This window comes from Triticum dicoccoides, chromosome 3A (assembly GCF_002162155.2).
Source record: "Triticum dicoccoides isolate Atlit2015 ecotype Zavitan chromosome 3A, WEW_v2.0, whole genome shotgun sequence".
Classification (NCBI taxonomy): Eukaryota; Viridiplantae; Streptophyta; class Magnoliopsida; order Poales; family Poaceae; genus Triticum; species Triticum dicoccoides.
In genome coordinates, this window is record NC_041384.1 from 706,255,994 (window position 1) to 706,327,114 (window position 71,121).

General features: G+C 43.8%; 2 protein-coding genes across 2 annotated transcripts; one reads left to right on the forward strand and one right to left on the reverse strand.

Moving 5' to 3' along the window:
- The first annotated feature begins 30,460 nt into the window (after nt 1–30,460).
- Nucleotides 30,461–31,811, forward strand: LOC119273373 (chitinase CLP-like). The gene has a single exon (XM_037554550.1). It carries the CDS (start codon nt 30,461–30,463, stop codon nt 31,715–31,717), a length of 1,257 nt encoding a protein of 418 aa, XP_037410447.1. The 3' UTR covers nt 31,718–31,811.
- Nucleotides 31,812–49,778: 17,967 nt separating this feature from the next.
- On the reverse strand, nt 49,779–51,134 carry LOC119273374 (chitinase CLP-like). The gene has a single exon (XM_037554551.1). The coding sequence runs from the start codon at nt 51,132–51,134 to the stop codon at nt 49,884–49,886; it is 1,251 nt and encodes a 416-aa protein (XP_037410448.1). The 3' UTR covers nt 49,779–49,883.
- Between the last annotated feature and the right edge of the window lie 19,987 nt (nt 51,135–71,121).

A 71,121-nucleotide genomic window follows, 5' to 3' on the forward strand; every position in this document is an offset into this window, starting at 1 on the left:
TCGAAGAACTGAACCAAAATTTTCACAAGCATTGTATATATAGACCGAGCATTGGTCCCGGTTCGTGGCTCAAACCGGGACCAATGCCCCCTTTAGTCCCGGTTGGTGGCACCAACCGGGACCAAAGGCCTCTTTTCAGGAAGCGGCGGCCTTTGGTCCCGGTTGGTGGCACCAACCGGGACCAATGGCCTTGCGCTGGCGCGGTGGTGGGAGTTTAGTCCCACCTCGCTAGCTGAAGAGCTCCCGCACCTGTTTATAAGCCCTGCTCTGTGTTCCCTTTCAAACTCCTTTGAACTGCAGGCTTACGGGCCTAATGAGACACTGCAATGCCTGTGGGCCTACTGGGCCTGCTGCGGGCCTGAATCCTGGCCCATGGTTGGGTTTCTAGTTGTATTCAGGCCGTGCTGGCCCAGTAGGTGGCATTTTTTTGCTATTTATTTTTTCATTTCTACTTAGAACTAAATACTTATAGTTTTTTAGTGATTTCTTTTTTCTTTTAGGTCACAAAAATTATAAACTTTCTGTTAGTGCCATTAGTTTTAAAATTTGAATAGTTTAAATTTGAATTTTTTAAAATTTGTGTGAATCACTAGTTTATGAATAACTTTACTATAAAAATTGATTTTTGAGTCATTCTTTTTCCTGCTATTTAATATTACTGTCTTTTATCATTATACTCAATTTGGTAATTTTAGTTAGTCATAACAAATATTATAGGCATTTTTTTTCTTTTTTGCTATTTATTTTTTCATTTCTACTTAGAACTAAATACTTATAGTTTTTTAGTGATTTCTTTTTTCTTTTAGGTCACAAAAATTATAAACTTTCTGTTAGTGCCATTAGTTTTCAAATTTGAAAACACTTTTTTAGTTTTTTTGCTTTTAGTGCCTTTTTTCCATTTTTTTGTTTTTTCTGCATTATTTATTTTCTTTTGTTTTTTGCTTTATTTTTTAATTCTTTTTGCCTTTAGTTTTAGAAAAATATAAACTTTCTGTGAGTGCCATTAGTTTTCAAATTTGAAAACACTTTTTTAGTTTTTTAGTTTTCTTTGTTGCTTTATTTATTTTATTTTGTTTCTACTTACAACAAAATACTTATTGTTGCTATTTTTATTTTTTTCCCAGTTTTTGTTTTGTTTTCTGTATTATTTATTTTCTTTTGTTTTTTGCCTTATTTTTTAATTCTTTTTGCTTTTAGGTCAGCAAAATTATAAACTTTCTCTTAGTGCCATTAGTTTTAGAAAAATTATAAACTTTCTGTTAGTGCCGTTAGTTTTCAAATTTGAATAGTTAAAATTTGAATTCTTTGAAATTTGTGTGAATCACAAGTTTGTGATTAACTTTAATAAAAAAATGAACATAGATGCACCTACAGAGAAAATTCGACCTAAATTCATAGTTTTCAAATGAACTCTGAAAAAGTTGGCATAGCATACTCATGTGTTACAAAGTTGGCATGGTATCATCATAATAGTTGCGGGAGAATGTCTTCACTTTTTCTTCGCTTGTGTCATTTGCTTATTGCGCCGTAACCATGGGAAATCTTCATCGTTTATCAGGATGTTTGGGTCAGCCTTGACATTGAAGGGAGGAATTTCATGAAACTTTTCATAATCTTCAGACATGTCTGTCTTGCCCTCCACTCCGAGGATGTCCCTTTTTCCTGAAAGAACTATGTGGCGCTTTGGCTCATCGTATGATGTATTCGCTTCCTTATCTTTTCTTTTTCTCGGTTTCGTAGACATGTCCTTCACATAGATAACCTGTGCCACATCATTGGCTAGGACGAACGGTTCGTCACTGTACCCAAGATTTTTCAGATCCACTGTTGTCATTCCGTACTGTGGGTCTACCTGTACCCCGCCTCCTGACAGATTGACCCATTTGCACTTAAACAAAGGGACCTTAAAATCATGTCCATAGTCAAGTTCTCATATGTCCACTATGTAACCATAATATGTGTCCTTTCCGCTCTTGGTTGCTGCATCAAAGCGGACACCACTATTTTGGTTGGTGCTCTTTTGATCTTGGGCGATCGTGTAAAATGTATTCCCATTTATCTCGTATCCTTTGTAAGTCAATACAGTCAAAGATGGTCCCCTGGACAACAAGTACAGCTCATCAAAAATAGTGTTGTCACCTTTGAGACGTGTTTCCAACCAACTGCTGAAAGTCCTGATGTGTTCGCATGTAATCCAGTCGTCGCACTGCTCCGGGTGTTTGGAGCGCAGACTGTTCTTGTGTTCATCGACATACGGGGTCACCAAGGTAGAGTTCTGTAGAACTGTGTAGTGTGCTTGAGACCAAGAATATCCGTCCCTGCATATTGTTGAGTCACTTCCAAGAGTTCCTTTTCCAGTTAGTCTCCCCTCATACCGCAATTTAGGGAGACATATCTTATTAAGGCCAGGAATGAAGTCAACACAAAACCCGATGACATCCTCTGTTTGATGGCCCATGGAGATGCTTCGTTCTGGCCTAGCGCGGTTACGGACATATTTCTTTAGGACTCCAATGAACCTCTCAAAGGGGAACATATTGTGTAGAAATACGGGCCCCAGGATGACAATCTCATCGACTAGATGAACTAGGACGTGCGTCATGATATTGAAGAAGGATGGTGGGAACACCAGCTCGAAACTGACAAGACATTGCGCCACATCAGTCCTTAGCCTTGGTACGATTTCTGGATCGATCATCTTCTGAGAGATTGCATTGAGGAATGCACATAGCTTCACAATGGCTAATCGGACGTTTTCCGGTAGAATCCCCCTCAATGCAACCGGAAGCAGTTGCGTCATAATCACGTGGCAGTCATGAGACTTCAGGTTCTGAAACTTTTTCTCTGGCATATTTATTATTCCCTTTATATTCGACGAGAAGCCAGTCATGACCTTCATACTGAGCAGGCATTCAAAGAAGATTTCTTTCTCTTCTTTCGTAAGAGCGTAGCTGGCAGGACCTTTATACTGCTTCGGAGGCATGCCGTCTTTTTCATGGAAACGTTGCAGGTCCTCCCGTGCCTCAGGTGTATCTTTTGTCTTCCCATACACGCCCAAGAAGCCTAGCAGGTTCACGCAAAGGTTCTTCGTCACGTGCATCGCGTCGATTGAAGAGCGGACCTCTAGGTCTTTCCAGTAGGGTAGGTCCCAAAATATAGATTTCTTCTTCCACATGGGTGCGTGTCCCTCAGCGTCATTCGGAACAGCTAGTCCGCCGGCACCCTTTCCAAAGATTACACGTAAATCATTGACCATAGCAAGTACGTGATCACCGGTACGCATGGCGGGCTTCTTCCGGTGATCTGCCTCGCCTTTGAAATGCTTGCCTTTCTTTCGACATTGATGGTTGGTCGGAAGAAATCGACGATGGCCCAGGTACACATTCTTCCTGCATTTGTCTAGGTATATACTTTCAGTGTCATCTAAACAGTGCGTGCATGCGTGGTATCCTTTGTTTGTCTGTCCTGAAAGGTTACTAAGAGCGCGCCAATTGTTGATGGTCACGAACAGCAACGCCTTTAGGTTAAATGCCTCCTCTCTGTGCTCATCCCACGTACGTACACCGTTTCCATTCCACAGCTGTAAAAGTTCTTCAACTAATGTCCTTAGGTACAAATCAATGTCGTTGCCGGGTTGCTCAGGGCCTTGGATGAGAACTGGCATCATAATGAACTTTCGCTTCATGCACATCCAAGGAGGAAGGTTATACATACATAGAGTCACGGGCCAGGTGTTGTGATTGCTGCTCTGCTCCCCGAAAGGATTAATGCCATCCGCGCTTAAAGCAAACCATACGTTCCTTGGGTCCTTTGCAAACTCATCTTAGTACTTTCTCTCGATTTTTCTTCACTGCGACCCGTCAGCGGGTGCTCTCAACTTCTCGTCTTTCTTACGGTCCTCACTGTGCCATCGCATCAACTTGGCATGCTCTTCGTTTCTGAACAGACGTTTCAACCGTGGTATTATAGGAGCATACCACATCACCTTCGCAGGAACCCTCTTCCTGGGGGGGGGGCTCGCCGTCAACATCACCAGGGTCATCTTGTCTGATCTTATACCGCAATGCACCGCATACCGGGCATGCGTTCAGATCCTTGTATGCACCACGGTAGAGGATGCAGTCATTAGGGCATGCATGTATCTTCTCCACCTCCAATCCTAGAGGGCATACGACCTTCTTTTCTACGTATGTACTGTCGGGCAATTCGTTATCCTTTGGAAGCTTCTTCTTCAATATTTTCAGTAGCTTCTCAAATCCTTTGTCAGCCACAACATTCTCTGCCTTCCACTGCAGCAATTCCAGTACGGTACCGAGCTTTGTGTTGCCATCTTCGCAATTGGGGTACAACCCTTTTTTGTGATCCTCTAACATGCGATCGAACTTCGGCTTCTCCTTTTGACTTTCGCATTGCGTCCTTGCATCGACAATGACCCGGCGGTAATCATCATCATCAGGCACATCATCTGGTTCCTCTTGATCTTCAGCAGCTTCACCCATTGCAGCATCATTGGGCACATCGTCTGGTTCCTCTTGATCTTCACCAGCTCCCCCTGTTGCAGCATCACCATATTCAGGGGGCACATAGTTGTCATCGTACTCTTCTTCTTCTTCGTCGTCTTCCATCATAACCCCTATTTCTCCGTGCCTCATCCAAACATTATAGTGTGGCATGAAACCCTTGTAAAGCAGGTGGGAGTGAAGGATTTTCCGGTTAGAGTAAGACCTCCTATTCCCACATTCAGTGCATGGACACCACATAAAACCATTCTGCTTGTTTGCCTCAGCCGCATCGAGAAACTCATGCACGCCCTTAATGTACTCGGAGGTGTGTCTGTCACCGTACATCCATTGCCGGTTCATCTGCGTGCATTATATATAATTAAGTGTCCAAATTAATAGAAGTTCATCATCACATTAAAACCAAAGTACATACATAGTTCTCATCTAACAACAGATAGCTCTCCAGAGCATCTAATTAATTAAACCATACATTGAAACTATGTAAAACATTTCAATGCGAAAACAAATGCGATCATAATCGCAACCAAGGTAACAATTGATCCAACGGCATAATGATACCAAGCCTCGGTATGAATGGCATATTTTCTAATCTTTCTAATCTTCAAGCGCATTGCATCCATCTTGATCTTGTGATCATCGACGACATCCGCAACATGCAACTCCAATATCATCTTCTCCTCCTCAATTTTTTTTATTTTTTTGTTCAACAAATTGTTTTCTTCTTCAACTAAATTTAACCTCTCGACAATAGGGTCGATTGGAATTTCCGATTCACATACATCCTACAAAAATAAAATCTATGTCACATTGGTCGGCATAATTTTCATAAACAATAAATGAACCAATAGTTATAAAGATAATATATATACCACACCCGAATCATAGACAGGACGAGGGCCGACGGGGGCGGATACCAAAACCATCGCACTATATAAGATGCAATAATAAAAGTAAGAAAATAATACAAGTATCTATGTAAACATACAAGTAAGAATATTTTTTCCTTTCAGAAAGAAGATAAGAACAAGAGGCTCACCACGGTGGTGCCGGCAATGAGCTCCGCGCGGGTGATCGACGGCGGTGAAGACGGGGACGGGACGTGACGGACCGCTAAACCTAGACAAATATTGAGGAAAATGGAGCTTGGAGGTCGAGCTTGGAGAGGAGAAAGCTTAAGTAGTGTGGATCGGGCATTCCATCGAACACCTTGTGTGCATAGGAGGTGAGCTAGAGCACCACCAAGCCCTCTCCCCTTCGGCTAGAAAAAAACAGAGCAGTGTGCTCTGCTCTTACGCGAGGGGATATATATAGGCACCTCATTGGTCCCGGTTGGTGGCATGAACCGGGACTAAAGGGGAGCCTTTGGTCCCGGTTCAAGCCACCAACCAGGACCAATGGTGGTGGGCCAGGAGCGAGGCCCATTGGTCCTGGTTCGTCCCACCAACCGGGACCAAAAGGTCCAGATGAACCGGGACCAATGGCCCATGTGGCCCGGCCGGCCCCCCTAGGCTCATGAACCGGGTCCAATGCCCCCATTGGTCCTGGTTCTGGACTGAACCGGGACTAATGGGCTGGCCCGGCCTGGACCGTTGCCCCCTTTTCTACTAGTGAAGGTTAGTTTGGCAAGACCAGAAACTTGTTAGTGCAAGTTTTGCAAATTTCAGTTCTAGACAAAAAATGAAAGGCATTATTGCATGGACAAAAAATACTCCAATTGGTCCAATCTCCTGGACTTAAGGGTTTGGTAGAGTGTTATATGAGCTGGAGAAAAATCATGGGTAATAGGGCAAGATAAAATATGGTTGGAGTAGAAAATACCCAACTGGACCAGAGAGCAAAAGAGGATGATTTGCTCAAATTTTTCAAAGAACACCAATGGGTTTTTGCATACAGTTGAATTATACACTACTAATAACATCTCCCAACTTTGGTGGAATTTATAAAGAAATATTTAAATAGGTTGTAGTGCAAATTACAAACTAGACCAGATTTGAAAACTTGGGGTGGGGCTCAAAATTTCCAAATGACTAAAAGAGATTTTTGCATAAAAGTGATGTGGGAACATCACATGACATCCCCAAATTTTGGTGGGGATTTTAAAGAAGTATTTGAAAGGGTTGTAGTGCAAATGGAACCCTAAAACTTATGAAAAATCATTTTTAAAGAAATAAAGCTTAGGAAAAATAATTGTAGAAATAATTCCACTGATAAAAAGAAATGGTCTTGGAAAGATATACAAGTCCAACAATATTTCTGAAAGGTTTCCACCTAGAAGGAAAAACTCAAAATTTCAGAGGGACAGAGTGATCTAAAAATTAAAAGATAAAACCAGAAAATAAAAATTTAATTTCCTAGCAAAATTTTAATTAATAAATCATGGTTAATTTTTGGGGGTGTTACAACACTACCCCCCTTAAGAAAAATCTCGTCCTCGAGATTTGCTAAGGGCTGTTTTGAAAAGAATTACTCCTACTATCTGAAAGTAATATCACAAAAATAACCATCCTACCCATGTAATAAAATGTGGCTACAGTGAATGGACAATTAAGTGGTGTAAAACTATAGTGTGGAATACTGGCGCTGCATGGGAAAATCTATGGTTGGGGAAAACGAGAAATTTCTACTTTTGGTTACAGTAAATTTAGAATAACTTTCTAAATTTCTAAAATACGCTGGTCGTACTCGAGAGCACAGTGCTCTCTCTGGCTGACAGATGGACCCGGGGCCCACTGTCAGTCTCTTCTTCTACCTCTGGCTCTCCCTTCTTCCTCTCTCTCGCGTGCTTTCCCGCGCTTTCTCCACCGGCGACTTCTAGCGCGTAGGGCATCTAGACCGTACTGCGGTAGTGCGCGGCGCGCTAGCTGCCGGTGCAGCATGCACTCACCTCGCGGGCCAGTGCGCTGTCGGCACTGCTTGCGGGTTCGCCTCCGAACACCGGCGATCGAGCGACGAGCGGCGCTGGTGGACTTCGCCCACCGTACATAGATCTCGAGCTATAAAATGACCGAGGTGTTCCTTTCTTCTTCCTCACACCTAGCCTCGCTTCTCCTTCTCCTTCCTTCTCCTCCATTTATGTTTGCAGGAGCTCGAGACGAGGCTCTAATGGCGGAGGTGATGCCGGGCTGGTACATGATCCTGATGTGCGGAGGGTTGGCGGCATTGCTGGGGTTCTCTGTGCTCTTGTGTGTGATGATCCTCGATGATCATCGTGATGCTGCTGCTCGAGTGTTAGCTCTCTGCGGTGGCGGTGATCATGAGGATTAAGTGCGGTGTCGGGTGCTAACTGTTGTCAGTATGCTGGAGGCAACTTGCACCTGAATAATTACCCACAAATCTTTCCTTCAGAGACTGTGGTGTGCTAGGGGGTGATCAGTTAGGTGCACGTGGATTTCCAATTAGTGCACGTGGTCGAGTGGTTGTCGTTGTGAGTCTGCTGTCGTGGTGCTGCGTGAATAAAAATCTATGTCGTGAAGAGATATACGCTGCAACAACTCAGGGAAAAAATCTCACTTCAGAATTTACCGAGAGTGAAATCAGTTAATAAAATTAACAGCAGTAAAATCTACTTTCATTAATTGAAACCAAATATCTAATTCATCGCATAAATTTAGGATACCACGCATAAGTTGCGACACATAAATAAATGCTGGGACAATAAACATAGCAGTGACGTCTACAATGAAAACGGCAAATACATAGGGTCCTGAGAAAATGTCTCTGGTACTGGGGCACACTCTTCTTCTATCGGGGGAAGCGGATTGACTAATCGATGAACGTGTCTCTCCTGGTCGGGCCTCAGTGGTCTGCCAATAGCTATCTGAGGATTTAAATCAGCGAGGCTCTTGAGATAACCCAGTACTCGTTCGGTCAAATGCTCTTGAGCGATGACATACTGGGCAAGGTTGGCCAGTACTGGGTCTCTCTCGATTCGTCCATCGGGAAAAGATGCTACTTCTCCGGGTGCTGCACGACTCGGGAAGTAACAATACCCTCGTTCACTGGCATAGGGTACCGCGAATCAAAGGCGAGCAAGCGCTTCGTACGCAGCAGCTTCTATGGCCATTTGCGGAGTCGACATAGATTTTCCCACAAAGGAGACTTCCGTTGGGTATTGGTTTGGGTTTGCGGGAGGAATGTGCACCACTGCCCAATATTTCGAGGTGGAAAGGGTGATCCTCGATTTGAGCAACTTGTACTGGAGTGGATGGGTAGAACTCATGGTACTGCAGGTAAAGTCCCACAATATTTTAACAAAACTACCTGGGGTTGCATCTGGAGTTCTCAGATAAATACTAGGACTCGGCATGGCAAAGAAATGGTTGTGAGGGTTGTGTACAAGGTGAGGGGTACTTGCCAAGGTCACGAGGTGGCCTTTTATATAGCATCGAGGCTGGGTCATCTATCACGGTGAGGGGCAACTAGTTTGTCGGTTCTGCTCTAAAGGGTCGGGGTCAATGCCACAGATACACATATCTCACAAAAGTGATGTATTACTGTGGGTGTCGTCGGGGGTGGTTTTTGGTGGCTACGCCCGGAATTAAAAATGTAACAGTACACCAACATACTTATGCATGGCTACTATTAAAAATAGGGGCGCACAAACAGATAACATTTAATTATGGCGATACAAAGATCACATAATTACAGGGTGTGGACATACTAAGACTCGGTACTACTCGAGTGACTTAGTCTACCTCGTTTATATCTAAGAGGGCGTGCCAGGCTTCTCCACGGGTTTCTCCGTCGGGGTTAGCTGGATGGAGTTGAGGGGCTGCAGGGTCGGGGTAGCGATGATGACCATCGCGGGGGTTGTTGGCCACAATCTCGTTGGAGCGTGTTCCCAAAAGGCGACGAAGCACTTCTCGGGACACCAAAGCATTTTGGTCGATGGCTGGGGCAGGCCTCAAGGAATCGATCGGTTGTCCAAACAGCACGACTGGGTTGTCGGCGTCGGGCTCATCTTCTCCTCTTGCCGGGGCTCGGTGAACCAGTTCTCCACGAGTTGCGATCAGATCAAGGGTGATTTGATCGAACAGTTCCTCTAGTGCACTTACATAGCGCACCAGATGCAACAATGCAGGATCCACCTTGTGATCTCCGTTGGCAACCTGGGGTGGCCTACCGTACCCGTTACGGCTGGGGTAGTAGTAGAACGAGCGACAGTTAACTCCGGGCGACAAGTGCCGGAGTTGAATTATAGCCTCTCGAGCAGCTAGTTGGATGGCTTGTGGCTCAAAGGAAGTTGTCCTTCCGGTGAACCTGTAGGGGCGTTCTGGCGATAGACCCCTACCATAGACGTGCACAGTGGCCCTAAATTGACGTCTCTCATCACTCATGGGCCCTTGGTACACACAATATTCTGGGGGCTCTTCTAAAGCAAAGGCACAGCGGGTGAGGTTTGCTAGCACGGTCACAAAACCTCCAAGGTTGGTTGCTGTGGTTTCATTGTGAACAATGGGGCCATGCATTTTGGCTTGGTTTTGGCGTAGAGGCTGTGATGTGCTGGGTTGGGGCTAGCGTGCCCTTTTTATAGAACAAGGGAACGAAGTCTTCCTTCGCACGCTTGCGAAAGAGACAATTTAGGTGTCGGTCACTGGCGCGTGATCGACAGGCTAAGCTGATAGGTTGGGCACCGAGTGCCAAAAGGTGTCGGGGTCACTGTGTGGCTATCTTACACGAGAAGCTTGGTCGGGGTTAGGTTAAGATCTGGTAGGTTGATTAACCCAGGTTTATTGACCTGGCCAAGATAGGTTTAGCCAATGGTCAGCCTGGCTCCGATACCAAGGTTGTCAGGACCGGGTTTTTCAGGATATCATTTTCCCAAAAAAATTGGTCCTTGTGCTCACCAGCCCCAAGATTACTGTTAGCTGATGAGGCACCAACTTGATACAGAAATTCCAAGCAAAATACAAAATATGTAGTACAAGACCATGCTGGCCTATGAGTACAACACAAGGTTTCTAGGGGCTGATGGCGGAAGCGATTTGTGGTACATCAGTGTCTATGGGACTCAATTTCCCATAGGAATAGCTGACCTGGATAACTCCTATCTTCGCGAGGCTGCTATCACCATTGCGTAGGTTCCGGACCTGTCATCGCAACACTCCCCTCCATGCAATAAATCTGGCCAAGACAATAGCCAGGGACAAGCCAGTGAGTACTTTGAATGTACTCGCAAACATTATGAACGCAGGTATAATATAACAAATGATAATCATGCTCTGAAATATTTTATGATCACAATGTCAGTCACAAAATAAAAATCCATGATGCACGCAAGCAGGTTATTCATATACAACATAATATGCAATAAGGGAGTAGAAATAGAATGCACCGATCGGGTGTTTGAAGCGACACCTCGAAAGGATAATAATATAAAGCATGCCTCAGTCGGGCGTCTGAGCGACACCACATAAAGGGCTTATAAATAAAAGAAATAACAAGCGTGCCACAGTCGGGCGTCTGTGCGACACCACATAAAGGGCTTATAAAAGAATAATCACAGTGAATATCCAGTAGGTAGAACCGTCCCACGGATACTCAATAATTCAAATCATGTAAATGGTTAGTCCATAATAATAGTAATCATAATCATCATGAGTCGGAAGTCATGATCCATGTTCTGGTTTAGCAATTTTTCCTTCGAAGACCGACACTAAGACCGACACTTGACCCATCCCAGACTGTAGTCCTTAACCATGGACACAGCTATTCGAATAGATATAATCTCTGCAGAGGGTGTAGTCTTTACCCACGAGTAACAGATTCCTATAGTCCATCAGGACTAATTCCGTCTTCGGTCTTTTAATTGAAAACACACCTGACCGCACACACCAGCCTAACTTACCGGTGTCTGGAATCACCCACGACACCCGTTAAGCGAAACTCTAAGTGGGGAGGCTACAACCTCGACTAGCATGGGCTCACAAAATTTGTAACGCGTGCAAACTAGGGGAGCTACCCCCTCGGCTCCAACCGGAAACACCCATGCCCCCGGACCAGGTGGCATGTCTACCGGATGCAGCCGGTATCTTCCACCATGGCCTCTCTGTATGGTGTGTGCTAGGAGGGGGTTGACAACTTATTGAACCGTACCCTACCTATGGCAGGGACAAGTGGTAGTATGAAACAAGTATGGGGGTTACTGGAACAAGACTCGATCTATGGTCGACTCAGGAGGTTATAGCATTTCCTGCATGATTAGCATAAGAAATATATTTCACACCAATCAGACAGAATCACCACTCATCATACCTCACCATGCCTTACCGGACACAACCGTCTCGACGAAGAACTAGAGACACGCTCGTGTCTACCCAAGATAGAGGCTTTCCCGGATTCCTTCTGGTAGGCATGAAAGGCATACGAGGGTGATTACTATCACAAACATATCAAATTCCAACAGCACGGAATCGTCAATATGTACTCATGAGTATGATCATGTCATCACATAAAATAACGAATACTCCCTGTCAAGGTGGTGTTGTAACCGCATCAAACAACACACAACAATATTATACCAGGGTTCAGAATGCTTGCCTTCAAGAGTATGCAAGTGGGGGTGCACTTTTTGAAAGTTGCTTCCTTCTTCAAAATCCTATTTTAAGAAAATTTAAATTAACACATAGTTTCAAAACAGTACAAAAAAGTTGTTTGGACAATTTTCAAATAAATATGAAAATAAACTAGACAAAATTTGAGAAACAACAGAAAAAGAATCAAATCAATTGGACTTGTATTTTAAAAGTTATAGCCAGTCAAAGTTTAGTCAAAGTCTGTTTTTAATAAAAATCAGAAAAAGAAAACGGTTCGGGAGTAATACGTTTTCGAACAGGAGGAAACGTACTCTGGGTTTTACGCTTCCACTAAAGCCAGCACGGGCCGTCGCTGGGTCACTGACAGTGGGTCCATCGGGCCCACTGGTTAGGTTTGACCAGTCGCCCGCACCTTTTTTCTCCTCTGGCCGAGCAGAGGAGGAGCTCCGACGATTGCTGCCGACGAACGGTGGCTTCCCATGGGATTCCGAGGGCAGGGATGGATCCGCCAGTCCAGTGCAGTCATCCCAGTGGTCGAGAGGGTCGTGGGGACAAAGGGGGTTGCCGACGGCGAGCTCCACGGCGGACGGTGGCTTCTGGTGGATTGGGGTCTCGAGCTACGGTGGCTCCCGATCTGGTTTGAGAGGTGGGGTAGCTCCGCAAGGTCTAGGGGAGTCAGACGGTGGCACTGGATGGACGGCGGAGGCCCTGCTCGCGACGAACAGGACCGGAACGTGGCGGCGGCCGAACTGACCGAAGATGGGGAAGACGGCCTCCCTCCATCGATTGTTGGCTATGGGAGCACTAGGGGGATGGTCTGAGGTCGCCTAAGGGTCTGGACGAGCTCGGGGGCTCCTTTTATAGGCGGTCGAGGTCAGTTCCGACGGCGGCAGTGGATAGGAACGGCGAACCGCCGTTCTGTAGCCAGGGGGCGTGGCGATGGCTGACGGGGTCTGGCAGGGCGAGAGGATGAGCTTGAGTTGTTCCAGGTGCAGCTGGTGGGTGAGGGTGGTCGGGGCGGTGCCGTCCATGGCAGGAGCCTGCTGCGATCGTCTGCTAGCTGCCATGGCCGACCTGACGATGGTGCTGCGGGGTTCCAGGGGTGGCTTGGATGGCTCTGATGAGCGGATGAGAATGGGGCGCGGCCCTGCGGGCGAGCAAAGGCCAGGGGCAGGCTGCGGCGGCTCGGTTGCGCGCGGGCCTGCAAAACGTGCGCTCTGGGCGCGCCCAGAGCACGCACGCAAGGTGCTCGACGAAATGCTAACGCATGCCAGGAGGCTCGGATGAGGCTGAGGATTGACAGGTCTAGGTTAGAGTTGGCTAGGAGATTAGTGGACATGGCTGCTGGGTCAGGGGATCAAGTCCACAATGTAGACTAAAACTATGCCCAAAACTGGCCATGCACACAAGGTGCTCGACAGAATGCCATGGGCATCTAGGCATCTCTTCTGGTGGACAAAATCTCCAGATCAGAGTCTCTTTAGGTGTAGGTGATGGTGGCAAGGTTAGTTTGGCAAGACTAGAAACTTGTTCAAACTGGACCAGAGAGCAAAAGAGGATGATTTGCTCAAATGTTTCAAAGAACACCAATGGGTTTTTGCATAAAGTTGAATTACACACTACTACTAACATCTCCCAACTTTGGTGGAATTTATAAAGAAATATTTAAATATGTTGTAGTGCAAATTACAAACTGGACCAGATTTGAAAACTTGGGGTAGGGCTCAAAATTTCCAAATGACTAAAAGAGAGTTTTGCATAAAAGTGATGTGGGAAGATCACATGACATCCCCAAATTTTGGTGGGGATTTTAAAGAAGTATTTGAAAGGGTTGTAGTGCAAATGGAACCCTAAAACTTATGAAAAATCATTTTTAAAGAAATAAAGTTCAGGAAAAATAATTGTAGAAATAATTCCACTAATAAAAAGAAATGGTCTTGGAAAGATATACAAGTCCAACAATATTTCTGAAAGGTTTCCACCTAGAAGGAAAAACTCAAAATTTCAGAGGGACAGAGTGATCTGAAAATTAAAGAATAAAAACGGAAAATAAAATTTTAATTTCCTAGCAAAATTTTAATTAATAAATCATGGTTAAATTTTTGGGTATTACAATCTTGATGTGGACAAAGACACACAATTGATAATTGTACCTGCAGAAAGCAGACAACCAACCACCATGAGTCACCGCGGAGTCATGGACACCCGTAACACACACATGACGTAGATTGCACCTGAGAGAGAGAGAGGGGGAGGGAGGGAGAGGGAGAGAATTCACACGTACCGCAAAAATCTCACATTAGGGACGCTCTGACGGCCCCACTCCTTCATCGCTGATGTGAATCGTTGGTCAATTTTTGCATGGCCCGCGGCCCCTAGATGATACACCATGTGCCATCACTTGTGCCGCCAAAGCCGCAATCTTCCTCTAGTTTCTTCGCCGGGACACCTGGTATGACTACATATGCAAGTTCTACATCTAATTAATAACTAATTCATGGACATATGTGTTATGTTATTCAAAATCAATATCCCATAATTCTTTCGAACAAAAACTTCATAGCATCTTCTATAAAAATTTATACAAAAGTTTATAGCCAAAGTTGATACTTGTTGGATACACAAAATATGCAGTATTTTTGCAACAAGAGTGTACTTACATATCAACTTATATTACACAAAAACCGATGAGGAAATTGAAATTGCATAAGAGTATTCTATATTCAGGACTCAACAATTTCCATGTCATGTTAGATCACCCTTGGGACGCCCGGGCTCTCTCTGACCAATCTACCGATTGGGACGGCAATACACATTATCAACCATTGTACGAAGCAATCCTACTAGTGGATCTATGCAAAACAATCAGGTGAGACAAGTGCATTCGTTCCTAATCAGGTGTGTCGATGCCTCACTATTATTCCTGCATGTATTAATTTCTCTTTTCCAATATTAGGCCCCACTCAAGCACTCCATGCATGACTCTTGGATTCAGTCTCCTTCCCCCCAAACAAAACACATGTATTTTGTTTCATTTGATAATTTGATGATTGATATCTTTAAAAAAAGAACTAGACCAATCTTGTATGAATTTAAAACTAGTTTAAATTTTATGTTTTTCAAATCGTATTTCAATCAACTGAAATATGTGTGAAATATTTTCTGAAGTTCAGTGAAATAATTGAAATAAGTGTTAAATGTTTCCTGAATTAATTGAAATAGAGATGAAATAATAGAAAGACATGTGAATATTTAGGAACTACACTGGGAAACTTTTTCGAAACAACGAAAAGTGAATAAAAAATCAATAAAAATTTATGACTACTTTTGGCTTCACCCTTTCAATTATATTTCAAACAACTGGGATGTGTTTCAATATTTTATAAAATTGAGATAAATATGTTTTAAATGTTTCTCAAAATCAATTGAAATGAAAGAAAGGCATACTGATGTTTATGAACTATAGTTGGGAAATGTTTTAAAACAACGAAAACCCAATGAAAAACAAAAAGGTTTAAATGAACAGTATGGCCAATTTAAATTTCATTCTTTTATTCACATCTCTGTCAATTGAAACATTTAATAAATAATTTTTGATCGAGATAAAAAAAGTGAAATGTATGTCAAACGTTTTTTGGTGTGAAATTGATCAATATTTCATTGAAATAGTCAAATATGTGGGCAAGATAAGCAATGAAATTTTTGAAGAAGTTAAATGTATGATAGTTTATATTTCATTGTTTCAATCGTATTTGAATGAACTAGAACGTTTGTTTTTGAGGAATTGCAGGAGCTCTGCCTTTGCATTAAGAAGAAGAAAGATGACAATTTTATAAGGAAAACTGTCCGAAAACCGAAATGAACTTAAATATGTCTTAATATTTTTGTAACTAAGAAAAGTAATGAAAATATGTGTTAAACTTTTTCTGGAATTGATCTAAATTGTGATGAAAATAGTAATACATGTGCGAACATTTTAACACTTCTAGCTGCGAACCTTATTTTTTGGAAGAATGGAAAATAAATGAAGAAAAATGAATCAGTTTTGAAGTAGTTAAATTGAAAACATTGAAAAAGAAATGAATAAAAAATATGAATTTATAAATAGATAAATTATTTAAGTCATATTTCAACCAACTTCACAAACATTTCACTAGAATCGCAGATAAATCTCAATTATTAAATCCTATTTATATCATATTTATCGGTTGATGTAGCCTTTTCTCCATGTTTTATTATTAAATGTGAACCTATTTGCGCAAAGGTGCACTTTAAACATATTCTTAAACCATACATTGCAAATTTAGATATGAAATCTAACATAGAAATATCCAAGTAATGTCCCTTGAGCCTTTCTGCTCGTGCCTTGTGTATCCCCCTTTTGTAATTTTGGAGAGCAAGTTTCACGACTCCAAGCCTCACGTTTTAGGATGTTTATTTCAATATCCAAAGTAAACTCTTATGAATTTGGTGGTGGTCTTATATTTTCCCGATAAAGGGGGCTTTTATTATCTCAAAAAGTAGCACCAAGACGATACAAAGCATTATGAGTAACACCAGACCTCTGCATTGTTGGAAATATGCCCTAGAGGCAATAATAAATTGGTTATTATTATACTTCCTTGTTCATGATAATTGTTTATTGTCCATGCTAGAATTGTATTGAAAGGAAACTCAGATACATGTGTGGATACATAGACAACACCATGTCCCTAGTAAGCCTCTAGTTGACTAGCTCATTGATCAATAGATGGTTACGGTTTCCTGACCATGGACATTGGATGTCATTGATAACGGGATCACATCATTAGGAGAATGATGTGATGGACAAGACCCAATACTAATCCTAGCACAAAGATCATGTAGTTCGTATGCTAAAGCTTTTCTAATGTCAAGTATCATTTTCTTAGACCATGAGATTGTGCAACTCCCGGATACCGTAGGAGTGCTTTGGGTGTGCCAAACATCACAACGTAACTGGGTGGCTATAAAGGTACACTATAGGTATCTCCGAAAGTGTCTGTTGGGTTGGCACGAATTGAGACTGGGATTTGTCACTCCGTATAAACGGAGAGGTATCTCTGGGCCCACTCGGTAGGACATCATCATAATGTGCACAATGTGATCAAGGAGTTGATCACGGGATGATGTGTTACGGAACGAGTAAAGAGACTTGCCAGTAACGAGATTGAACAAGGTATCGGGATACCGACGATCGAATCTCGGGCAAGTATCGTACCGATAGACAAAGGGAATTGTATACGGGATTGATTAAGTCCTTGACATCGTGGTTCATCCGATGAGATCATCGTGGAGCATGTGGGAGCCAACATGGGTATCTAGATCCCGTTGTTGGTTATTGACTGGAGAACGTCTCGGTCATGTCTGCATGGTTCCCAAACCCGTAAGGTCTACACACTTAAGGTTCGATGACGCTAGGGTTATAAAGGAAGTTTGTATGTGGTTACCGAATGTTGTTCGAAGTCCCGGATGAGATCCCGGACATCATGAGGAGTTCCGGAATGGTCCGGAGGTAAAGATTTATATATAGGAAGTCCTGTTTTGGTCACCGGAAAAGTTTCGGGTTTTATCGGTAACGTACCGGGACCACCGGGAGGGTCCCGAGGGTCCACTAAGTGGGGCCACAAGCCCCGGAGGGATGCATGGGCCATGTGTGGGAGGGGACCAGCCCCAGGTGGGCTGGTGTGCCCCCCCCCCCACCAAGGCCCAAGGCGCAAGGGAGTGGGAAAGGGGGGCAAACCCTAGGACAGATGGGCCCTAAGGCCCACCCTGGTGCGCCTCCCCCTCTCCCCTCCCCTTGGCCGCCCCTAGATGGGATCTAGGGGGCTGCCTCCACCCTAGGGAGGGAACCCTAGGTGGGGGCGCAGCCCCTCCCCTTCCCCTATATATACTTGAGGTTTGGGCTGCCCACAACACACGAGTTCCTCTCTATCTTGGCGCAGCCCTACCCCTCTCTTTCTCCTCATATCTCGCGGTGCTTGGCGAAGCCCTGCTGGATCACCACGCTCCTCCACCACCACCACGCCGTTGTGCTGCTGCTGGATGGAGTCTTCCTCAACCTCTCCCTCTCCCCTTGCTGGATCAAGGCGTAGGAGACGTCACCGGGCTGTACATGTGTTCAACACGGAGGTGCCGTCCGTTCAGCACTAGGATCATCGGTGATTTGGATCATGACGAGTACGACTCCATCAACCCCGTTCTCTTGAACGCTTCCGCTTAGCGATCTACAAGGGTATGTAGATGCACTCTCCTTCCCCTCGTTGCTGGTCTCTCCATAGATAGATCTTGGTGACACGTAGGAAAATTTTGAATTTCTGCTACGTTCCCCAACAGTGGCATCATGAGCTAGGTCTATTGCATAGATTCTATGCATGAGTAGAACACAAAGTAGTTGTGGGCGTTGATTTTGTTCAATATGCTTACCGTTACTAGTCCAATCTTGATTCGGCAGCATTGTGGGATGAAGCGGCCCGGACCAACCTTACACGTACGCTTACGTGAGACCGGTTCCACCGACAAACATGCACTAGTTGCATAAGGTGGCTGGCGGGTGTCTGTCTCTCCCACTTTAGTCGGATCAGATTCGATGAAAAGGGTCCTTATGAAGGGTAAATAGCAATTGGCATATGACGTTTTGGTTTTGCGTAGGTAAGAAACGTTCTTGCTAGAAACCCATAGCAGCCACGTAAAACATGCAAACAACAATTATAGGACGTCTAACTTGTTTTTGCAGGGTATGCTATGTGATGTGATATGGCCAAAGGATGTGATGAATGATATATGTGATGTATGAGATGATCATGTTCTTGTAATAGGAATCACGACTTGCATGTCGATGAGTATGACAACCGGCAGGAGCCATAGGAGTTGTCTTAATTTATTTATGACCTGCATGTCAACATAAACGTCATGTAATTACTTTACTTTATTGCTAACCGTTAGTTGTAGTAGTAGAAGTAATAGTTGGCGAGACAACTTCATGAAGACACGATGATGGAGATCATGATGATGGAGATCATGGTGTCATGCCAGTGACGATGATGATCATGGAGCCCCGAAGATGGAGATCAAAAGGAGCAATATGATATTAGCCATATCATGTCACTATTTGATTGCATGTGATGTTTATCATGTTTATACATCTTATTTGCTTAGAACGACGGTAGTAAATAAGATGACACCTCATTAAAATTTCAAGAAAGTGTTCCCCCTAACTGTGCACCGTTGCGAAAGTTCGTCGTTTCGAAGCACCACGTGATGATCGGGTGTGATAGATTCTTACGCTGGAATACAACGGGTGTTGACGAGCCTAGCATGTACAGACATGGCCTCGGAACACATGCAAAACACTTAGGTTGACTTGACGAGCCTAGCATGTACAGACATGGCCTCGGAACACAAGAGACCAAAAGATCGAGCATGAGTCGTATGGTAGATACGATCAACATGAAGATGTTCACCGATGTTGACTAGTCCATCTCACGTGATGATCGGACACGGCCTAGTTGACTCGGATCATGTAATCACTTAGATGACTAGAAGGATGTCTATCTGAGTGGGAGTTCATAAGATGAACTTAATTATCCTGAACATAGTCAAAAGGTCTTCACAAATTATGTTGTAGCTCGCGCTTCAGTTCTACTGTTTAGACATGTTCCTAGAGAAAATTTAGTTGAAAGTTGATAGTATCAATTATGCGGACTAGGTCCGTAAACTGAGGATTGTCCTCATTGCTTCATAGAAGGCTTATGTCCTTAATGCACCGCTCAGTGTGCTGAACCTCGAACGTTGTCTGTGGATGTTGCGAACATCTGACATACACATTTTGATAACTACGTGATAGTTCAGTTAAACGGTTTAGAGTTGAGGCACCGAAGACGTTTTAAAACGTCACTAAACATATGAGATGTTTCGAGGGCTGAAATTGGGATTTCAGGCTCGTGCCCACGTCAAGAGGTATAAGACCTCCGACGATTTTCTTAGCCTGCAAACTAAGGGAGAAAAGCTCAATTGTTGAGCTTGTGCTCAGATTGTCTGAGTACAACAATCATTTGAATCGAGTGGGAGTTGATCTTCCAGATGAGACAATGATGTTTCTCCGAAGTCATTGCCACCAAGCTGCTAGAGCTTCGTGATGAACTATAATATATCAGGGACATATATGATGATCCTTGAGATATTCGCGATGTTTGACACCACAAAAGTAGAAATCAAGAAGGAGCATCAATTGTTGATGGTTGGTGAAACCACTAGTTTCAAGAAGGGCAAGGGCAAGGGATACTTCATGAAACGGCAAATCAGCTGCTGCTCTAGTGAAGAAACCCAAGGTTGAACCCAAACCCGAAACTAAGTGCTTCTGTAATAAGGGGAACAGCCACTGGAGCAGAATTACCCTAGATACTTGGTAGATGAGAAGGCTAGCAAGGTCGATAGAAGTATATTGGATATACATTGTGTTAATGTGTAATTTACTCCTAGTAGCACCATGGTATTAGATACCGGTTCGGTTGCTAAATGTTAGTAAACTCAAAATAAAAGGCTGCGGAGTAAACAGAGACTAGCTAAAGGTGAGCTGGCGATATGTGTTGGAAGTTTTTCCAAGCTTGATGAGATCAAGCATCACACGCTCCCTCTACCATCGAGATTGGTGTTTGCGTTGAGCATAGACATGATTGGATTATGTCTATCGCAATACGGTTATTCATTTAAGGAGAATAATGGTTACTCTGTTTATTTGAATAATACCTTCAATGGTCTTGCACCTAAAATGAATGGTTTATTGAATCTCGATCGTAGTGATACACATGTTCATGCCAAAAGATATAAGATAGTAATGATAGTACCACCTACTTGTGGCACTGCCACATAAGTCATATCGGTATAAAACGCATGAAGAAGCTCCATGTTGATGGATCTTTGGGCTCACTCGTTTTGAAAAGTTTGAGACATGCGAACCATGTCTATTGGTGTATATGCATGAAGAAACTCCATGCAAATGGACTGTTTGGACTCACTTGATTTTGAATCACTTGAGACATGCAAATCATACCACATGGGCAAGATGACTGAAAGCCTCGTTTTCAGTAAAATGGAACTAGAAAGCAACTTGTTGGAAGTAATACATTTTGATGTGTGCAGTCCAATGAGTCCTGAGGCGTGTAGTGGATATCGTTATGTTCTTACTTCACAGATGATTTGAGTAGATGTTGAGTATATTTACTTGATGAATCACGTGTCTGAATTATTGAAAGGTTCAAGTAATTTCAGGGTGAAGTTGAAAGATCGTCGTGACAAGAGGATAAAATATCCATGATATGATCATAGAGATGAATATCTGAATTACGAGTTTGGCACAGAATTAAGACATTGTGGAAATTGTTTCACAATTAATACAGCCCGGAACACCATAATGTGATGGTGTGTCCGAACATCATAACTGCACCCTATTGGATATGATGCATACCATGATGTCTCTTATCGAATTACCACGATAGTTTATGGGTTAGGCATTAGAGACAACCACATTCACTTTAAATAGGGCACCACGTAATTCTGATGAGATGACACCGTATGAACTATGGTTTAGAGAAACCTAAGCTGTCATTTCTTAAAAGTTTGGGGCTGCGACGCTTATGTGGAAAAGTTTCAGGCTGATAAGCTCGAACCCAAAGCGGATAAATGCATCTTCATAGGACACCCAAGACAATTGGGTATACCTCCTGTCTCAGTTTTGAAAGCAATAAGGGATTGTTTCTAGAATCGGGTCCTTTCTCGAGGAAAAGTTTCTTTCGAAAGAATTGAGTGGGAGGATGGTGGAGACTTGATGAGGTTATTGAACCGTCTCTTCAACTAGTGTGTGGCAGGGCACAGGAAGTTGTTCCTGTGGCACCTACACCAATTGAAGTGGAAGCTTATGATAGTGATCATGAAACTTCATATCAAGTCACTACCAAACCTCGTAGGATGACAAGGATGCGTACTACTTCAGAGTGGTACGTAATCCTGTCTTGGAAGTCATGTTGCTAGACAACAATGAACCTACGAGCTATGGAGAAGCGATGGTGGGCCTGGATTCCAAAATGGCTCGAGGCCATATAATCCGAGAGAGGATCCATATATGAAAACAAAGTGTAGACTTTGGAAGAACTACTCGATGGTCGTAAGGCTGTTGAGTACAGATGGATTTTTAAAAGGAAGACGGACAATGATGGCAAGTATCACCATTAAGAAAGCTCGACTTGTCATTAAGATGTTTTTCGACAAGTTCAAGGAGTTGACTACAATGAGACTTTCTCACTCGTAGCGATGCTAAGAGTCTGTTGGAATTATATTAGCAATTACTGCATTATTTATGAAATCTTGTAGATAGGATGCCAAAAAACCATTGTTTGCTCGACGATTTTTGAGGAAAGGTTGTATGTGATACAACCGGAAGGTTTTGTCAATCCTGAAAGATGCTAACAAGTATACAAAGCTCCAGCAATCCTTCTAAGGACTGGAGTAAGCATCTCGGAGTTGGAATGTATGCTTTGATAAGATGATCAAAGTTTTGGGTGTATACAAAGTTTATGAGAAACTTGTATTTCCAAAGAAGTGAGTGGGAGCACTATAGAATTTCTGATAAATATATGTTGACATATTGTTGATCAGAAATGACGTAGAATTTCTGGAAAGCATATAGGGTTATTTGGAAAGTGTTTTTCAATGGAAAGCCTGGATTAAGCTACTTGAACATTGAGCATCAAGATCTATAAGGATAGATCAAAACTCTTAATGGTACTTTCAAATGAGCACATACCTTGACATGATCTTGAAGATGTTCAAAATGGACCAGTCAAAGGAGTTCTTGTCTGAGTTGTAAGGTATGAAGTTAAGACTTAAAGCTCGACCACGGCAGAAGAAAGAGGAAGGATGAAGGTCGTCCCCTATGCTTTTGTCATAGGCTCTATACGGTATGCCATGCTGAGTACCGCACTTGATGTGTGCCTTGCCACATATCTGGCAAGAGGGTACAAAGGTAATCTAGGAGTAGATCACCAGATAGCGGTCTAAATTATCCTTAAAGGAATAAAGATATGTTCCTCGGTTATGGAGGTGATAAAGAGTTCGATGTAAAGAGTTACGTCGATGCGAGCTTAACACCTATCCGGATAGCTCTGAGTAGAGATACCGGATACGTATAATGGAGCAACAATTTAGAATAGCTCCAAGTAGAACAGTTATTTGAAATGGCTCCAAATATAGTGTAGTAGCTGCATCTACAAGATGACATAGAGATTTGCGAAGTACATACGGATCTGAAAGATTCAGACCTCTTGACTATAACATCTCTCACAAGCATAACATGATCAAACCCAGAACTCATCGAGTGTTAATCACATGGTAATGTGAACTAGATTATTGACACTAGTAAACTCTTTGGGTGTTAGTCACATGGGGAGGTGACCTTGAGTGTTAATCACATATCGATGTGAACTGGATTATTGACTCTAGTGCAAGTGGGAGACTGTTGGAAATATGCCCTAGAGGCAATAATAAATTAGGTATTATTATATTTCCTTGTTCATGATAATCGTTTATTATCCATGCTAGAATTTATTGATAGGAAACTCAGATACATGTGTGGATACATAGACAAACACCATGTCCCTAGTAAGCCTCTAGTTGACTAGCTCGTTGATCAATAGATGGTTACGGTAGATGAGAAGGCTGGCAAGGTCGATAGAAGTATATTGGATATACGTTGTGTTGATGTGTACTTTACTAGTACTCCTAGTAGCACCAGGGTATTAGATACCGGTTCGGTTGCTAAGTGTTAGTAACTCGAAATAAAAGCTACGGAATAAACGGAGACTAGCTAAAGGTGAGCTGACGATATATGTTGGAAGTGTTTCCAATGTTGATATGATCAAGCATCGAGATTGGTGTTTACGTTGAGCATAGACATGATTGGATTATGTCTATCGCAATACGGTTATTCATTTAAGGAGAATAACGGTTACTCTGTTTATTTGAATAATACCTTCAATGGTCTTGCACCTAAAATGAATGGTTCATTGAATCTCGATCATAGTGATACACATGTTCATGCCAAAAGATATAAGATAGTAATGATAGTACCACCTACTTGTGGCACTGCCACTTAAGTCATATAGGTATAAAACGCATGAAGAGGCTCCATGTTGATGGATCTTTGGACTCACTCATTTTTCAAAAATTAGAGACGTGCGAACCATGTCTATTGGTGTATATGCATGAAGAAACTCCATGCAAATGGACCGTTTGGACTCACTTGATTTTGAAACACTTGAGACATGCAAATCATACCACATGGGCAAGATGACTGAAAGCCTCGTTTTCAGTAAAATGGAACTAGAAAGCAACTTGTTGGAAGAAATACATTTTGATGTGTGCAGTCCAATGAGTCCTGAGGCGTGTAGTGGATATCGTTATGTTCTTACTTCACACATGATTTGAGTAGATGTTGAGTACATTTACTTGATAAATCACGAGTCTGAATTATTTAAAGGTTCAAGTAATTTCAGGGTGAAGTTGAAAGATCGTCGTGGCAAGAGGATAAAATATCTATGATATGATCATAGAGATGAATATCTAAATTACGAGTTTGGCACAGAATTAAGACATTGTGGAAATTGTTTCACAACTAATACAGCCTGGAACACCATAGTGTGATGGTGTGTCCGAACATCATAACTGCACCCTCTTGGATATGATGCATACCATGATGTCTCTTATCGAATTACCACGATAGTTTATGGGTTAGGCATTAAAGACAACCACATTCACTTTAAATAGGGCACCACGTAATTCCGATGAGATGACACCATATGAACTATGGTTTAGAGAAACCTAAGCTATCATTTCTTAACAGTTTGGGGCTGCGACGCTTATGTGAAAAAGTTTCAGGCTGATAAGCTCGAACCCAAAGCGGATAAATGCATCTTCATAGGACACCCAAAACAGTTGGGTATACCTCCTGTCTCAGATCCGAAAGCAATAAGGGATTGTTTCTAGAATCGGGTCCTTTCTCGAGGAAAAGTTTCTCTCGAAAGAATTGAGTGGAAGAATGGTGGAGACTTGATGAGGTTATTGAACCGTCTCTTCAACTAGTGTGTGGCAGGGCACAGGGAGTTGTTCCTGTGGCACCTACACCAATTGAAGTGGAAGCTTATGATAGTAATCATGAAACTTCAAATCAAGTCACTACCAAATCTCGTAGGATGACAAGGATGTGTACTACTTCAGAGTGGTACGTAATCCTGTCTTGGAAGTCATGTCGCTAGACAACAATGAACCTACGAGCTATGGAGAAGCGATGGTGGGCCTGGATTCCAAAATGGCTCGAGGCCATATAATCCGAGAGAGGATCCATATATGAAAACAAAGTGTAGACTTTGGAAGAACTACTTGATGGTCGTAAGGCTGTTAGGTACATATGGATTTTAAAAGGAAGACGGACAATGATGGTAAGTATCACCAATTAAAAAGCTCGACTTGTCGTTAAGATGTTTTCGGACAAGTTCAAGGAGTTGACTACGATGAGACTTTCTCACTCGTAGCGATGCTAAGAGTCTGTTGGAATTATATTAGCAATTACTGCATTATTTGTGAAATCTTGCAGATAGGATGCCAAAAACCATTGTTTCCTCGACGATTTGTGAGGAAAGGTTGTATGTGATACAACCGGAAGGTTTTGTTAATCCTGAAAGATGCTAATAAGTATGCAAAGCTCCAGCAATCCTTCTAAGGACTGGAGTAAGCATCTCGGAGCTGGAATGTATGCTTTGATAAGATGATCAAAGTTTTGGGTGTATACAAAGTTTATGAGAAACTTGTATTTCCAAAGAAGTGAGTGGGAGCACTATAGAATTTCTGATAAATATATGTTGACATATTGTTGATCAGAAATGACGTAGAATTTCTGGAAAGCATATAGGGTTATTTGGAAAGTGTTTTTCAATGGAAAGCCTGGATTAAGCTACTTGAACATTGAGCATCAAGATCTATAAGGATAGATCAAAACTCTTAATGGTACTTTCAAATGAGCACATACCTTGACATGATCTTGAAGATGTTCAAAATGGACCAGTCAAAGGAGTTCTTGTCTGAGTTGTAAGGTATGAAGTTAAGACTTAAAGCTCGACCACGGCAGAAGAAAGAGGAAGGACGAAGGTCGTCCCCTATGCTTTTGTCATAGGCTCTCTATAGTATGCTATGTTGTGTACCGCACCTGAAGTGTGCCTTGCCATCAGTCAGTCAAGGGGTACAAGAGTGATCCAAGAATGGATCACAGGACAGCGGTCAAAGTTATCCTTAGTAACTAGTGGACTAAGGAATTTTCTCGATTATGGAGGTGGTAAAAGAGTTCGTCGTAAAGGGTTACGCCGATGCAAACTTTGACACTAATCCAGATTATTCTGAGTAGTAAACTGGATTCGTGTAGTAGAACAGTTATTTGGAATAGCTCCAAATAGAACGTAGTAGCTGCATCTAGGAGATGACATAGAGATTTGTAAAGCACACACGGATCTAAAAGGTTCAGATCCGTTGACTATAACATCTCTCACAAGCATAACATGATCAAACCCAGAACTCATCGAGTGTTAATCACATGGTAATGTGAACTAGATTATTGACTCTAGTAGACTCTTTGGGTGTTAGTCACATGGGGATGTGACCTTGAGTGTTAATCACATATCGATGTGAACTGGATTATTGACTCTAGTGCAAGTGGGAGACTGTTGGAAATATGCCCTAGAGGCAATAATAAATTGGTTATTATTATATTTCCTTGTTCATGATAATCGTTTATTGTCCATGCTAGAATTGTATTGACAGGAAACTCAGATACATGTGTGGATACATAGACAACACCATGTCCCTAGTAAGCCTCTAGTTGAGTAGCTCGTTGATCAATAGATGGTTACGGTTTCCTGACCATGGACATTGGATGTCATTGATAACGGGATCACATCATTAGGAGAATGATGTGATGGACAAGACCCAATCCTAAGCCTAGCACAAAGATCATGTAGTTCATATGCTAAAGCTTTTCTAATGTCAAGTATCATTTCCTTAGACCATGAGATTGTGCAACTCCCGGATACCGTAGGAGTTCTTTGGGTGTGCCAAACGTCACAATGTAACTAGGTGGCTATAAAGGTACACTACAGGTATCTCCGAAAGTGTCTGTTGGGTTGGCACGAATCGAGATTGGGATTTGTCACTCCGTATAAACGGAGAGGTATCTCTGGGCCCACTCGGTAGGACATCATCATAATGTGCACAATGTGATCAAGGAGTTGATCACGGGATGATGTGTTACGGAACGAGTAAAGAGACTTGCCGGTAACGAGATTGAACAAGGTATCGGGATACCGACGATCGAATCTCGGGCAAGTATCGTACCGATAGACAAAGGGAATTGTATACGGGATTGATTAAGTCCTTGACATCGTGGTTCATCCGATGAGATCATCATGGAGCATGTGGGAGACAACATGGGTATCCAGATCCCGCTGTTGGTTATTGACTGGAGAACGTCTCGGTCATGTCTGCATGGTTCCCGAACCCGTAGGGTCTACACACTTAAGGTTCGATGACGCTAGGGTTATAAAGGAAGTTTGTATGTGGTTACTGAATGTTGTTCGGAGTCCCGGATGAGATCCTGGACGTCGCGAGGAGTTCCGCAATGGTCCGGAGGTAAAGATTTATATATAGGAAGTCCTGTTTTGGTCACCGGAAAAGTTTCGGGTTTTATCGGTAACGTACCGGGACCACCGGGAGGGTCCCGGGGGTCCACTAAGTGGGGCCACAAGCCCCGGAGGGATGCATGGACCAAATGTGGGAGGGGACCAGCCCCAGGTGGGCTGGTGCGCCCCCCCCCCCACCACCAAGGCCCAAGGCGCAAGGGAGTGGGAAAGGGGGGCAAACCCTAGGGCAGATGGGCCCTAAGGCCCACCCTGGTGCGCCTCCCCCTCTCCCCTCCCCTTGGCCGCCCCTAGATGGGATCTAGGGGGCTGCCGCCACCCCTAGGGAGGGAACCCTAGGTGGGGGCGCAGCCCCTCCCCTTCCCCTATATATACTTGAGGTTTGGGCTGCCCACAACACACGAGTTCCTCTCTATCTTGGCGCAGCCCTACCCCTCTCTTTCTCCTCATATCTCGCGGTACTTGGCGAAGCCCTGCTGGATCACCACGCTCCTCCACCACCACCACGCCGTTGTGCTGCTGCTGGATGGAGTCTTCCTCAACCTCTCCCTCTCCCCTTGCTGGATCAAGGCGTAGGAGACGTCACCGGGCTGTACGTGTGTTGAACACGGAGGTGTCGTCCGTTCAGCACTAGGATCATCGGTGATTTGGATCACGACGAGTACGACTCCATCAACCCCGTTCTCTTGAACGCTTCCGCTTAGCGATCTACAAGGGTATGTAGATGCACTCTCCTTCCCCGCGTTGCTAGTCTCTCCATAGATAGATCTTGGTGACACGTAGGAAAAATTTGAATTTCTGCTATGTTCCCCAACATGCATAACTAAGATGCACACAACCAATCACCTAAAGTCTGATAGAAAGAAAGAAAAAAACGACAAATGGGCGACAGTAGAGTCATATAGACCGACACTATGCCTATGTCGAAAGGGTGGTGGACCGATCCGGAGGTTATGTTGTCATCCATGTTGGGTAAAAATCTCCGTAGCCACCTGCTCTAATCGCATACACACCGCCTTGAACAATGGTTGGTACTCCACTCGTTGTAGCATAGACCACGTATGAAGCGAGTGTGTACAACGGAAAATAACCTGCAAAGGAGAAGCATTTTTATTATTGAAAACCAAATCATTTCTACATAGCCAAAGCGACCATAGTAAGGCATACGCTCTCACCTTTATTAGCGTTTTCAACCTATTTGAAATACCATCTAACCAATGACCAAAAATATTAGCGACACTTGTGGGCGGATACAAATTTGACGCTAATTAATCTATAGGTCTATGGTATGTTCTCTTCCAAAGTGTTGTGCTAATTAATTATTATTGAATCCTACTCATGGTTTATTTTAGGGGTTCCTCTTTAGTTGTACCTTAACTTTGCACTAAGGACCTTATTAGTTTTGTAATGGGTTTTCAAGGATCATCGTTAGTGAGATAATTAAAATTTTATCATTGGTTTCTCATCTACCAGTGATTATCAGACGTATTCCTATTACCGGTGTGCGAGTGCATGTAATGTCAGTGTAGATAGAATATCCCGTGGAAACCAAATTACACTGGATAACGGTGAAACTGCATGAAAACATTGTTTTAAAGTTTTTTAAATAAATCTTGAAAAGATGGTTTTCAATAAACACGCAAGTGCTCAAAATAAAATCTTGCCTCGCAAATGATTGTGTGTCTGAAATCGGAATTTTGCATGCCCTATTAACATACTTTTTTCCTCGCAAAAGAAACATACTTTAGTTTTTAGATCTTTTTTGCGCTTCCAAATGTAATTTGCATGGAGTTTTATTTGTGCATCGATTTCGACAGGATACTCTCTGGTCCGTATAGGGTAAAGTGCAATTAGATTTAAAAAAAGGGTAATGTGCAATCGCCCATGTAATTGATTTTATTTTTTTATTATACACGGCTCACTATGCAGCAACAAGCCGAGTCTCAAGATGATTGATTGATGGCTTGAGCTGCCCGTAGTGGATAGTATCATAAACTATCATGCATATAATATTAATGTATGATACTGTCTGTCTTCATAATGCATAGTATAATAAATTAGTATGTTAGATAACGGGAGTGGCGTTTTGGCATCTCATCAAATTATCAGTTGGCATACACTATATATACTAGATGTCTGATGAGCAATGCTACACACATGACACTGTTTGAACGGTTTCTGCACGGTGACTGAGCTGAGCCTTTTATTACGTCTGATGCATGGATTAGCACCCTTGGACTAGTCGTCGTGCAAGGGTGGGCTAGCAAGCTGTCGTCCATAAAGTAGTTTCGAGCTGTGATACTCCCGTTACGATTCTGGACAGCCTCGGTGAATGTATACCATGGAGCGTCTACGGCTCTGCGTACGCACATTGCATGCATCTTCCTGTGTACGCACGCTATATTTGGGCACTGTGCGTCCGCCGCACGCCAGACCAATTTAACTATGAGCAGCACACTGGTCACCGTCGACGGTGGTCGCCATTTAATCCGGTGTGCAGAGATGGCACATGTTCGGATGCTAAGACCAGAACCCACACGGTGCGTATAAAAGAGACGCACACACGCGTCGAATCAGTCATCGGTTCCACACTGACAAATCAATCCGTAGTCCCGATCGATCTTCAGTACTGGCCATTGGCGCAAGAAAGATGGCACGAGTCCTCCTCGTCCTGGCCGCCTCGCTGGTCGCACTGGCGTGGCCGGCGTCGTGCCAGCGTCTTCCGGTGCTCGCTCCGGTCACCAAGGATCTCGCCACCTCCCTCTACACCCTCCCCTTCCACGACGGAGCCAACCTCGTCCTAGACATCGCCGGCCCGCTCGTCTGGTTCACCTGCCAGCGTGGCAACCTGCCGGCGGAGCTCCCGTGCAAGAGCCCGACCTGCCGCCTCGCCAACGCCTACCCCGTCCCGGGCTGCCACGCGCCCGGCTGCGGCCGCCATTGGCACGACGACAAGACGTGCACGGCGTACCCGTACAACCCGGTCACCGGCGCGTGCGCTGCCGGGAACCTCGTCCACACGAGGTTTGTCGCCAACGCTACCGACGGGAGGAACCCGGTGAGCCAGGTGAACGTCAGGGCCGTGGCGGCGTGCGCGCCGAGGAAGCTCCTGGCGTCGCTGCCCCGGGGCTCCACGGGCGTGGCCGGGCTCGCAGGCTCCTGCCTGGCGCTTCCGGCGCAGGTGGCGTCCACGCAGAAGGTCGCGAATAAGTTCCTCCTCTGCCTCCCCCGAGGCGGCGCCAACGGCGACGGCGTGGCCATCTTCGGCGGCGGCCCGCTTCACTTCTGGGTGGACCCGTCGGACTACACGCAGTCGATGGACTACACCCCGCTCGTCGCCAAGCAGGGCAGCCCGGCGCACTACATCTCGGTCAAGTCCATCAGCATGGACAACACCCGCGTCCCCGTCTCCGAGCGTGCGCTCGCCACGGGCGGCGTGATGCTCAGCACGAGGGTGCCCCACGCATTGCTCCGCCGCGACGTGTACCGCCCGTTCGTGGACGCGTTCGTCAAGGCTCTGGCCGCACAGGCTGCTCCGGGAGGGCCCGTCGCGCGCGCGGTGAGGCCCGTGGCGCCGTTCGAGCTGTGCTACGACGCGCAGACGCTGGGCAACACGAGGTTCGGGTACTGGGTGCCGAGCGTCACGCTGGCGCTCGACGGCGGGAGGGGCTGGAGGATGCCTGGGGTGAACTCGATGGTGGACGTCGAGCCGGGGACGGCGTGCCTTGCGTTCGTGGAGATGAAGGGGGTGAAGGCCGGGGACGGCAGGGCGCCGGCGGTGATCGTGGGAGGGCTCCAGATGGAGAACATCGTGCTGGAGTTCGACATGGAGAAGAAGCGGCTCGGGATGCGCACGATGCCGTACTATATGCAGTGCAGCCACTTCAATTTCACTCGAAGCGCCTAAACCTTTGCTGCCTCTGCGTGTAATAATAAATCTGTTTATCTACAAGTGTATTACTGGATCATAGCCAACATATGCTGTAGATTATGTAGTAGCCTGAAACACTGGTCATCTGTTCCATCTTGTTTAGTACGAGTAAAATAAAAGCGCATGCCATCTGTTACAAAAAAATGCTACACGTACAGACACATTATACAGGTTTTAGACTAGTCACAATGGAAATAACTTCACTAGTAACATCACACATTTCAATAAAAAATGCTTATATGGCGGCTAATTAATGAAGAGAGAAGGGTTTATGGTAACTTAGGTAGTTACTGTAACATCACACATTTCAAGGCATAATGAATCTATAGCCTAATAAATGAACTTTTTCATGATACCACTAATATGTTACTACCCATTATGAAGGCAGTAACATAGACTAGTAACATCAGCAAGTTACTACTCTATGTTACTCCCCACTGTGAGCAGTCTTACAGGTTGAGGACTACGCGCTCTTTTAATTGCCCTCCCTGATTTTCATCGGTGGGCCCATGCGTCTTAATCAATCCACGGCCAATCAATTTTAAGCAACCTATAAAACCTATGTATAAGTCCGTACGTCTAGCAAAGTCGCTGTTACAAACGGTTCATCAAAAGTAGCTGGTCTCGGCCCGAGGCGGAGCCCTTCACGCCGCGACGTACTACACGTGCGACGCAGCGTGCACCTGAAAGCAAGCAGGAACTACCGGCGGAGAACGGACTCATGCACACGCTTGGATTGGCGCCACAAGACCTGGAGGTGGATGAGGCAATAGTAGACGAACTACAACAGCTATTCGACTCCCCCTGCGCTCGCAACATGTCAGGGTGATAGCGGCGCTATTTGGCAAGGAGGTGCCATCGGGGAACGAGCTGTGTTCGGATGTGGGGCTCTCGGTCGTGGCGCACTAGGTGTGCATTTGGTGTCGGCTGCACCTTACTCCCTCCGTCCGAAAATACTTGTCATCAAAATGGATAAAAAGATATGTATCTAGAACTAAAATACATCTAGATACATCCCCTTTTATCCATTATGATGACAAGTATTTCCGGACGGAGGGAGTACATTCCATGGATCTAAACCCGCACATTTTATGTTGGAATGTTAGGGGCCTAAACAGCCCGGCTAGAAAGAAGGCTGTTAGGGAGTTTGTGACCTCGGTGAAAGCAAACCTTGTATGCCTACAAGAGACTAAACTTGATGTAATTGATCCCTTCATAGCTATGCAATGCATTGGCCCGTCACTTGACGGCTTCGCTTACCTTCCGGTGCATGATACTCATGGTGGTATACTTTTGGCTTGGGACAAAACGGTGATGGAGGTGGATAACATTACACTAGATGAAAACTCGCTCACTGGACTAGTGCACAATAAGGAGGGTGTGCCCTGGTGGATCACGGTTGTGTATGGACCTCAAGGAGATGAGCTCAAAACACACTTTTTGGAGGAGCTTAAGAATAGGAGGGCTGCTAGGGCTGCTTGTCAAGGTCCATGGATGATTCTTGGGGACTTTAACATGATCCTACGTGCCTCGGAAAAGAATAACGCCAACCTCAATAGGTCCATGATGAGAAAGTTTAGGGACTTTGTGGATGAGCATGAACTAAAAGAACTCTACATGCATGGCAGTAACTACACTTGGAGTAATGAAAGGGATGCTCCGGTAATGACTAAAATCGATAGAGTCTTGGTGTCTGTTGATTGGGAGTTGCTATTCTCGGACAGCCTGTTGCAAGCTCTGTCCACAAATGTATCTGATCATGCGCCCTTGCACTTGTCTACAAGTGCGCAATTTTGCCCTAAAAGGAGATTCCGGTTTGAGATTTTTTGGACAAAGCTTAATGGATTTCTGGAGGCGGTACAGGAGGCTTGGGTTTGCGATGACACTATCACTGATCCCTTCAAAAGGCTTGACGTGCTCCTTAGAAACACTGCGGTGTTCTTGCAAGCGTGGGGGCAGCGCAAAGTTGGAAATATCAAACTACAAATTGTCGTGGCTAACTACGTGATATTCCGGCTGGACAGAGTCCAGGAGACCAGATCGCTCATCCCTGAGGAATTGTGGCTTCGGCATACACTTAAGCTTGCAGTTTGGGGGCTTGCTTCCATGGAGAGAACTATCGCGCGACAATGATCCAGGATTAGATGGCTGAAAGAGGGCGATGACAACACAAAACTCTTTCAGATTGTGGCTAATGGGAGAAGAGCAAAAAATTTATTCTCAAGGTGAAGAAAGGGGAGGAGATCGCCACGGATCAGGAGCGCAAGGGAGAAATTGTCGGGGAACATAGTAATTTCAAAAAATTTCCTACGGACACGCAAGATCATGGTGATGCATAGCAACGAGAGGGGAGAGTATGATCTACGTACCCTTGTAGATCGACAACGGAAGCGTTGACACAACGTAGAGGAAGTAGTCGTACGTCTTCCCGATCCGACCGATCCAAGCACCGTTACTCCAGCACCTCCGAGTTCTTAGCACACGTACAGCTCGATGACGTTCCCCGGGCTCCGATCCAGCAAAGCGTCGGGGAAGAGTTCCATCAGCACGACGGCGTGGTGACGATGATGATGTTCAACTGGCGCAGGGCTTCGCCTAAGCACTGCAACGATATGACCGAGGTGGAATATGGTGGAGGGGGGCACCGCACACAGCTAAGGAACGATCACGAGGATCAACTCGTGTGTCTAGGGGTGCCCCCTGCCCCCGTATATAAAGGAGCAAGGGGGAGGCCGGCCGGCCCTATGGGGTGCGCCAAGGGAGGGGGGAGTCCTTCTCCTAGTGGGAGTAGGACTCCCCTTTCCTAGTCCAACTAGGAAAAGAGAGGGGGAAGGAAAGAGAGGGAGAGGGAGAGGGAAAGGGGGGCTGCACCCCCCTCCTAGTCCAATTTGGACTCCCCATGGGGGGGGCGCCACCTCCTAGTCTGCAGCCCTCTCTCTCCCCTCAGGCCCACTAAGGCCCAATACTTCCCCGGGGGGGTTCCGGTAACCCCTCCGGCACTCCGGTTTTCTCCGAAATCACCCGGAACAATTCCAGTGTCCGAATATAGCCGTCCAATATATCAATCTTTATGTCTCGACCATTTTGAGACTCCTCCTCATGTCCGTGGTCACATCCGGGACTCCGAACAAACTTCGGTACATCAAAAATGCATAAACTCATAATAACTGTCATCATAACTTTAAGCGTGCGGACCCTACGGTTCGAGAACAATGTAGACATGACCGAGACACGTCTCCGGTCAATAACCAATAGCGGGACCTGGATGCCCATATTGGCTCCTACATATTCTACGAACATCTTTATCGGTCAGACCGCATAACAACATACGTTGTTCCCTTTGTCATCGGTATGTTACTTGCCCGAGATTCGATCGTCGGTATCCAATACCTAGTTCAATCTCATTACCGGCAAGTCTCTTTACTCGTTCCGTAATACATCATCTCACAACTAACATATTAGTTGTAATGCTTGCAAGGCTTATGTGATGTGCATTACCGAGAGGGCCCAGAGATACCTCTCCGACAATCAGAGTGACAAATCCTACTCTCGAAATATGCCAACCCAACATGTACCTTTGGAGACACCTGTAGAGCTCCTTTATAATCACCCAGTTACGTTGTGACGTTTGGTAGCACACAAAGTGTTCCTCCGGCAAACGGGAGTTGCATAATCTCATAGTCATAGGAACATGTATAAGTCATGAAGAAAGCAATAGCAACATACTAAACGATCGGGTGCTAAGCTAATGGAATGGGTCATGTCAATCAGATCATTCAACTAATGATGTGATCCCATTAATCAAATGACAACTTCTTTGTCTATGGTTAGGAAACATAACCATCTTTGATTAACGAGCTAGTCAAGTAGAGGCATACTAGTGACACTCTGTTTGTCTATGTATTCACACGTGTATTATGTTTCCGGTTAATACAATTCTAGCATGAATAATAAACATTTATCATGATATAAGGAAATAAATAATAACTTTATTATTGCCTCTAGGGCATATTTCCTTCAGTCTCCCACTTGCACTAGAGTCAATAATCTAGATTACACAGTAATGATTCTAACACCCATGGAGCTTTGGTGCTGATCATGTTTTGCTCGTGGAAGAGGCTTAGTCAACGGGTCTGCAACATTCAGATCCGTATGTATCTTGCAAATCTCTATGTCTCCCACCTGGACTAGATCCCGGATGGAATTGAAGCGTCTCTTGATGTGTTTGGTTCTTTTGTGAAATCTGGATTCCTTTGCCAAGGCAATTGCACTAGTATTGTCACAAAAGATTTTCATTGGACCCGATGCACTAGGTATGACACCTAGATCGGATATGAACTCCTTCATCCAGACTCCTTCGTTTGCTGCTTCCGAAGCAGCTATGTACTCCGCTTCATATGTAGATCCCGCCACGACACTTTGTTTAGAACTGCACCAACTGACAGCTCCACCGTTTAATGTAAACACGTATCCGGTTTGCGATTTAGAATCGTCCGGATCAGTGTCAAAGCTTGCATCAACGTAACCGTTTACGATGCGCTCTTTGTCACCTCCATATACGAGAAACATATCCTTGGTCCTTTTCAGGTACTTCAGAATGTTTTTGACCGCTGTCCAGTGATACACTCCTGGATTACTTTGGTACCTCCCTGCTAAACTTATAGCAAGGCACACATCAGGTCTGGTACACAGCATTGCATACATGATAGAGCCTATGGCTGAAGCATAGGGAACAACTTTCATTTTCTCTCTATCTTCTGCAGTGGTCGGGCATTGAGTCTTACTCAACTTCACACCTTGTAACACAGGCAAGAATCCTTTCTTTGCTTGATCCATTTTGAACTTCTTCAAAATTTTGTCAAGGTATGTGCTTTGTGAAAGTCCAATTAAGCGTCTTGATCTATCTCTATAGATCTTAATGCCCAATATGTAAGCAGCTTCACCGAGGTCTTTCATTGAAAAACTCTTATTCATGTATCCTTTTATGCTATCCAGAAATTCTATATCATTTCCGATTAGTAATATGTCATCCGCATATAATATCAGAAATGCTACAGAGCTCCCACTCACTTTCTTGTAAATACAGGCTTCTCCAAAAGTCTGTATAAAACCAAATGCTTTGATCACACTATCAAAGCGTTTATTCCAACTCCGAGAGGCTTGCACCAGTCCATAAATGGATCGCTGGAGCTTGCACACTTTGTTAGCTCCCTTTGGATCGACAAAACCTTCTGGTTGCATCATATACAACTCTTCTTCCAGAAGTCCATTCAGGAATGTAGTTTTGACATCCATCTGCCAAATTTCATAATCATAAAATGCGGCAATTGCTAACATGATTTGGACAGACTTAAGCATCGCTACGGGTGAGAAGGTCTCATCGTAGTCAATCCCTTGAACTTGTCAAAAACCTTTTGCGACAAGTCGAGCTTTGTAGACAGTAACATTACCGTCAGCGTCAGTTTTCTTCTTGAAGATCCATTTATTCTCAATTGCTTGCTGATCATCGGGCAAGTCAACCAAAGTCCATACTTTGTTCTCATACATGGATCCCATCTCAGATTTCATGGCTTCAAGCCATTTTGCGGAATCTGGGCTCACCATCGCTTCTTCATAGTTCGCAGGTTCATCATGATCTAATAGCATGACTTCTAGAACAGGATTACTGTACCACTCTGGTGCGGATCTCACTCTGGTTGATCTATGAGGTTCAGTAGTATCTTGTTCTAAAGTTTCATATCTTGTTCTGAAGTTTCATGATCATCATCATTAGCTTCCTCACTAACTGGTGTAGGTGTCACTGAAACAGTTTTCTGTGATGCACTACTTTCCAATAAGGGAGTAGGTACAGTTACCTCGTCAAGTTCTACTTTCCTTCCACTCACTTCTTTCGAGAGAAACTCCTTCTCTAGAAAGGATCCATTTTTAGCAACGAATATCTTGCCTTCGGATCTGTGATAGAAGGTGTACCCAACAGTCTCCTTTGGGTATCCTATGAAGACACATTTCTCCGATTTGGGTTCGAGCTTATCTGGTTGAAGGTTTTTCACATAAGCATCGCAGCCCCAAACTTTAAGAAACGACAACTTTGGTTTCTTCCCAAACCATAGTTCATAAGGCGTCGTCTCAACGGATTTCGATGGTGCCCTATTTAACGTGAATGCGGCCGTCTCTAAAGCATAATCCCAAATTGATAGCGGTAAATCAGTAAGAGACATCATAGATCGCACCATATCTAGTAAAGTACGATTACGATGTTCGGACACACCATTACGCTGTGGTGTTCCGGGTGGCGTGAGTTGCGAAACTATTCCGCATTGTTTCAAATGTACACCAAACTCGTAACTCAAATATTCTCCTCCACGATCAGATGATAGAAACTTTATTTTCTTGTTACGATGATTTTCAACTTCACTCTGAAATTCTTTGAACTTTTCAAATGTTTCAGACTTATGTTTCATTAAGTAGATATACCCATATCTGCTTAAATCATCTGTGAAGGTGAGAAAATAACGATATCCGCCACGAGCTTCAACGTTCATTGGACCACATACATCTGTATGTATGATTTCCAATAAATCTGTTGGTCTCTCCATAGTACCGGAGAACGGCGTTTTAGTCATCTTGCCCATGAGGCACGTTCGCAAGTACCAAGTGATTCATAATCAAGTGGTTCCAAAAGTCCATCAGTATGGAGTTTCTTCATGCGCTTTACACCGATATGACCTAAACGGCAGTGCCACAAATAAGTTGCACTATCATTATCAACTCTGCATCTTTTGGCTTCAACATTATGAATATGTGTGTCACTACTATCGAGATTCAAAAAATAGACCACTCTTCAAAGGTGCATGACCATAAAAGATATTACTCATATAAATAGAACAACCATTATTCTCTGATTTAAATGAATAACCGTCTCGCATCAAACAAGATCCAGATATAACGTTCATGCTCAACGCTGGCACCAAATAAAAATTATTTAGGTCTAATACTAATCCCGAAGGTAGATGTAGAGGTAGCGTGCCGACCGCGATCACATCGACTTTGGAACCATTTCCCACACGCATCGTCACCTCGTCCTTTGCCAGTGTTCGCTTAATCCGTAGTCCCTGTTTCGAGTTGCAAATATTAGCAACAGAACCAGTATCAAATACCCAGGTGCTACTGCGAGCTCTAGTAAGGTACACATCAATAACATGTATATCACATATACCTTTGTTCACCTTGCCATCCTTGTTATCCGCCAAATACTTGGGGCAGTTCCGCTTCCAGTGACCAGTCTGCTTGCAGTAGAAGCACTCAGTTTTAGGCTTTGGTCCAGACTTAGGTTTCTTCTCCTGAGCAGCAACTTGCTTGCTGTTCTTTTTGAAGTTCCCCTTCCTTTTCCCTTTGCCCTTTTTCTTGAAACTAGTGGTCTTGTTGACCATCAACACTTGATGCTCCTTCTTGATTTCTACCTCCGCAGCTTTCGGCATTGCGAAGAGCTCGGGAATAGTCTTATTCATCCCTTGCATATTATAGTTCATCACGAAGCTCTTGTAGCTTGGTGGCAGTGATTGGAGAATTCTGTCAATGACGCAATCATCTCGAAGATTAACTCCCAATTGAATCAAGTGATTATTATACCCAGACATTTTGAGTATATGCTCACTGACAGAACTGTTCTCCTCCATCTTGCAGTTATAGAACTTATTGGAGACTTCATATCTCTCAATCCGGGCATTTGCTTGAAATATTAACTTCAACTCCTGGAACATCTCATATGCTCCATGACGTTCAAAACGTCGTTGAAGTCCCGATTCTAAGCCGTAAAGCATGGCACACTGAACTATCGAGTAGTCATCAGCTTTGCTCTGCCAGACCTTCATAACATCTGGTGTTGCTCCAGCAGCAGGCCTGGCACCCAGCGGTGCTTTCAGGACGTAATTCTTCTGTGCAGCAATGAGGATAATCCTCAAGTTACGGACCCAGTCCATGTAATTGCTACCATCATCTTTCAACTTTGCTTTCTCAAGGAACGCATTAAAATTCAACGGAACAACAACACGGGCCATCTATCTACAATCAACATAAATAAGCAAGATACTATCAGGGACTAAGTTCATGATAAATTTAAGTTCAGTTAATCATATTACTTAAGAACTCCCACTTAGATAGACATCCCTCTAATCTTCTAAGTGATCACATGATCCAAATCAACTAAACCATAACCGATCATCACGTGAAATGGATTAGTCTTCAATGGTGAACATCATTATGTTGATCATATCTACTATATGATTCACGCTCGACCTTTCGGTCTCCGTGTTCCGAGGCCATATCTGCATATGCTAGGCTCGTCAAGTATAACCCGAGTATTCTACGTGTGCAAAACTGGCTTGCACCCGTTGTAGATGGACGTAGAGCTTATCACACCCGATCATCACGTGGTGTGTGGGCACGACGAACTTTGGCAACAGTGCATACTCAGGGAGAACACTTCTTGATAATTAGTGAGAGATCATCTTATAATGCTACCGTCAATCAAAGCAACATAAGATGCATAAAAATATAAACATCACATGCAATCAATATAAGTGATATGATATGGCCATCATCATCTTGTGCTTGTGATCTCCATCTCCGAAGCACCGTCATGATCACCATCCTCACCGGCGCGACACCTTGATCTCCATCGTAGCATCGTTGTCGTCTCGCCAATCTTATGCTTCTACGACTGTCGCTACCGCTTAGTGATAAAGTAAAGCATTACAGGGTGATTGCATTGCATACAATAAAGCGACAACCATATGGCTCCTGCCAGTTGCCGATAACTCGGTTACAAAACATGATCATCTCATACAATAAAATTTAGCATCATGTCTTGACCATATCACATCACAACATGCCCTGCAAAAACAAGTTAGATGTCCTCTACTTTGTTGTTGCAAATTTTACGTGGCTGCTACGGGTTTAAGCAAGAACCAATCTTACCTACGCATCAAAACCACAACGATAGTTTGTCAAGTTGGTGCTGTTTTAACCTTCGCAAGGACCGGGCTTAGCCACACTCGGTTCAACTAAAGTTGGAGAAACTGTCACCCGCAAGCCACCTCTGTGCAAAGCACGTCGGGAGAACCGGTCTCGCTTAAGCGTACGCGTAATGTTGGTCCGGGCCGCTTCGTCCAACAATACCGCCGAACCAAAGTATGACATGCTGGTAAGCAGTATGACTTATATCGCCCACAACTCACTTGTGTTCTACTCGTGCAAATAACATCAAACCATAAAACCTAGGCTCGGATGCCACTGTCGGGGAACGTAGTAATTTCAAAAAATTTCTTACGCACACGCAAGATCATGGTGATGCATAGCAACGAGAGGGGAGAGTATGATCTACGTACCCTTGTAGATCGACAACGGAAGCGTTGACACAACGTAGAGGAAGTAGTCGTACGTCTTCCCGATCCGACCAATCCAAGCACCGTTACTCCGGCACCTCCGAGTTCTTAGCACATGTACAGCTCAAATGACGTTCCCCAGGCTCCGATCCAGCAAAGCGTCGGGGAAGAGTTCCGTCAGCACGACGGGATGGTGACGATGATGATGTTCAACTGGCGCAGGGCTTCGCCTAAGCACTGCAACGATATGACCGAGGTGGAATATGGTGGAGGGGGGCACCACACACGGCTAAGGAACGATCACGAGGATCAACTCGTGTGTCTAGGGGTGCCCCCTGCCCCCGTATATAAAGGAGCAAGGGGGAGGCCGGCCGGCCCTATGGGGTGCGCCAAGGGAGGTGGGAGTCCTTCTCCTAGTGGGAGTAGGACTCCCCTTTCCTAGTACAACTAGGAAAAGAGAGGGGGAAGGAAAGAGAGGGAGAGGGAAAGGGAAAGGGAAAGGGGGGCTGCACCCCCCCCTCCTAGTCTAATTCGGACTCCCCATGGAGGGGGGCGCCACCTCCTAGGCTGCAGCCCTCTCTCTCCTCTCAGGCCCACTAAGGCCCAATACTTCCCCGGGGGGGGTTCCGGTAACCCCTCCGGCACTCCGGTTTTCTCCGAAATCACCCGGAACAATTCCGGTGTCCGAATATAGCCGTCCAACATATCAATCTTTATGTCTCGACCATTTCGAGACTCCTCGTCATACATCAAAAATGCATAAACTCATAATAACTGTCATCGTAACTTTAAGCGTGCGGACCCTACGGTTCGAGAACAATGTAGACATGACCGAGACACGTCTCCGGTCAATAACCAATAGCGGGACCTGGATGCCCATATTGGCTCCTACATATTCTACGAAGATCTTTGTCAGTCAGACCGCATAACAACATACGTTGTTCCCTTTGTCATCGGTATGTTACTTGCCCGAGATTCGATCGTCGGTATCCAATACCTAGTTCAATCTCGTTACCGGCAAGTCTCTTTACTCGTTCCATAATACATCATCTCACAACTAACATATTAGTTGTAATGCTTGCAAGGCTTATGTGATGTGCATTACCAAGAGGGCCCAGAGATACCTCTCCGACAATCGGAGTGACAAATCCTAATCTCGAAATACGCCAACCCAACATGTACCTTTGGAGACACCTGTAGAGCTCCTTTATAATCACCCAGTTACGTTGTGACGTTTGGTAGCACACAAAGTGTTCCTCCGGCAAATGGGAGTTGCATAATCTCATAGTCATAGGAACATGTATAAGTCATGAAGAAAGCAATAGCAACATACTAAACGATCGGGTGCTAAGCTAATGGAATGGGTCATGTCAATCAGATCATTCAACTAATGATGTGATCTCGTTAATCAAATGACAACTTCTTTGTCTATGGTTAGGAAATATAACCATCTTTGATTAACGAGCTAGTCAAGTAGAGGCATACTAGTGACACTCTGTTTGTCTATGTATTCACACATGTATTATGTTTCCGGTTAATACAATTCTAGCATGAATAATAAACATTTATCATGATATAAGGAAATAAATAATAACTTTATTATTGCCTCTAGGGCATATTTCCTTCAGAAATTTCCACGGAAGCCTATCAGGAACTGCTGGGAATGGCGAGCGCTAGGGATGAAAGTATCGACCTAGACTTTCTGGACATGGAAGGTTGCGACTTGCACGAGCTGGAGAGCATTTTCTCGGAGGATGAAGTCTGGAACACAATAGAAGAGCTGCCCTCGGACTGGGCTCTAGGTCCGGATGGTTTCATTGGCGCTTTCTACCAGCGGGCCTGCCCCATCATCAAGCACGACGTGATGGCTGTTATGATGAAGTTGTATGTGGGTGATGGTCAAGGATTCAGCAAGCTAAACCGGGCGCACATTGTGCTTATTCCCAAGAGGCCGGACGCGGAAGTTGTGGGCGATTTCCGACCTATCATCTTAACTCATAGCGCAGCCAAGCTGTTCGCCAAGATGCTGGCGCTCAGGGCAAGAAAAAGGATGAAGGAAGTGGTTGCTGTGAACCAATCGGCATTTATTTACGGAAGGAACTTGCATGACAATTTTCTGCTTGTGAGGCAAGTGGCTAGGAAGATACATGACAGGAAAGAACCAGGCGTGTTCCTCAAGCTGGAAATTTCACGAGCATTTGACTCTTTATCTTGGCCTTTCCTCTTTGAGGTCTTGAGGAGAAAGGGGTTTGGGACGAAGTGGATTGGTTGGATCTCGATCCTTCTCAGAACGGCCTCGACAAAGGTGGTGGTCAATGGTACACCAGGGAGAAGTATTGTGCATGCGTGTGGGCTTAGACAAGGTGACCCGGTGTCCCCTTTGCTGTTTGTGATTGCAATGGATGTCCCCACGAAGATATTCAGCAAGGGTGTTGAGGAGGGAGTGCTGAGCTCTTTTCGTGGAATCACGGTCATGCAAAGAGTATCTTTCTATGCGGATGATGTGGCTATCTTAGTTAGACCCTCGGAAGGCGATCTCGGCTTTGTCAGAAGCGTGCTGCAGGTTTTTGGAGGTGCATCCGGACTCTCTGTCAACTATCAGAAGTCGTCGGCCATCCTCATCCGTGGTAGTGAACTTGATCAAGCCCGAGTTGAGGCGATGCTGCATTATAATATTGGTGAGTTCCCTTGCAAGTACCTGGGTCTCCAGCTTGCGATCCGGTAGTTAACGAAAGGGGAATGGCAATCGATCATGGACCAGGCCAAAAAGCTCGTGCCGACCTGGCAGAGAGGCCTCATACAGCGACCGGGTCGGCTGATCCTTGTCCAGTCGGTCATGTTGGCGAGGCCGGTGCTGTTGGGGAATGTAGTAATTTCAAAAAATTTCCTACGCACACGCAAGATCATGGTGATGCATAGCAACGAGAGGGGAGAGTGTGATCTATGTACCCTTGTAGATCGACAACGGAAGCGTTTGGTTGATGTAGTCATACGTCTCCACGGCCCGGCCGATCAAGCACCGAAACTACGGCACCTCCAAGTTCTAGCACACGTTCAGCTCGATGACGATCCCCGGACTCCGATCCAGCAAAGTGTCGGGGAAGAGTTCCGTCAGCACAACAGCGTGGTGACGATCTTGATGTACTACTGTCGCAGGGCTTCGCCTAAGCACCGCTACAATATTATCGAGGACTATGGTGGAAGGGGGCACCGCACACGGCTAAGAATATGATCGCGTGGATCAACTTGTGTCTCTAGGGGTGCCCCTGCCTCCGTATATAAAGGTTCAAGAGGGGGAGGCCGGCCGGCCATCATAGGGCGCGCCAGGAGGAGTCCTACTCCCTCCGGGAGTAGGACTTCTCCCCCAATCCTAGTTGGAATAGGATTCGCGAGGTGGGAAAAGAGGGAGAGAGAAGGAGGGGGGTGCCGGCCCCCTCTCTCCTTGTCCTATTCGTACTAGGGGGGAGGGGCGCACGGCCCAGCCCTGGCCGCCTCTCCTCTTGTTCCACTATGGCCCACTAAGGCCCATATAGCTCCCGGGGGGTTCCGATAACCTCCCAGTACTCCGGTAAAATCCCGATTTCACCCGGAACACTTCCGATATCCAAACATAGGCTTCCAATATATCAATCTTTATGTCTCGACCATTTCGAGACTCCTCGTTATGTTCGTGATCTCATCTGGGACTCCGAACAACCTTCGGTACATCAAAATGCATAAACTCATAATATAACTGTCATCGTAACCTTAAGCATGCGGACCCTACAGGTTCGAGAACAATGTAGACATGACCGAGACACGTCTCCGGTCAATAACCAATAGCGGAACCTGGATGCTCATATTGGTTCCTACATATTCTACGAAGATCTTTTATCGGTCAGACTGCATAACAACATAGGTTGTTCCCTTTGTCATCGGTATGTTACTTGCCCGAGATTCGATCGTCGGTATCCAATACCTAGTTCAATCTCGTTACCGGCAAGTCTCTTTAATCGTTCCGTAATACATCATCCCGCAACTAACTCATTAGTTGCAATGCTTGCAAGGCTTAAGTGATGTGCATTACCGAGAGGGCCCAGAGATACCTCTCCGACGATCAGAGTGACAAATCCTAATCTCGAAATACGTCAACCCAACATGTATCTTTGGAGACACCTGTAGAGCACCTTTATAATCACCCAGTTACGTTGTGACGTTTGGTAGCACACAAAGTGTTCCTCCGGCACACGGGAGTTACATAATCTCATAGTCATAGGAACATGTATAAGTCATGAAGAAAGCAATAGCAACATACTAAACGATCGGGTGCTAAGCTAATGGAATGGGTCATGTCATTCAGATCATTCAACTAATGATGTGATCCCGTTAATCAAATGACAACTCTTTGTCCATGGTTAGGAAGGATAACCATCTTTGATTAACGAGCTAGTCAAGTAGAGGCATACTAGTGACACTCTGTTTGTCTATGTATTGACACATGTATTATGTTTCCGGTTAATACAATTCTAGCATGAATAATAAACTTTAATCATGATATAAGGAAATAAATAATAACTTTATTATTGCCTCTAGGGCATATTTCCTTCAGGTGCATCACTTCATGGTCATGGATGCCCCGAAGTGGGTGTTTGAGGAATTGGATAAATGGATGAGAGCTTTTTTCTGGACAGCGGAAGAGAAAGTAAATGGAGGGAAGTGTCCAGTGGCTTGGGATACTATTTGCAGGCCAGTTTTCTTCGGAGGGTTTGGTTCAAAAACCTTCAGTTACAAGCTTTGGCACTCCATGTTAGATGGGAGTGGCTTCGGAGAACCGACCTCGGCAGGCCGTGGCAGAATTTGCATATGATAGTGGATAAGGAGGAAAGACAAGTTTTTGACAGTTTGGTCAACATTGAGGTGGGAGACGGTGCCAAAACCTTTTTTGGAGAGATAGATGGCTGAATGGTGTGACCATTGTTGATATCGCACCACACATTCTTGACATGGTGGACTTGAGGAAACGGAATCGTCGAACGGTTCAGCATGCTTTGCAAGACAACAGTTGGGTTCAGGATGTGGAGGGTGAGCTCACATTTACTGGCCATATACAGTTTCTTCACCTTTGCCATGCCCTCGCTGATTTCCCGCGGGATGCTAACTCTTCGGATAAGTTCACATGGCCGGCGGATGCGTCGGGGCAATACACGGCTCGCTCTGTGTATAACAGGCTATGCCAAGGATTGGAGAGGGTGCCTTATGATTCTTGTATATGGAGGAGTTGGGCGCCTTTGAAATGCAAGATTCATGCTTGGCTGACCGTCCAACACCGGATATGGACATCAGATCGCCGAGCGAGACATGGGCTGCAAGATCATCCATCGGCTTGCTACACGTGCCTTCAAGAGGAAGACAATGCGGAGCACATTCACATCCAATGCTCATACGCTAGACAAGTGTGGCACAAATGCATCACTGGCCTCAACTTGGAGGTGGCTCACCACCAAGGACAATATAACCTAATGGACTGGTGGCTACTCTCAAGACGAAGTTTTACTCGGGCTGACAAGAGAGCCTTCGACACGGTTGTGACTGCAGTGGCTTGGTCACTCTGGAAGCAAAGAAACGCTAGGGTGTTCAACCGGGTAAACCAACAGAAAACGGTGGACGAGCTCCATAACCATATCATGTCTGAGATCAAAGAATGGAAAGATGTCGGATTAGGTGCTGGGGCATTAAATAGATTTGTGAGAGAGTAGGCTTTGTAATTGGAGTGGGTGTGGGTGGTTTTTCCCTTTCTTTGCGTGATGTTCGCATCACACTCAACTTCTTGTACATATTTCTGCCTTCTATAAAAATATGGTACGCCATTGGAGTACTCTAAAAAAAATTCCCTAAAGTTTTTATTGTAATTTACCTTTTTAACAGGTTTGCTATTCCTCAAGCAATTGATTATTCCTCGGATCAATAAATTTCTTGCCAATGTGTTGCGGAGCTTTGAGACCAAGACATGTATTTTTCATTCCTCAAGCAATTGATTTTTCTTCGGATCAATTGATTTGCTATTCTATTATACTAGTCATCAACCTGTGCATCTGCACGGGCTAGTATTATACATAGTTATACTTAGTAGTTCATGAAAAACATTGATTGTATTTTCATTTTTGGCAACGTGAAATATTGATAGAAAAATTAAGCGTAAATTCTTAATATCATGTAATAGGTCTCATCACATATGGGAAACATAGATAATATTCCTTCAACACTTTATGATTATCTCATAAAATGCATGGAAAGAATTTGAAGCATTGTTGTGTTCGATTAGGGTCAATTTGTGTTTGATAAACTAGTCATCAACCCATGCATCTGCACAGGATAGTTTTTCAAATGGTAGTTGAAAACTTTTAATGAACATTTGTTGTCTACAGCCACCAGATACACTTGTTGTGTGAAGAACATTGCATGGATGATCAATATGAAAACAGATCAATAATATCTTGAAGTTTACTTATTTAACACACATTAGCTTATTCTATAACTTTAATTTTGATTGATAAGTATAATAAAAGATATGATATTTCCTTGAGTTGATATTTATCCTTATGCTTAGAATCATTGAATAAAATAAACATATCGTTATGCGCTTCACTTTTTAAAAAAATATTGGCCTTAGTCTGCAGGCACCAAAAAACCTAACCAAATACTAAAGAAGAAATGGAAAGTTACTACTTCCTTGATTGCTCATACATTTTGCAGTTCTGTTTCTCCAGCCTCCACATGTTGTTGGCACCACCCATCGAGTAGTGTTTCCACCATCTTTGACTCGTTTTTACAATTTTTTCTAATGATTGCTTAAAGTTTCTCATAGCAATGTCTGTTTCTTCGGTAATGACAGAAGACTCGATTACTTTTTATTTGTGAGTGATCTTTCAGCAATTAGACATACATAATTGTCTAGTCAATGCTTTTACAAGGTTAAATATATGGAAAAGGGATTTCCCGTCTTCACTAATATACCATGGAAGCACGCATAGGTAGCTCTAAATATAATTAGTATCATTAAATTCATCCTGGAATTTAATTTCATATTGTATTTAGTAAGTATTGTACTCCCCGGTTCAATATTAAGTATCGTTGATTTGGTACAAAACTTAATATGGAAATATAATCAGTGACACAACTGACACTTAATATGGAACGGAGGGAGTAGATGTTCACATTTTTAAATATAAAATTGTTAAACCTTATAAAGTTTAACTTAGGACAAAACATTACATGGAAATTAAAAGAAACAGAGGGAGTAGATAATAAGTTGCTAGTACTCCCTCCATTTTTATATACAAGGCCACAAACTCAGATAGGTAAAATTTAGTGTCAGCTTTGCAGGCTAGCTTTGATTTTCATTAATGGGATCATAAATGCGATGCATGCATGTAAGAAAGAAATAGTAACCTGAGTGGACGTTGAGCATGAGGAAATAGTTGAGTGTCATTATGACCTCATGCATGCAAGTATTAAACAGGTTGGTAGAACGAGGAAACATCATTAATTTTTGCCTCGATTACTGTTGGTGGTCTTATATAGATGCACAATATATTTTTCACAGCGGTCTTGTATAAGAATATGGAGGGAGTGCACGTTTTGGAATTGCAATATCTCCCCCGTTTCCTTCAATCGATCAATTTTCCTATTGTTGACACAAAGCGAAGCTGCACTTTTTATAACTTTATAGAAGAAAGGCTAAAGATACCCATCCACCGAGTTACAACTCGACCAAATAGGCCTTCCACAATTAAATGTGGTGCCTACACATTCATATCCTGCCTACATAACATATACAAATGTGGAAGAAAGGTTCCATGTCCCCTTTAAAAGCCCTAATGAACCGCAAGCCTTGCCTTCCTCCAAGATCTTAGTATATAAGACTAGCTAGCCGTTCTGCGGGATTTGCGTTGTCGAAAATTATGGTGTTTCGGTGCTTCCACAGTTCCCAAATTGTGAGGCATGTGATGGTCGGTAGATGTTTTCTTTTACGCGGCCCGGGTTCGCAAGAGGTGCACTATGTCAATAGTTGATCCGCTGGTTGGGAGGGTGAATGCCACTACCCCACACTGTCATCACCTTGTGCCAAATCGGAAGCGCATGCCACTAATAGGTGATCCACCATTTCCGGAACCTGATCACAAAGTGGACAAGTGACCTGATGAGGGCGTCCTCGACGAGCCGATTGATCGGATGGTCCATCACCAATTCTTCAGCCCCAACCATGAAAACACCTTGCAACTGAGAGGCGCTCACGACTGTCAGGTGAGCGTCGCCGCAAGATCATGTTGGTGCCCTACAGACTTCGCAGCACATGCGATCACGTAGAGAAGTCACCAAAGCAGACTTCATTTTTGCAACTCGGGTGTACAAGATGGAACAAGAGCTGAAACATGTGAACCCTCTGCAGTGACACACCGTGCAGTGGAGGATCCTCTAACGTTCGGCATCCTACCGTTCTTTTACTGACATGTGGGTCCGTTGAGAACCTGGCCCACTTGTCAAGTGCCCAATGGCACACAGGGCACGGCAGAGTAATAGTTCTCCTAGTACTTGTCTGAACAACACACAAACAAGTTCGAGGAAATTAACCGTGACAAATGGACTTGCACGAAAAAGGGGGTCTTGACAAGATAGAACCTCACGACAAATGTAGCATATATCCCGTAGTACTAGTTCAGCAGTAGAGAACTAGCTAGAGATACAGATTTTATTTTATCAGTCACATTAGAAGAGAAAGTCTAGCCGGTCCGGGTGAAGTTGAAGTGGCCACACCGCGTGAAGAACGGCAGCCTGAAGAACCCGAGCCGCTTCTTCTCCATGTCGAACTCCAGCACCACGTTCTCCATCTGGAACCCTCCGATGATCACCGCCGGCGCGCTGCCGTCCCCGGCCTTCACCCCCTTCATCTCCGTGAACGCAAGGCACGCCGCGCCCCCCTGCACATTCACCATCGAGAGCAAGCCGTTCATCGAGTAGTTCACCCCGCCCTCGAGCGCCAGACTGATGCGCGGCACCCAGTACCCGGTCCGCGTGTTGGCGAGCGACCGCGTGTCGTAGCACAGCTCGAACGGCGCCACGGGATTCACCGCGCGCGCCACGGGGCCGCCCTGCGCACCCTGCTGCACCAGGGCCTTGGCGAACGCGTCCACGAACGGGCGGTACACGTCGCGTCGGAGCAAGGTGAAGTGCACCTTAGTGCTGAGTACCACGCCGCCGGTGGCGAGCGCGCGCGCAGGGACGGGCACGCGGGCGCCCTCCACGGCTATGGACTCCACCGAGACGTAGTGCGCGGGGTTGCCCTGCTTGGCGACCAGCGGCGTGTAGACCAGCTCCTGTGTGTAGTCCACCCCCGGCTGCGCGGTGAGCTGGAGCGGGCCGCCGCCGAAGATGGCCACGCCGTTGCCTTCGCCGAGGCGGGGGAGGCAGAGAAGGAACTTATTGGCGACCTTCTGCGCGGACGCCACGAGCGCCGGCAGCGCCAGGCCGGAGCCCGCGAGCCCGGCCACGCCCGTGGAGCCCCGCGGCAGGGACGCCAGCAGCGTCTCCGGCGCGCACGCCGCCACTGCCCTCACGCTCACCTGGCTCACCGGGTTACTCCCGTTGGTGGTGTTGGCCACGAACCTGGTACGGTCGAGGCTCCCGGAGGCGCGCACGCCGGTGACCGGGTTGTTCGTGTACGCCGTGCACGTGCCGTCCTTGCGCCTGTCCTGCTCGCAGCCTGGCTCGTGGCAGCCCGGGACGGGGTAGGCGTTGGCGAGGCGGCAGGTGGGGAACGTGCAGGGGAACTTGGCCGGCAGATGGCCGGGCTGGCACGTGGACCAGACGAGCGGGCCGGCGATGTCGACGACGAGGTTGGCGCCGCTGTGGAATGGGAGCGTGTAGAGGGAGGTGGCGGGGTCCTTGGTCACCGGAACAAGCACCGGCAGAGGCTGGCTCGACGCCGGCCAGGCCAGCGAGGCTGCCAGGACGAGGAGGGCTACTAGTGCCATCTTCCCTGCGCCAACTGCCAGAGATTACAAGGTCGATCAGGTGGGGCTGTGGATTGTGGTTTGTCAGTTTGGAACATCTCTACTTATACAGTGTCTTCCGGAGCATGTATGTGCAATCTCTGCACACCGGATTTAATGGCGATCTCCGCGGACTCAACGGTGACCAGTGTGCTGCTCACAGTTAAATTCTTGTTCTATGTGGCGTACACAGGAAGATCAAGATGCATGCGCGCGAGTCATGTACAGTGTGCATGGATAAACTGTTTAAGACGAAGTCGTAATTCTAACTAATATCCCTCGTGCTGAAAAAACCCAAAACAAACCTTAGACTCGTAGACGAAAGCTAAATCGAACTCTGAGCTTTCAATCTCTGAAATCAGTACACCAAACTCTCTAATTCTGGTCTATTTTGAACCTTGAGAGTATTTTGCTGGCGTGGCAAATCAAACCGGGTTTGGCAAATTAGAGCAGTCGCTCTCGCGCCCTCTGCTATGGTTTTTTTTTCATTGGATTTTCTTTATCTTTCAATAGGTTTCCTTTTTTTTTCTTCATTATAATTATTTTCTCACTAGTTATCTTTGGTTTTTCCATCTCAGTTATACTTTCAGTTTTCTTTTGTTTCTTTCTTCATTTTTCGTATTGTTTTTTTGTTTCATCGTCCGTTTTAACCAATTTTGTTTTTTACACATGTCTAATTTCTCTCAGTACACAAAGTACATTTTTAACACACACATGGAACATTTTTTGATACATTTTTGACCTTTTCAAATACATTATGCACTTTTTTCAAACTACATGTTTCAACATTTTTTTAATGCACGGTAACATTTTGCCAAATACATATTTACCATTTTCTAAATTACAATAAACATGGATGCTAAAAAATGACAATAACTCCTTTACAAAACTATACAATCATTTTTTACACTGTTTAATATGTTGCTGCCATTTTAAAAACAATTCAGAAAGTTTCGGACTTGAAAATTTTGTTCAGGTTTAAAATGTTTGAAAAAATATTTATGTTTCAAAAAGTACTCACTTTTTCAAAAATAAGTTTTCAAATAGTTGTTCATTTAAAATGTTCAGGTTTAGAAGCATTTTACAACAGATGCTCCCATTTTTAAAATTTTCAAAAAGTGTTTGAACTTTGAAATTTTGGTCTGCTTTCAAAATTTGTTCCCATTTTTGCAAAAATGATTATCTTTCAAAAAGTGTTCACTTTTCAAATTTTAATCTATTTTAAAAAGTTGTTCATTTTATAAAAAGCATCCACACATTAATTCTTTTTCAAAGATTTCACAAAAAATTATATTTTTCTTATTTGTTTGCCCTTAAACATGTTTTTTTTCTAATTCGATTTTGTGGTGTGTGGCTAAATGTTTCAGACCTCTCATTAAATCAGTAACATCTAGTTGTTCTAGCGGCTTGCGTGAGGAGTTCAGCAGCAGCAGGTTACAAGTTTGACTCCTCTGGACTTTATATTTTCTGTGTATTTTTATGTTGCACGTTATGAAAAGGGAAAAACAAAACTCATTTCGCACGTGATGGGCTGGCCCAGTCATGTCTACAACCGACAGAAAAAATAGATTAAAAATGGAAAAGAAAAAAAATCTCACTTCACGCCTGTTGGGCTGGCCAATTCGCGTCCTTAGTCAACAATCCCGGAATTCAACCTACCGCGTCGACAAGCCCTGTTTGGGAACACTCTCAAGGTTTAAAATATACCATGATATGAGAGTTTGGTGTGCTGATTTCAGGGATTGAAAGTTTATGGTTCAATTTAATTTTCGTCAACAAGTTCAAGGTTTGTTTTGGACTTTTCCCTGCATTCACGTGTCAATCCTCTCATTCCCAGGCATGCACAATTAAATGCTTTTATTGTGTTTTTTGAGGTCACGTGATAGGCTTGTTTCCACAGCCTCGAGCATAGCGCTGGCCTTTCATAGCGCGTGTTGGTCGTGATGCAGCACATTAAATGCCCTATGCACATAGACGGACGGAGTATCTAATGAAGGTGAAGGTGAAGGTGCATGCTTCGATGCACATCGCGCCAACGAGGAGTCATCCCGTCCTGCGATTAATAAGGGTCTTAGGAATCAAGCATAACTATCTCCCTCCATTTTCATTTTACATCGCATATCAGATTTGTCTTAAGCCAATGATGCACATCATAAACTTGTAGCAAATTTACATACAAAACAATCAAAATCTACAATACTAGAGATATACAATATGAAAGTTAATTCAATGATGCATTTAATGATATCAAATTTATATTGTGAATGTCTATATTTTTTCATATAATCTTAGTCAAACTTTACTGCATTTGACTTTAGACAAAACTTATATGTGGACTAAAAAGAATCTGAATGACTATTTGACTGTAGCTGGGGTTATTTCCCCCAATTGTTATTTGGAGCAAACCAAGTTCATGTGGGGAGTGTCTAATTCCCGCTCCTAGCGATTTCTAACGACACATCGCCTGTATCGCGAATGTACTGGGCCAGGCAAGCAACACAACCTAAGTCCACTCGTCTCCCCTCTGAGGTAGTCACATGCTAAAAAAGGTAGTGATATGCTTCGGTTAGAAAAGATAGCGATTAACTTCGATAAGAAAAAAAAAGAAGGCTAGCAACATGCAAAAACAAGTGCTCATTTTTTCTTCTCTTTTCTCAACTTTTTTTCTATTACATTATCTCTATTCCCTAGTGTAAAATACACAAGTTTTAAATAAATGTTCACTAAATGTAAAATTAGTCCACATAATTTATACAAAAAAGTTCATACAAAGCAAAACAATCATGGCAATTAGAAAATTGTTCACCTGTTTAAAGATATGTTCATGCAATGTAAAAGTTTATTTGTGTAATTTTGAAAAATAAGTGTCATACCATTCAAAAAATATGTTGGTGACATTTAAAAATATATTCGCAATTTTAAAAAATGTTTGCCCATATTAAAACATGATCATCAAATTTTCAGAAAATGTTCGACATGTGTTCAAAAATGTTCACACCATATTTAAAAAAGATTAAATCTGCATCTGTTAAATATCCAACATGTATTACTGTAGATGTTTAACATGTTTTCACAAAATTTTCAACGTTTATCTAAAATAGTTGAACCTGCATAGGAAAATGCTCAACGTGTACTAAAAAAAGTAGAAAATGAAAAGGAGAAAAAAAATAAAAAATGAATATTGAAAAATAAAGAAAATAGAAATCCGCAAAGAAAAAACATAAAAGAAGGGAAAAAACCAGACTGTATCCTTCCTAAAACCGCTAGTTATAGCACCGCTGGAAATTCTTTATTGGGCCGGTCGGGTAGGACGCGGTAGCGAGAAACTCTTGAGGCGTTGTGGTGCTCTATCTTGCAGTAAGCAAAATATAAAATTTGAGGTTCGTGCTATGTATATAATTTTAGTTTACCATTGAGGTATATATGTTAGGCCAAAATCTTAGGGCGATACCCATCCACCCTTTACACCTGGTTGATTTTGCTTCATTATTAACAGTAGAATGTCTCATGATGGCAGTTCCCTACTTGCCGCTAGCTGCGGTAAATTATCAATGTGTTGCACATAGCCGACCGAACCTATGACTGGGCCAGCCCATTTAGGGAACATTGTAGAAGGTCTTTACCTTTTGTTTTCAATTTTAACTGTATAAAATGTTTGAAATTAAGAAAAATGTCTCAAATTTTATAAGGTTTGCACGCTTAAAAATATTCATAATTCGAAAAAGTATTCAGATTTTCAGAAAATATTCCTGAGGTTTTGAAAGACAATATCCAAGTATAAGAAATGTTCAAAAAAAAGATAAAAATCGTTTTCTTAGAAAGTATTAAATTTATAATTTTTGAAAATAAATAAGTTTGTTGTTTGGAAAACCACAATATAAAAACCAAATAATCCAGACGCAAATAATAATAAACGGAGAAATAAAAGTTGGCGCTAGCTCATTAGAGTGGGTTATTACATAGGGTGGCCCAATGGAGAACATGTCCACCCACTGGAGCAGGCCTATGTCCGCCAGAATAATATGTCGCTTGAACTGAGTCCGAATAAGAATCGCCTATGGGTGACAATAGCAGGCTGATCCATTTTTACGCGCGTAGTTTGGTTTTATCTTGTTTTTTCCTTTATTTTATTTGTTTTTCACACTTTTTTGCTTTTCTTTATTCTTGTTACTTTCGTTTTCTCTCTTTTCTTGGTGATTGTTTTGGTTTTTCTTTATTTATTTGTTATACTTTGCTCTCTTTTCTTTCATTCTTATTTTTATTTTTTCTTCTTCGAGTTTTAGCATTTCTTTTGTTTCTTTGTCGTTTTTTGTTTGTTTTCTTGTTGGCTTTTTGTTTTCTTTTTTTGCACACATGTCTAAATTTTCCATATGTACTGTAAATGTTGTGGTATCTGTTTAGAACATTTATTACACAAGTTTCGCTTTTCTCAATGACACTATTAATTTATATTTTGATGTCTCCTATTATTCATAAATGTTGTGCATGTTTCTTATACTAACAAAAAAAATTATAAATTTTTCAATTTGGAAATACATTATTTAAATTTTTTTAAACATGCATGATTTTTATCAAATACTACATGTTAAACATTTCCCAAATACAATTGACTGTTTTGAACTGAGTAAACCTTTTTGACATTGTACAAACATTTTTGGAAAATGTTCATGCCACATTTTTTAAAAATTGGGAAAAAATTGTCAATGTAACATACATTTTTATCCAAATTATTTTTTTACAATGTATAAACATTTTTGTTATACATGATTAACATTTTTACTTACATGTAATTAATATTTTTCTACGTTGATTTATTCAAATTGTACTTTTTGTATAAGTAAAAAAACACTTTTCTTACACATTAAAAAGTTCGAATGTAAGATTAACATATTTCAAAAGTTTATGTAAAATATGATTGAAAAAATTAATAAAAGTGCATAAAAATGAAATAAAGAATAAGCAATGGTAGGGATCGCTGCGGGTGGCAGATAGCCGGTGCTTCAGTGTCTTGCTTGACGTGAGACTTAGTGCAACGGAGTGCGAGACTGGCCCGGGCTAGATCACGAGTGGCCACAGCCTCGTTTTTGCTTTCTGTCTTTTGCTTTCTATTTTCACATTTGTTTATACTTTCAAATTATAAATATATATATATATATATATATATATATATATATATATTAAAAAGCACTCTACATAAAACATTTCAAAAATGTTAATCTAGAATTTGTAAAATATTAAATGTGTAAAGTAAAATGTTTCCAAAACAAGTAGAATGAGTATGAAAAAAATTTGATCATGTATACAAAACATGTAAAGAACATTTACAACCGGACCCTTCCCCCAAACGCATGGGCGGGCTACCCGATTAGTGTCCAGACAAAAAAAAATGTCACCCTACCGGAGAAAGCATATCCAGCCCAAACGTCCGGACGGAACGACACTCCCATTCAGCCCATATGTGGTGGATATAGGATGCACAGACGCGCCCGGGCACGCTCACCACGTCAGATCCAACCTACTTTGGCCCACCCGATCCCACATAAATTGGACCCTATCCACACTCCGAACGAAACCCTAACCGTATTCCACTCCACTCAAGTTCGCTCCAGTCCACTCCCCTCCGCCCATAAGTTTCTGTTCGGCCATCTCCCGCCTTCTCCAGCATGGCGGGAAGCAGCACCTCCCGATCTATTGAATTGAAGCTCGTTCCACGTGGCTCCGAGGAGGAGTTCGCCCGACATCAGCGCTCAGACTTGATCCAACGAGAATCCATTGCATCCGTCCAAATGGCGCATGGATATGGCCATAGGGCATTGGTTTGGCTGCCTCACAGGAGGCGGTATGGTTCATTTGGCATCCGAGCGCAATGGTCGATCCGCAGCCCCTCCATTGGCGCGCCGAATCCGACCACTACACGTTGGACACAAAAACTACGCAGCATGTCCGCCGTGTAAGGTTTGCGCGGGAGGCCGCGGCAGACATTGGCGAGGTGGAGGCACACCCTCCAGTATAGCATATGGTGTCCGGCAACTCCTGCCGCCACAATCGTGTCGTGGTGGACGTGACCGGCTCCGACAACGATGGATCCATCATCGACCTCACATCCACCGGCGACGTTTAGGGTACGGGCTCCGACGATAAAGAGTAGGGTATGGGAGACAGCGGCGCCTCGAGTCCCGTGAGCCGGAGTGGGGCCCATGCCATACTCTACCTTGCTGACGACCGGACCAATATTTGGTCAGGCGCAGCCAACCATCGAACATGGATACGGCGGAGTCAGACGGGCTCCTTTTTAGATTAGGTTCAAAATGCATGTAATTATATTGATTTGATAATTCGTAATTGTGGTATGCTTTTTTATTAACCTCACTGATTTTATTGATTCAAAATAATGTTCATAGCTACAAGGTTTGGATCATGAGGATTACCCAACCAAACATGTCTACCGGTACCTAAATTACAAGCAAAATTGGCGAGGTTATGAGCCTCAGAATTATGGTTCCTGCGCTCATGCAAGAACGCACAAGAGGAAAAAACTAGAACTACGAGCTATGATTTCATGTGTGATTGCTGCATTCGGACCACCTATCCCATGGTTGATGTCATTAACTACTCCTTGACAATCAGAGGCCACCATGACGTTCTGAACTGCCAAATCTTCCGCCAAGGCTAGAGCTTCTCTGCACGCATATGTTTCCAAAATTGTCGGGTCGGCGATCCCCTGGAAATACACCGTCGAGGAGCCAAGATATACGCCGTAGGTGGAAATGATTTTTAGTGTGTTTTTCGTTGGCTTTTGGGGTCCGAATTTGCAAGGTATGGTTGTAGATGCTCTAATCAAACATTTGAAAAACAATATTAATCATCTATTTAAAAAATGTTAAACATGTATTAAAAATGTTCCTGATGTATACCGAAAATATTGAACGTGTACTAGAAAGTTTCAACATAAAAACATAAATTTCGAAAAAATGTTGATTGTCTATCAAAATAATGTTATTCATACATTTTTACCATGTATACAAAATGTCCCTGATATATACTTTTTGAGTTGAAAGTTCCTGATATATACTGCAAATGTACAATGTGTGTGTGTGTGTGTGTGTGTGTGTGTGTGTGTGTGTGTGTGTGTGTGTGAAAAGTTCTCATCAAACACAAATATTTGAAGAAATGTTAAATCTATTTAAAAAATGTGAAACATGTACAAAAAATGTTCCCCGTGTATACGAAAAGTGTAGAATGTGCATTAAAAAACTGAACACAAAAGATAAATCTTAAAAATGTTGATCATATATAACAAAATGTTTTATCATATATTTCAAAAAATCTAAACATGTATTAAAAATATTCCTGATATATAATAAAAATGTATAGTGTGTAGGGAATAAGTAGTGCAAAAAATCAAGGAAGAAAGAAAAGAAAATAAAAAAGAAAGAGAACGGAAACAAGAAAACCGATGAAGAAAGAAAAAACAAAGCAAATACAATGCAAAACATAAAAACAAAGGAAATCATACCCCAACAGTGAAATCGAAGAACAAACTCTCACACACAAAAAACAGAAGAAAACCACGAAGGAACCCAGCGAACGAAAAAAAGAGAAGAAAATGCTTCGGCGCAGTAGCTACAGCGCGGGGACAAAGCATCATGAGAGATGCACGGAGCACTCACAGTAAGCGTGATATAGGTTTTGCGGCCCCTTCCTGTAATGTAAATCTCAATTCTATGCGTAGGCCACCGAATAGTGACTCAACATGTAGCCCCACTTGCCTTCTCTAGTCCGGCCTACTTTCTCAGGCTCGATCGTTTTCTTTGTTTCTGTTCGGTTCCTTTGTTTAGTTCAATATTTTCCATGTGTTGGGTACATTTTCATGTTTTTCTCTGTGTGTGTTTTGTTCAGTTTTATATGTTTTTGCATAGTTTTATTGTTCATTTATTTTGATCATTTTTTAACAAATTCTATCTTGTTTTATTCTTTTCTATATTGTTCTCCTTCTCTTGGCTTTCTGCTCCTTCTAAAATATTTTCATATTCACCCATAGTCTAAGAAGTAAAATGAGTGAATCTACATTCTAAAATATGTTTATATATATATATTCGAAAGTGTTATCACAAGATCTGAATCACACACGCGAATAATGGATGAACTCACAGAGACAATGACACATAGTGTTTTTTGCGTTGCGTTCAGTCTGCAACTTTTCGTTGTTCTTCTCTTCTCTTATTCAGAATTACAAGCAAAGGGTGAAACCCCACGATCCGTAAGTCTCGCGCCATCCCACGAGCGGCATCATGTGTCCACAGGAATCGGTCCTGCATCGTTGGGCGATGACCAGGACAACTACTCTTATCAAAAGGAAAAAAAATTGTCTACTGAATAATCTGAACTAACCTGCAGCTGTCAACGACAACAGCATGACGAGCTACAGTGCGAAAAGAACAGAGATAAAAGACTAAAAACAGAAGAAAAAAATGCACAAGGATTATTCAACATTCACTCCCTAAGACTTGTGCACCTTTGTAATCTCCACCATACCGATCTTTGCTCGCTGCTTCTGGAGTTTGCCACGACCAAGTGCTTTGGTAAGCAAGTCAGCCATCTGCTCTTCAGTTCTCACGAACTCGATCTGTATCTTCCCATTTTCCACACACTCCCTAATATAATGATACTTGATATCAATGTGTTTGCTTCGCTCGTGGAAAATAGGGTTCTTGCAAAGTGACATTGCCGATTTGTTGTCCATATTGAGCACCACTGATCTCACTACTTCTACCTTGATCTCACTGAGGAGGCGTGCTGTTGGAAATATGCCCTAGAGGCAATAATAAATTGGTTATTATTATATTTCATTGTTCATGATAAGCGTTTATTATCCATGCTAGAATTGTATTGATAGGAAACTCAGATACATGTCTGGATACATAGACAACACCATGTCCCTAGTAAGCCTCTAGTTGACTAGCTCGTTGATCAATAGATGGTTACGTTTTCCTGACCATGGACATTGGATGTCGTTGATAACGGGATCACATCATTAGGAGAATGATGTGATGGACAAGACCCAATCCTAAGCCTAGCACAAAGATCGTGTAGTTCGTATACTAAAGCTTTTCTAATGTCAAGTATCATTTCCTTAGACCATGAGATTGTGCAACTCCCGGATACCGTAGGAGTGCTTTGGGTGTACCAAACATCACAACGTAACTAGGTGGCTATAAAGTTTCACTACAGGTATCTCCGAAAGTGTCTGTTGGGTTGGCACGAATCGAGACTGGGATTTGTCACTCCGTGTAAACGGAGAGGTATCTCTGGGCCCACTCGGTAGGACATCATCATAATGTGCACAATGTGACCAAGGAGTTGATCACATGTTGATGTGTTACGGAACGAGTAAAGAGACTTGCCGGTAACGAGATTGAACAAGGTATCGGGATACCGGCGATCGAATCTCGGGCAAGTATCGTACCACTAGACAAAGGGAATTGTATACGGGATTGATTGAATCCTTGACATCGTGGTTCATCCGATGAGATCATCGTGGAACATGTGGGAGCCAACATGGGTATCCAGATCCCGCTGTTGGTTATTGACCGGAGAGATGTCCCGGCCATGTCTGCATGACTCCCGAACCCGTAGGGTCTACACACTTAAGGTTCGATGACGCTAGGGTTATAGGGAAAGCATGTACGCGGTTACCGAATGTTGTTCGGAGTCCCGGATGAGAGCCCGGACGTCACGAGGAGTTCCGGAATGGTCCGGAGGTAAATATTTATATATGGGAAGTCATCATACGGTCATCGGAATAATTCGGGGGGTTACCGGTATTGTACCGGGACCACTAGAGGGGTTCCAGGGGTCCACCGGGAGGGTCCACCTGCCCGGAGGGCCCTATGGGCTGTATGTGGAGAGGGACCAGCCCCTTAGTGGGCTGGGCGCCTCCCCCCTTGCCTTGGGGGGCAAGGCAACCCCCCTGGCCGCCGCCCCTCCTCAGATTGGATCTGAGGGGGCCGGCCCCCCTCTCCCTTGCCCCTATATATATGTGGGGGGTGGGAGGGCAGCCGCACCCAAGTTTTGGCGCAGCCCTCCCCCTCTCCCAAGTCCTCCTCTTCTCCCGCGGTGCTTGGCGAAGCCCTGCAGGATTGCCACGCTCCTCCTTCACCACCATGCCGTCGTGCTGCTGCTGGATGGAATCTTCCCCAACCTCTCCTTCTCCCCTTGCTGGATCAAGGCGTAGGAGACGTCACCGGGCTGCACGTGTGTTGAACGCGGAGGCGCCATGGTTCGACGCTTAGATCGGAATCAACCGCGATCTGAATCGCTACGAGTACGACTCCTTCATCCGCGTTCTTGCAATGCTTCCGCTTAGCGATCTACAAGGGTATGTAGATGCACTCTCCTTCCCATCGTTGCTAGATTACTCCATAGATTGATCTTGGTGATGCGTAGAAAATTTTAAATTTCTGCTATGATCCCCAACAGTGGCATCATGAGCTAGATCTATGCATAGTTTCTATGTACGAGTAGAACACAAGTTGTTGTGGGCGTCGATTTTTTCAATTTGCTTGCCGTTACTAGTCTTATCTTGATTCAGCGGCATCGTGGGATGAAGCGGCCCGAACCGACCTTACACGTACTCTTACGTGAGACTGGTTCCACCGACTGACATGCACTAGTTGCATAAGGTGGCTAGCGGGTGTCTATCTCTCCCACTTTAGTCGGATCGGATTCGATGAAAAGGGTCCTTATGAAGGGTAAATAGAAATTGGCATATCACGTTGTGGTTTTGGCGTAGGTAAGAAACGTTCTTGCTAGAAACCTATAGCAGCCACGTAAAAACTTGCAACAACAATTAGAGGACGTCTAACTTGTTTTTGCAGCATATGCCTTGTGATGTGATATGGCCAAAAGGATGTGATGAATGATATATGTGATGTATGAGATTGATCATGTTCTTGTAATAGGAATCATGACTTGCATGTCGATGAGTATGACAACCGGCAGGAGCCATAGGAGTTGTCTTAATTTATTTATGACCTGCGTGTCAACTTAAACGTCATGTAATTACTTTACTTTATTGCTAAAGCATTAGCCATAGTAGTAGAAGTAATAGATGACGAGACAACTTCAAAAAGACACGATGATGGAGATCATGATGATGGAGATCATGATGTCATGCCGATGACAACGATGATCATGGAGGCCCGAAGATGGAGATCAAAAGGAGCAAAATGATATTGGCCATATCATGTCACTATTTGATTGCATGTGATGTTTATCATGTTTTACATATTATTTGCTTAGAACAACGGTAGCTTAAATAAGATGATCCCTCACTAAAATTTCAAGAAAAGTGTTCCCCCTAACTGTGCACCATTGCGAAGGTTCGTTGTTTCGAAGCACCACGTGATGATCGGGTGTGATAGATTCTAATGTTCGAATACAACGGGTGTAAGCCAGATTTACACATGCGAAACACTTAGGTTGGCTTGACGAGCCTAGCATGTACAGACATGGCCTCGGAACACAGAAGACCGAAAGGTCGAACATGAGTCGTATAGAAGATACGATCAACATGAGATGTTCACCGTTGATGACTAGTCCGTCTCACGTGATGATCGGACACGGCCTTGTCGATTCGGATCATGTTTCACTTAGATGACTAGAGGGATGTCTATCTGAGTGGGAGTTCATTAAATAATTTGATTAGATGAACTCAATTATCATGAACATAGTCTAAATTGTCTTTGCAAATATGTTGTAGATAAATAGCTCACGTTGTAGCTCCCTGTTTCAATATGTTCCTAGAGAAAGATTAAGTTGAAAGATATTGTAAGCAATGATGCGGACTAGGTCCGTAGTCCGAGGAGTGTCCTCACTGCCACACAGAAGGCTTACGTCTTTGATGCACCGCTCGATGTGCAAACCCCTACAACGTCGTCTGTGGATGTTGTGAACACCTGACAGACACATCCTGATGACTACATGATAGTTTAGTGCACCATACTTTACGACTTAGAATCGGGATTCCAATGACGTTTTGAACGCCATAGAACATATGTTCCAAGAGCTGAAATTGGGATTTCAGGCTCATGCCCGTGTTGAGAGGTGTGAGACCTCTGACAAGTTCTTTTGCCAACAAGATGGAGGAGAATAGCTCAGCTAATGAGCATGTGCTCAGAATGTCTGGGTGCTACAATCACTTAAATCAAGTGGGAGTTAAACTTCCAGATAAGATAGTGATTGATAGAGTTCTCTAGACACTATCACTAAGCTACTAGATCTTCGTGATGAACTATGACATGCAAGGGATGGAGTTGATCCCGGAGCTGTTCGTAGTGCTTAAGACCGCAAAAGGTAGAAATCAAGAAGGAGCATCAAGTGTTGATGGTTTAACAAGACCACTGGTTTCAAGAAGGGCAAGGGCTAGAAGGGAAACTTCATGGATGGCAAACCAGTTGCTGCTCCAGTGAAGGAACCCAAAGTTGAACCCAAACCCGAGACTAAGTGCTTCAATTGTAAGGGGAACGGTCACTGGTAGAGGAATTACCCCAAATGCATGGTAGATAAGAAGGCTGGTGTTGGGGAACGTAGTAATTTCAAAAAATTTCCTACGCACACGCAAGATCATGGTGATGCATAGCAACGAGAGGGGAGAGTGTGATCTACGTACCCTTGTAGATCGACAACGGAAGCGTTTGGTTGATGTAGTTGTACGTCTCCACGGCCCGACCGATCAAGCACCGAAACTACGGCACCTCCGAGTTTTAGCACACGTCCAGCTCGATGACGATCCCCGGACTCCGATCCAGCAAAGTGTCGGGGAAGAGTTCCGTCAGCACGACGGCATGGTGACGATCTTGATGTACTACTGTCGCAGGGCTTCGCCTAAGCACCGCTACAATATTATCGAGGACTATGGTGGAAGGGGGCGCCGCACACGGCTAAGAATATGATCATGTGGATCAACTTGTGTTCCTCTGGGGTGCCCCTGCCTCCGTATATAAAGGCTCAAAGGGGGGGGGGTGTGATCGGCCTAGGAGAGGCGCGCCAGGAGGAGTCCTACTCCCTCTGGGAGTAGGATCCCCCCCCCCAATCCTAGTTGGAATAGGATTCGCGGAAGGGGGAAAAGGAAAAGGGGGGCCGGCCCCCTCTCCTTGTCCTATTCGGACCAAGGGAGGGGAGGGGAGCGCGGCCCATCTCAGGCCACCTCTTCTCTTTTCCACTAAGGCCCACTAAGGCCCATATAGCTCCCGGGGGGTTCCGGTAACCTCCCGGTACTCCGGTAAAATCCCGATTTCACCCGGAACACTTCCGATATCCAAACATAGGCTTCCAATATATCAATATTTATGTCTCGACCATTTCGAGACTCCTCTTCATGTCCGTGATCACATCTGGGACTCTGAACAAACTTTGGTACATCAAAACGTATAAACTCATAATATAACTGTCATCGAAACCTTAAGCGTGTGGACCGTACTGGTTCGAGAACAATGTAGACATGACCGAGACATGTCTCTGGTCAATAACCAATAGCGGGACCTGGATGCCCATATTGGCTCCTACATATTCTACGAAGATCTTTATCGGTCAGACTGCATAACAACATACGTTGTTCCCTTTGTCATCGGTATGTTACTTGCCCGAGATTCGATCGTCGGTATCCAATACCTAGTTCAATCTCGTTACCGGCAAGTCTCTTTACTCATTCCGTAATACATCATCTCGCAACTAAATCGTTAGTTACATTGCTTGCAAGGCTTAAGTGATGTGCATTACCGAGAGGGCCCAGAGATACCTCTCTGACGATCGGAGTGACAAATCCTAATCTCGAAATACGTCAACCCAACATGTACCTTTGGAGACACCTGTAGAGCACCTTTATAATCACCCAGTTACGTTGTGACGTTTGGTAGCACACAAAGTGTTCCTCCGGCACACGGGAGTTACATAATCTCATAGTCATAGGAACATGTATAAGTCATGAAGAAAAGCAATAGCAACATACTAAACGATCGGGTGCTAAGCTAATGGAATGGGTCATGTCAATCAGATCATTCAACTAATGATGTGATCCCGTTTAATCAAATGACAATTCTTTGTCCATGGTTAGGAAACATAACCATCTTTGATTAACGAGCTAGTTAAGTAGAGGCATACTAGTGACACTTAGTTTGTCTATGTATTCACAAATGTATTATGTTTCCGGTTAATACAATTCTAGCATGAATAATAAACTTTTATCATGATATAAGGAAATAAATAATAACTTTATTATTGCCTCTAGGGCATATTTCCTTCAGTCTCCCACTTGCACTAGAGTCAATAATCTTGATTACACAGTAATGATTCTAACACCCATGGAGCTTTGGTGCTGATCATGTTTTGCTCGTGGAAGAGGCTTAGTCAACAGGTCTGCTACATTCAGCTCCGTATGTATCTTGCAAATCTCTATGTCTCCCACCTGGACTAGATCCCGGATGGAATTGAAGCGTCTCTTGATGTGTTTGGTTCTCTTGTGAAATCTGGATTCCTTTGCCAAGGCAATTGCACCAGTATTGTCACAAAAGATTTTCATTGGACCCGATGCACTAGGTATGACACCTAGATCGGATATGAACTCCTTCATCCAGACTCCTTCATTTGCTGCTTCCGAAGCAGCTATGTACTCCGCTTCACATGTAGATCCCGCCACGACGCTTTGTTTAGAACTGCACCAACTGACAGCTCCACCGTTTAATGTAAACACGTATCCGGTTTGCGATTTAGAATCGTCCGGATCAGTGTCAAAGCTTGCATCAACGTAACCGTTTACGATGAGCTCTTTGTCACCTCCATATACGAGAAACATATCCTTAGTCCTTTTCAGGTATTTCAGGATGTTCTTGACCGCTGTCCAGTGATCCACTCCTGGATTACTTTGGTACCTCCCTGCTAAACTTATAGCAAGGCACACATCAGGTCTGGTACACAGCATTGCATACATTATAGAGCCTATGGCTGAAGCATAGGGAACATCTTTCATTTTCTCTCTATCTTCTGCAGTGGTCGGGCATTGAGTTTGACTCAACTTCACACCTTGTAACACAGGCAAGAACCCTTTCTTTGCTTGATCCATTTTGAACTTCTTCAAAATCTTGTCAAGGTGTGTGCTTTGTGAAAGTCCAATTAAGCGTCTTGATCTATCTCTATAGATCTTTATGCCTAATATGTAAGCAGCTTCACCGAGGTCTTTCATTGAAAAACTCTTATTCAAGTATCCCTTTATGCTATCCAGAAATTCTTTATTATTTCCAATCAGTAATATGTCATCCACATATAATATCAGAAATGCTACAGAGCTCCCACTCACTTTCTTGTAAATACAGGCTTCTCCAAAAGTCTATATAAAACCAAATGCTTTGATCACACTATCAAAGCGTTTATTCCAACTCCGAGAGGCTTGCACCAGTCCATAAATGGATCGCTGGAGCTTGCACACTTTGTTAGCTCCCTTTGGATCGACAAAACCTTCCGGTTGCATCATATACAACTCTTCTTCCAGAAATCCATTCAGGAATGCAGTTTTGACATCCATCTGCCAAATTTCATAATCATAAAATGCGGCAATTGCTAACATGATTCAGACAGACTTAAGCATTGCTATGGGTGAGAAGGTCTCATCGTAGTCAACCCCTTGAACTTGTCGAAAACCTTTTGCGACAAGTCGAGCTTTGTAGACAGTAATATTACCGTCAGCGTCAGTCTTCTTCTTGAAGATCCATTTATTCTCAATTGCTTGCCGATCATCGGGCAAGTCAACCAAAGTCCATACTTTGTTCTCATACATGGATCCCATCTCAGATTTCATGGCTTCAAGCCATTTTGCAGAATCTGGGCTCACCATCGCTTCTTCATAGTTCGTAGGTTCATCATGATCTAGTAGCATGATTTCCAGAACAGGATTACGTACCACTCTGGCACGGATCTTACTCTGGTTGATCTACGAGGTTCAGTAGTATCTTGTTCTAAAGTTTCGTGAACATTATCATTAGCTTCCTCACTAATTGGTGTAGGTGTCGCAGAAACAGGTTTCTGTGATGTTCTACTTTCCAATAAGGGAGCAGGTACAGTTACCTCGTCAAGTTCTACTTTCCTCCCACTCACTTCTTTCGAGAGAAACTCCTTCTCTAGAAAGGATCCATTCTTGGCAACGAATATCTTGCCTTCGGATCTGTGATAGAAGGTGTACCCAACAGTCTCCTTTGGGTATCCTATGAAGACCCATTTCTCCGATTTGGGTTCAAGCTTATCAGTTGAAGTTTTTTCACATAAGCATCGCAGCCCCAAACTTTAAGAAACGACAACTTTGGTTTCTTGCCAAACCATAGTTCATAAGGCGTCGTCTCAACGGATTTTGATGGTGCCCTATTTAACGTGAATGCGGCCGTCTCTAAAGAATAACCCCAAAACGATAGCGGTAAATCAGTAAGAGACATCATGGATCGCACCATATCTAGTAAAGTACGATTACAATGTTCGGACACACCATTACGCCGTGGTGTTCCGGGTGGCGTGAGTTGCGAAACTATTCCGCATTGTTTCAAATGTACACCAAACTCGTAACTCAAATATTCTCCTCCACGATCAGATCGTAGAAACTTTATTTTCTTGTTACGATGATTTTCAACTTCACTCTGAAATTCTTTGAACTTTTCAAATGTTTCAGACTTATGTTTCATTAAGTAGATATACCCATATCTGCTTAAGTCATCTGTGAAGGTGAGAAAATAACAATATCCGTCACGAGCCTCAGTATTCATCAGACCACATACATCTGTATGTATGATTTCCAACAAATCTGTTGCTCTCTCCATAGTGCCGGAGAACGGTGTTTTAGTCATCTTGCCCATGAGGCACGGTTCGCAAGTACCAAGTGATTCATAATCAAGTGGTTCCAAAAGCCCATCAGTATGGAGTTTCTTCATGCGCTTTATACCGATATGACCTAAACGGCAGTGCCACAAATAAGTTGCACTATCATTATCAACTCTGCATCTTTTGGCTTCAACATTATGAATATGTGTGTTACTACTATCGAGATTCATCAAAAATAGACCACTCTTTAAAGGTGCATGACCATAAAAGATATTACTCATATAAATAGAACAACCATTATTCTCTGATTTAACTGAATAACCGTCTCGCATTAAACAAGATCCAGATATAATGTTCATGCTCAATGCTGGCACCAAATAACAATTATTTAGGTCTAATATTAATCCCGAAGGTAGATGTAGAGGTAGCGTGCCGACCGCGATCACATCGACTTTGGAACCGTTTCCCACGCGCATCGTCACCTCGTCCTTTGCCAGTGTTCGCTTAATCCGTAGTCCCTGTTTCGAGTTGCAAATATTAGCAACAGAACCAGTATCAAATACCCAGGTGCTACTTCGAGCTCTAGTAAGGTACACATCAATAACATGTATATCACATATACCTTTGTTCACCTTGCCATCCTTCTTATCCGCCAAATACTTGGGGCAGTTCCACTTCCAGTGACCAGTCTGCTTGCAGTAGAAGCACTCAGTTTCAAGCTTAGGTCCAGACTTGGGTTTCTTCTCTTGAGCAGCAACTTGCTTGCTGTTCTTTTTGAAGTTCCCCTTCTTCTTCCCTTTGCCCTTTTTCTTGAAACTAGTGGTCTTGTTGACCATCAACACTTGATGCTCCTTTTAGCATTGCGAAGAGCTTGGGAATAGTCTTATTCATCCCTTGCATATTATAGTTCATCATGAAGCTCTTGTAGCTTGGTGGCAGTGATTGGAGAATTCTGTCAATGACGCAATCATCTGGAAGATTAACTCCCATCTGAATCAAGTGATTATTATACCCAGACATTTTGAGTATATGCTCACTGACAGAACCGTTCTCCTCCATCTTGCAGCTATAGAACTTATTGGAGACTTCATATCTCTTAATTCAGGCATTTGCTTGAAATATTAACTTCAACTCCTGGAACATCTCATATGCTCCATGACGTTCAAAACGTCGTTGAAGTCCCGATTCTAAGCCGTAAAGCATGGCACACTGAACTATCTAGTAGTCATCAGCTTTGCTCTGCCAGACGTTCATAACATCTGGTGTTGCTCCAGCAGCAAGCCTGGCACCCAGCGGTGCTTCCAGGACGTAATTCTTCTATGCAGCAATGAGGATAATCCTCAAGTTACGGACCCAGTCCATGTAATTGCTACCATCATCTTTCAACTTTGCTTTCTCAAGGAACGCACTAAAATTCAACGGAACAACAGCACGGGCCATCTATCTACAATCAGACATACATAAGCAAGATACTATCAGGGACTAAGTTCATGATAAATTTAAGTTCAATTAATCATATTACTTAAGAACTCCCACTTAGATAGACATCCATCTAATCTTCTAAGTGATCACGTGATCCAAATCAACTAAACCATAACCGATCATCACGTGAAATGGAGTAGTTTTCAATGGTGAACATCACTATGTTGATCATATCTACTATATGATTCACGCTCGATCTTTCGATCTCAGTGTTCTGAGGCCATATCTGCATATGCTAGGCTCATCAAGTTTAACCTGAGTATTCTGCGTGTGCAAAACTGGCTTGCACCCGTTGTAGATGGATGAAGAGCTTATCACACCCGATCATCACGTGGTGTCTGGGCACGACGAACTTTGGCAATGGTGCATACTCAGGGAGAACACTTTTATCTTGATAATTTAGTGAGAGATCATCTTATAATGCTACCGTCAATCAAAGCAAGATAAGATGCATAAAAGATAAACATCACATGCAATCAATATAAGTGATATGATATGGCCATCATCATCTTGTGCTTGTGATCTCTATCTCCGAAGCACTGTCATGATCACCATCGTCACCGGTGCGACACCTTGATCTCCATCGCAGCATCGTTGTCATCTCGCCAATCTTATGCTTCCACGACTATCGCTACCGCTTAGTGATAAAGTAAAGCATTATAGCGCGATTGCATTGCATACAATAAAGCGACAACCATATGGCTCCTGCCAGTTGCCGATAACTCGGTTACAAAACATGATCATCTCATACAATAAAATTTAGCATCATGTCTTGACCATATCACATCACAACATGCCCTGCAGAAACAAGTTAGACGTCCTCTACTTTGTTGTTGCAAGTTTTACGTGGCTGCTACGGGCTTAAGCAAGAACCAATCTTACCTACGCATCAAAACCACAACGATAGTTTGTCAAGTTGGTGATGTTTTAACCTTCGCAAGGACCGGGCGTAGCCACACTCGGTTTAACTAAAGTTGGAGAAACTGTCACCCGCAAGCCACCTATGTGCAAAGCACGTCGGGAGAACCGGTCTCGCGTAAGCATACGCGTAATGTCGGTCCGGGCCGCTTCATCCAACAATACTGCCGAACCAAAGTATGACATGCTGGTAAGCAGTATGACTTATATCGCCCACAACTCACTTATGTTCTACTTGTGCATATAACATCAACACATAAAATCTAGGCTCTGATACCACTATTGGGGAACGTAGTAATTTCAAAAAATTTCCTACGCACACGCAAGATCATGGTGATGCATAGCAACGAGAGGGGAGAGTGTGATCTACGTACCCTTGTAGATTGACAACGGAAGCGTTTGGTTGATGTAGTCGTACGTCTCCACGGCCCGACCTATCAAGCACCGAAACTACGACACCTTCGAGTTTTAGCACACGTTCAGCTCGATGACGATCCCCGGACTCCGATCCAGCAAAGTGTCGGGGAAGAGTTCCGTCAGCACGACAGCGTGGTGACGATCTTGATGTACTACTGTCGCAGGGCTTCGCCTAAGCACCGCTACAATATTATCGAGGACTATGGTGGAAGGGGGCACCGCACACGGCTAAGAATATGATCATGTGGATCAACTTGTGTTCCTATGGGGTGCCCCTGCCTTCGTATATAAAGGC

Bases quoted from the DNA above. Each gene is read 5' to 3' on its own strand.
- LOC119273373 (XM_037554550.1), top strand. From the start codon at position 30,461: ATGGCACGAGTCCTCCTCGTCCTGGCCGCCTCGCTGGTCGCACTGGCG.
- LOC119273374 (XM_037554551.1), bottom strand. From the start codon at position 51,134: ATGGCACTAGTAGCCCTCCTCGTCCTGGCAGCCTCGCTGGCCTGGCCG.